Consider the following 72,089-nt stretch of genomic DNA (forward strand, 5'->3'; position numbering starts at 1 on the left):
CAGAGCCTACCCACTCGCTAGGTCTGGGTTCTTGAGCAACTGTGTGCAAAAGAGTTTCTGCTCATTTATTCACAGCACAGTACTGTTATGTGAGCAAGAAATGAGTTTCTATTATGTTATTATTATACATTTGGGGGTTTATTGTTATAGCTATTAGCTTACCCTAAGAGGCAACCACCCATTCTGGATAATTGCTATCTTTAATTTTAGATCTGCTTGAAGGTGAAGAAATAAAGAAATGATGTTCATAAAAAGATATGAAAAAAGTCTAAAGTGAGTTTTCAAAAACATTTGTGTATAACCATTTTATTTGAAGTAAGCTTTTGTACCATGCTCTCAAATTCTGTTTGGGAAAAGTCTCAAAAGGCTGCCATATTTTTTTCTATTTTCCATAAGATTAAAATCAGTGTTAGTAGCAGATGTTGTTATTCTCTGATATTTTCTATTTCATATGTATTACTGAATTTCTCTAAAGTTTCATAAAAAAAATCTTTTCCTTTTAGACTTTCCTTATAGCCATAGAGTTGAAGACAGCTCTACTCACATAAATTTATTGCTTAATAAATTAATCTTACAAATAGAAACATTATAATTCAAAAAAATAGATACATAGGACCAAAAAGAAAAAGCAACATCCCATTTCAGTGCAACACATATAATGAATTATGGAGTAAAGCACTTACAGTGAATAGCAAAGTTTTTAAAAGTTGGTATGCTTGGAAGAGTTATTCTCTTTGATTATCCTCAGTGATGCATTTTGTAAATTGTGTTCTTGATTTTATGCTGCCTTCTTCATTTTTCTTCCTTGAAATATAAGCCCTTCGGCATATATAGCATTATAGACATTGAAAATATTTGCAGTTGGGAATGGTTGGAAATGACATAGGCTATCTGAGAATATACACTGCTAAACGTGGGCGGTTCTGAAAAAATATGCCAAGAACACCGGAGAAGCAAGAAAGCATATGCCACTATTTCCAATTCAAAATACTTAAGTTTTTAATGTTGTGTTCTTTGTATCGTGCAGTGTAGAAAAAATCGGAAGTTCCTAGTGCTGGCTTTATTCTTTGGGGCCCAGAAATTAATATTTATGTGAAACAAGTACATAATAATAATGGATTATACTACAAGTTGGAACACGCAACATCAAACTTCATGCTTAGAAAACCTAACGCTGGTAAAAACAGAATTTTCCCTCATGTAAGTAGAATAATTCAATTATCCTTTAAACATTGCCTAAGCATTTCGGTAAAAACTATTTTTATTCTCTTTCAGAGTATTTTCCTCTTTGAAAAGCAAAGTTTCATGTTTATGTTTTCCAGCAGGCTTTTTCCTATGTGAAAATGACTCTATTTTAGAAATCCGTTATTACTTATTGGCAATGTAAATAATTCTGTGCTTTTCAATGACACCGATGTCATGTTCCAGCTGCTTCATTTTTTCTTCCAGCTTCTGCTTGCGAATCTTCTTCGGTATGGAATCGATGAACACAGAGAGGGACTGGAACTCCTTATGTACCTCTTCCCAGTTCTTCTTCAGCCCCTGAAAATGTGACAAACACCATAAATACTAAAGTAGCTGCAAAAGTAATGCCGATGGTAAAAAAAAAAAAAAAAGTATACTAGTGAAGAAAAATGCAAATTGGTAAAGAAAACAGAGGAAGATAACGTTACAGGATGATAAGTATTTATCAAGCACTTGGCTAAGTAACAAAACATATTATACAGAGGCCAAGTCCTGTCCTCGATTGTGTGTTCAATTCCCAGAGGGAGTATTTATTTGCTCTGTTTTTAATGTTACTGTACTTGTTTTTACCATCAACTATGAATGTGCAGAGTTACAAGTAGTATGAAACTAAACTCATAGCAAATGTTTTGGTAAAAACAATTTAAAAGTGATATCCACCCCCACCCCCACACCTCCTCACCAGGCAAAACATATTTTTGAATAGGAAATTGTTTATTGTAAAAATTTTAGGTTTTTTTTCTTTAACTTTTTTTTTAAGCCATTATCTTCATTCATAAAAAGTCTTGATTTGGGCTTGCATGGCATGTTTGCTTATATGGGATTAAATGGAATTGCATAAATGCCAAAACTCAATTTAACAAGAGATGATCTTTTATGTATTTTTTCCATGTATTATAAAGAACTCTTCATATAGTCAAAGGATCTATACTTCCCATTAATGTATACTAGAAATGACTGAGATGTCATTAAATGTAACACACATGCTAATTCAATAATGTAGTTAATGAGTTAATGCTTTATATTCTCAGTAATCTATGAATTCAAAATTAGGGATCTTTTAGGAGCAATAAAGGTAATTTCATCTCTGCATAGTCCCTTATGACAGTGCACCAGAGATCTCATTGACAAAATGGGCCAAAACCTCTAATCGAATTCGTGCTCTGAAATTTGAAAAATTAACACTTTCTATTATTTACTATTGATGCACAAATCATTTTATTTACACAAAAACAGTCAAACTGAACATAGAATTTAAGATATTGTCTTGAAAATACAGTCCTTGAAATCCATGGCTATATATTTAGGTTTTGGAAAAGATTAGAAGTGCCTTATAATCACACCTGCATAATAAGCCCTCATAGTACAAATTTAATCTTGTAAAAACTTTTGGGGGATAATAAAATGTCAATGGCTTATTTCTATGCTTAGGTTAAAATGATGATGAGAACTAGAATAGGTTGGCTGGGGGAAAGGGCAACGGATTTTGAACCTCATTGAGTGAGTCTAGATAAAGGGTTTAAAGAAAAGATACAGGGAAGATATCCAGGTTAAATTTTAAAAAGAGGGGGATGGGTTAGTGTATAGTCCTTAATAGTGTATGAGATGTATTCCAAAAAGATGACCTCAGAATTCTTTTTTCATAGTCTTTTATTATGAAATGAAAAATATGTTTCCACAGTGCTCCACAGGGGTGTCTACTGCAGAGAGGAAATCCATGCATTTATACACTTTCAAATATCAAAGGTTTTTCTAGCTACTTGAGTGATATTTCCACATTACTTGTGGTCACAGCAGCTACACTTTTTCTCTGTAGCCTTTATCTTTTAAAGGATAGTTTGCTTTATCTTCCAGTGTGTACAAAAATGTTTGGATCAAAGTCAACAGCCAGAGATGAGAACTAGATGTAACTCATATTTCATATTATATTGAAATAGCCTCTTTGCTGTTTTTAAAACTTACTTTTGTTACTGCATCTAAAACATCTTTTATTCATTGCAGCAATAGTGATTTTTTTTATTAATTTTTCTTTCTTCCATTTTTTTTATCATTAATTTGGGGAAAACTTCAACTAGGAAGAAGCAGTCATAAAATAAATAAGTGGCTCTGGTTCCATGTTTCTTTTGTGCCCACAACACCCCCATCCATTCTCCACCTTCTTGTCCTGCTCTGTGATGAGCGCCATGGTGTTGTGGGGTGGGAGTCAGGGTTCATTCTTGTGGGCAGGCTCCCCACAATACCTCCAGCTCTTTTGCCCTCCAGCCTCTGGAATCAGCACTGGTGGGAGGAGAGAGAGGTTGGGGCATTTCTTCCTCCTCTCCCTTGACTATCTGGACGCTAGTTCTGGCTCATCTGTCTGTAATTGCAATCCTGATAGGTGGCCCCTCTTCCAGGCTCCAGATCTCATCATGCTCTGGTAACACTTTCTTGCCTTTGCTGTTAAGCCTAGGGTGGTGATGGATTCCCACTGTCCTCAGTCCTGAGGTGCTTCGGTGTTTTTTGTTTGCTCCCTTAGCCCTGCTTCACTTCTGTAAATAGTTCCTTCATAAATTCAGAATCCTGAATCCTGAAGGTCCCTTGTATTTCCTGTTGGATCTCCGACTGACAGAGCTTCCTTTTGTTACTTCCTATGCATGTGTGTATGACGTAGTGGGGAAACACTGACCTATGAAGTGGTTGATGTAGGTTTTAGTCCCTTTTTAGCTACTCGATAATTTTGTGACCAAGGGCAAATGTAAACCAAACTCTAAGTTCACTGTCAGTAAAGATTGCAGTTGCCTTGCTCACAATAGTACCCCCTGGCCTGGATACGGTGCCTGGAACGTGGTAGGTGTTCAAATGAATGAATAGATAACAAAACTCAATATATTTGCATTTTATATCCTCATCTGTAAAATGAGAAGTGTGGAATCATTAAACTAGATGACCCCTTGCAGGTATAGTGAGACTATTATTTTATGAAGAATGAGCAGAATGTGGCTGACTCAAGAACATACAACTATATGAGTCTAGCTACCCTGTCACTGTAGAAAGTTACAAAATATGTTTTCTTGTGCTGAAGACTTTTAACATTTACTCTTTTAGCAACTTTCAAACGTGTTACACAATATTACTGACTATAGTCATCATGCTGTACATTACATCCTCATACTTATTTATTTTATAACTGGAAATTTGTATCTCTTGATTCCCGTCACCCATTTCACCCACCCCCAACCGCATTACCTTCTGGCAACCACCACTCTTATGAGTTTTGTTTTGTTTTGTTTTTTAGATTCCACATGTAAGTGAAATCATATAGTATGTCTTTTTCTGTGTGATTTATTTCACTTAGCATAACACACACACATATGGACAATTAGATTGCTTTTATATCTTGGCTATTGTAAGTAATACTGCAGTGAATATAGGGGGGTATATATCTTTTCTACTTAGTGTTTTCAGTTTCTTTGGATAAATACCCAGAAGTGGAATCACTGAATCATTTGATAGTCTTATTTTTAAATTTTGAATAACCTCCGTAATGTTTTCTATAGTAACTGCACCAATTTACATTCCCTCCAACATGGCATGAGGTTTCCCTTTTCTCTACATCATCATCAACACTTTTCATTGTCTTTTTGGTAATAGTCATTCTGACAGATGTGAGGCAATATTTAATTGTGGTTTTTACTTTGCATTTCCCTGATGATTAGTGATGTCGGGCATCTTTTCGTGTACCAGTTGGCCATTTGCATGTCTTCTTTGGGAACGTATCTATTCAGATCCTCTGCCCATTTTTTAATTGGATTGTTTGGGTTTTAGTTGTTGTTGTTACTGTTGTTGTTGAGTTCTATGAGTTCTTTATATATTCTGGATATTGACCTCTTACCAGATATACGATTTGCAAATATCTTCTCCCATTCAGGAGGTTGCCTTTTCATTTTGTTGATGATTTCCCTCCCTGTGCAGAAGCTTTCTAGTTTGATGTAGTCCCAGCTGCTCATTTCTGCTTTTGTTGCCCTTGCCTTTAGAGTCAGATCCAAAAAAATCATTGACAAGACTGATATCAAGGAAATTACTACCTATATTTTCTTCTAGGAGTTTTATGGTTTCAGGTCTTATGTTCAAATCTTTAATCTTTGTTGAGTTAATTTTTCCATATGGTGAAAGATAATGGTCTAGTTTCATTCTTTTGCATGTGGCTGTCCAGTTTTCCCAACACTCTTTTAAGAGAGATTGTCCTTTTTTCATTGTATATCCTTGCCCCCTTTGTCATAAATTAATTGACCATATATGCATGGACTTATTTCTGGGCTCTCTATTCTGTTCCATTGATCTATGTGTCTGTTTTCATGCCCATACCATACTGTTTTGACTATATCCTAATAATACGGTTTGAAATCAGGGAGTGTGATTCTTCCAACTTTGTTCTTTGAAATTTTGATAGGGATTGCATTGAATCTCTAGATTGCTTTGAGTAATATAGACATTTTAACAATATTAATTCTTTCAATCCATGAGCATGAAATACCTTTCAATTTATTTTGTCTTCTTCAATTTCTTTCATCAGTGTCTTACAAGTTCTCAGTGCAAAGATCTTTCATTTCCTTGGTTAAATTTATTCCTAGGTATTGTATTCTTTTTATTGTGATTGTAAATGGAATTATTTTCTTAATTTCTGTTTCTGAAAGTTTGTTGTTAGTATATAAAAACAAAACAGATCTTGATTTTGTGCTGTGCAACTTTACTAAATTCATTTATTAGTTCTAACAGATTTTTGGAGGAAAAATCATGTCATCCATAATTAGTGGGTTTTACTTCTTTTCCAGTTTGGATGGCTTTTATTTCTTTTCCCTGCCTAATCGCTCTGTCTAGGACTTCCAATGCTCTGTTGAATGAAAGTGGTGAGAGTGAGCATCCTTGTCTTTTCACTGTTCAGCATGTGGTCTTGTCATACATGGCCTTTATTATGCTGAAGTACATTCCATCTACACCTACTTCATTGAGAATTTTTATAATTAAATTGATGGTGAATTTTGTCAAATACTTTTTATGCATCTATTGAAATAATCATATGGTTTTTATCCTTCATTTTATTAATATGGTCTATCATGTTGATTGATTTGCAGGTATTGAACCAACTTTTCATCCCTGAAATAAATCTCACTTGATCATGGTAAATGATACTTTTGATATATTATTGAAATTGATTTGCTAATATTTTGTTGAGGTTTCTTGCATCTATGTTCAACAGGGATATTGGTCTATGATTTGTGACTGTGTGTGGTGTTCTTGTCTGGTTTTGGTATCAGGGTAATCCTGGCCTTATAAAATGAATTTGGAAGCATTCCTTCATCTTTGATGTTTTGGAAGAGTTTGAGGAGGATAGATGTTAAATCTTTGAATGTTTGGTAGAATTCACCAGTGAAGCCATCTGGCCCTGGACTTTTATTTGTTGGGAGTTTTCTGATTACTGATTAAATCTACTTACTAGCACTTGGTCTATGCAGATTGTCTACTTCTTCATGATTCAGTCTTTGAAGACTGTATGTTTTTAGCAATTCATCCATTTCTTCTAGGTTGCCCAAAATGTTGGCATAGAACTGTTCATAGTAGTCTTTTATGATCATTTGTACTTCTGTGGCATCAGTTGTAACTTTTTCTCTTTCATTTCTGATTTTATTTATTTAAGTCCTCTTTTTTTTCTTTTTTTTTAAATTTTTTTTAACGTTTATTTATTTTTGAGACAGAGAGAGACAGAGCATGAACGGGGAGGGGCAGAGAGAGAGGGAGACACAGAATCAGAAGCAGGCTCCAGGCTCTGAGCCATCAGCCCAGAGCCCGACGCGGGGCTTGAACTCATAGACCGCTAGATTGTGACCTGAGCCGAAGTCGGATGCTTAACTGACTGAGCCACCCAGGCGCCCCAAGTCCTCTTTTTTTCTTAGTGAATCTAACTAAAGGTTAATCTATCTTTTTAGAGAAACTGTTCTTAATTTAATTGATCTTTTCTAGTCTTTTTAGTTTCTATTTCATTTATTTCCACTCTGATCTTTATTATTTCCTTCCTTCTAGAACTTTGAGTTTATTTTGTTCTTCTTTTTCTAGTTCTTCTTTTTCTAGTTTGTTCTTTTCTAGCTTAGGTATAAAGTTAGATGGCTTATTTGAGATTTTTATTGTTATAAAGTTCTCTCTTAGACTGCCATCCCATATATTTTAGTTGTATTTCTATGTTCATTTGTCTGAAAGTATTTTTTATTTCTCCTTTGATTTCTTTATTGATCCATTAGTTGTTCATTAGCATATTATTCAATCTCCATAAGTGTGTTATTTTTCTAGTTTTCATCTTGTAATTGATTCTACTTTTATACCATTGTGGTTGGAAAAGATGCTTGATATGATTTCAATCTTCTTAAATTTACTGAAACTTGTTTTATGGCATAAGATATGGTCTATCCTGAAAAATGTTCCATGTGCACTTGAGAAGAATGTATATTCTGGTGCTTTTGGATGGAATGTTCTGTATATATCTGTTAAGTCCATCTGGTCTAATAAATGTTGTTTAAGGCTAAGGTTTTCTTATTGATTTTCTGTCCGGATGATCTATCTATTGGTGCCTTTTCCTATTTTCCAGCATTGGTTAGATATAAAAACCTGACTTTCACAAAAGCATGTACTTTCTAAAGATGATAGAATCTGAACTACGGAGAGATGGGGTTGGAGAAGGAGAAAGAGAAAGAGAGAAAAAGAAAGAGAGAGAGAGAATGGACCAAAAACCAGTAGTCTTTGTGAAAATGACATGCAAAGTCCCAGCTCCCTGTCTTCCAGTCTTCTTGCCTACCTTCTTCCTTTCTTCTTTCTAGCACACCTGTGTTAAACATCTGTGTTTATACTGGGTACTGAGTAAGGTACTCAACAAAGGCTGTCAACAAAGAGACACTGTCCTTGCCTTTAGACTGCTTCTGCTGTCTGGAATAGCCTCTTCTTGTGCAGTTGAAGGCCCAGATAAAGACATGTACCTACATATTTCAGTGGATAGATACTCTGTCGTGGAACCTAATAAAACTTATGATTTCTACATACACACACACACACACACACACACACACACACACACAGCTACATATATACATATCACCTCTTATTATATTACAACATTACCTATAGTAGAATTTTATCTCATGCCCTTTTTATCATCCATGAGGCTTAGCATGATACTATATGCAAAGCAGGAATTTAGTAAATGTTTACTATTATGACATTGATAAAATGTTAAGAATTTATAACAGCATACAAATCCATTTTCAACAGAAGTTAATGTAGGAAAATTTTTTTTATGTTTTTAAAAGGTCATTAGAAATGTATTTGTAGAAATCTTTCAAAACTAACAAAACAAAGAATAAAGTACTATTTTTACCTCTAGAAGAGATAGCATGAATTTATTTATTTACTTATTTAGTTTAAATTTTTTTTCCATGTTTATTTATTTTTGAGAGAGAGAGAGAGAGAGAGAGCGAGCATGAACAGGAGAGGAGCAGAGAGAGAGAGGGAGACACAGAATTCGAAGCAGGCTCCAGGCTCTGAGCTGTCATTACAGAGCCTGACGCGGGTCTCAAACTCACAAACCGCAAGATCATGACCTGAGCCGAAGTCAGACGCTTAACTGACTGACCTACCCAGGTGCCCCAAGATAGCATGACTTTAGAAGAGAACAATTAGGTGCTTAATAAATAATCTCCTAAGATATGGAGCAACCCTGCTCACATCTCTCAATATTTTAAATGCTTCAGTTAAAAGTCTTGCACTAAACACATAAGGTCATATATCTTTATGTCTACTGTATTCAAAATAAGGAAAATATATTAAAAACCTCACAGCTGGTTATTTTAAAATTTGGACATTTGGTTTACAGGAAAGAAAAAAAAATTTGGTCTAGGAACTGTTTCAATTATTCTAGAGCTCCATCTAGTGAAAAATATCTATTTTATGGATATTATTTTTGAAAAATTCAGGGACATGAGAATGAAAATAAAAATGCTTTTTTGCCTTACTTCTGCATGTTCATTGAAGGAGAAGGTGGGCTTCCTTACAGCACTAACTATCCCAGGAAAAACAATAGCTCACAAAATTGGAAACAAAACATTATTCAATAATTCTTATATTACAACTTTTGCTCTCCCCAAAGAACCCAGTGTGCCGCACGTAGCTGTCACCATAACCAAATGAAAGCATTCTGATTTTAGAGTCAAGGTGCAGGCTTCAAGAATCATTGACAATGGACCTTTCTTTCAGAGATGTTCTAAAGTGTTACATATGAATATAAATTACAGGATACTTACCTGAAGAACTGCCTCCCTTTCTTCATCAGACAGCCTTTTCATAGCTGCTTTCCTAAGGTTTTCCTGGATATATTTATCATATTCTTCTTGGGCTTTCTTTACTTCCTCATTTCGCTTACATATATACTCAGGTGTGACACCGTAATCCTTATAAGGATTTTTCAGAAAAAAAAAATCAATATCCTGAATGCAACTTACATATGTATACATACCAACTAGTGATTGAGAGAAAAAGAAATGTTACAGATTTAAAGCCTTTGCTCAGAACATGGAAAATTGACAAAATTCAATTTTATTTTCTCTTTTCTCATTGGGAACTTGTTGATTCTCATCTTTTAAACCCGAGAAGCAGAGCTGCCAACTCTCAGTGGACATGGAGTGTAAGCAAACAATAAAATTTAGTTGGTTTTTAGCTGCTGAAATTGGGGATTGTCTGTCATCAAAGCATAACTTAACCCACCCTGGCTAAAAAAAAAAAGGGGGTAGAAATCCTAGCTATAAATGTGTTCTGGAAAGTTGCAAAACACTATACAAATAAATTCTAAGACCATAGCATTCTGGTAAATTAGTGCAGTGGTAAACAGTCCAATTCATTTCCGGAAACACTTAGGGCAACACCTCATTAAAGCTCGGTACAGATCCTGATGTTCATAATAATGATTCTGAGTCATCACAAAATTATTTTTGGCATATTCTGTTTAATAAAGGGAATAAGGTAAGACATTTTAGGAAAAAGAGCTATCTCACAAATGGGTAAAAGCTTCAGTGATCTGAAATGCTCCCGTGTGCTGGGTCACTGAGGGCTAATGCATACCATTAATGTTAATAATTAATAATAGCCATTCTCTATTGAACTTTTATTAGGTGCCAGATATTGTGTCAAGTGCTTGCCAGGTTTTATATCATTTAACCCTCACTACAATCCTGGGATAAATCTAATGACTTCTTAAAGATCACAGAGGGAGAACTGGAAACACTGTCTTACTACTATTGCTGTATACCTCGGTTTGTTTTCATAAATGGTTTCTCATTTGGACCTAAAACATGAGGTTCACTCACTTTTTAAAAACTGGCATTGCCCAGGGAGCCTGGGTGGCTCATTCGGTTAAGCGTCTGACTCTTGGTTTCCTCTCAGGTCATGATCTCCTGGTTTGTGAGTTCGGGCCCTGCATTGGGCTCTGTGCTGACAGTGCGGAGCCTGCATGGGATTCTCTCTCCCTCCTCCTCTCTTCCCCTCCCTGCCTCTCTCTCTCTCCCTCTCTCTCTCTCTCTCAAAATAAATAAATACACTTTAAAAAATGGCATTTACCTTCAAAAGACTTACTATCTCACTTATCATTCACAGATTTTTAAAACTGAACTCTGATCAGTGGGAAGTAAGTTGAGAAGTCCTTCATGAGCCCTGAAGGCTTGGCCAGCAACACCATCGGTGCAGAGCATTTGCATGGCTTGGTAAACAAGCACAGGTAGATTAACTTCACATTTTTCTGTCTCCATGTGGAATACTCTCAATTTTCCGTTCAGGGAAGAAGATGCATTGAAGTGGACAGCTGAGGCAGAAGGCAGCCAGAAGGAGGGGCACAAAGTGGTCACTGGTGGCATAACCAGCAAAGGAGAAGGGTTTTTATGTCATCGTGGAGAAATAATGGCTTGGAAATGGCTCTGAAGAGTCAGCCAGGAGACTGAAATTTCTGCTTTTCCACACCCCATGGGACAAGGAATATGGGCAGCCTCCAGGACACAGAAGGAGGAATTACTCAAAGAAGTCTGACATAACTTCATGAGCATGTGCTGCCAACCCCTCGATACCTGCTGAGGTCTTCCAGAAGCATCTTAGCTTACGGAGTGGTAAGAGTTTTTCAGAGAATAGGTGGTGTGCTCTGATGACAGCCTCGAAGTTCCTGTTTCAGCTTTGAACAGGCATTGGATTCATCATGGTAGATCATTGGACTACCTCAGTGCAAGCCCTTCATACAATTTCTTTGCAATTTCGTTGCAATTTCTTTTCTATTTTTCCTCTTCCTTCCTTTCTTCCTTCTGTCCTTCCTTTCTTCTTTTTTTTTTTTTTTTTTTTTTGCCATGACTCATTATTACATATTACTATTCTTTAGGATTGTGCACTCATATTTTCCTATGTGTGTTCTAAGCAATGTTGTACTCTGTAAGTATACAAAGTGAAATAGGTTTTGTATAAGGTATTTTTGTAAGCTTTTCAAATTTTAAAGGTCTTCTATATTTAAATGAACTCAGGCTCCTATAATTTTCGCCAATGAAATTGTATGCCTCTACGATGAGCACCTTTTCAGATAGAGATGAAGGTCCCCAAAGGACTAGATTATTGTATAGTACTTTCAAGGTCTCCTTTACTCCAAGCACATTCAAGCTGAAATTGTACACTGATAGGAGAGATGGCTCTAAAATTATTTTCCTCTTCATTTTTCCTCATTCTGCTACCAAGATCCTGCAGCCTAATGACTAAATCTTAGGACTTTATTTTTTTTTAAGTTTATTTACTTATTTTGAGAGAGTGAGAGAAAGAGTACAAGCAGGGGAGGGGCAGAAAGGGAAAGAAAGAATCCCAAGAGAGTTCATGAACTCAGGAGCCATGAGATCATGACCTGAGCCAAAATCGAGAGTCAGATGCTTAGCCGACTGAACCACCCAGGTGTCCCTTAGGACTTTCTGAAAAGCTATTTCTTAGTAATGATTCATAGTAATGACTATGCTTTTCATGAAATTTCTACCTCACTAAAAATTAACATCTTTCAGAGACTGTTAGAATTGGTAAATATATTAATAATTGAAATTAAGGGAACAACCTGAGTTTTCCTCTACTAGGCAACATGGTGTTATTCTTTCCAAATTCTTCATAATTTCATCACATATAATTTGGATCAAGCACAGACTTCAGAGGAATGATAATTGGCAATCTAGATAATTTTCCCAGTGAGAGCACTGTTAGTGATAATATAGATGATCATTATGAACATCATTCTTAAATTATTTGAATTTTAGGTCCAGTAATATAAGGTTACCTTTTTATTGATGTATTTTGGAAATAGTCCTGAAGTTTCAAGATCATGCTTATCTCCAGTTCTTTTGTCAACATAAATTGGTTTAGGCTTCTTAGTCACTCCCAGAATGACATCGGCTGCATTTGTGTTTATAAAATTTTTTTCGCTTCGTATTCCCATGACTGGATGATCAGTTCTCAGTGGCACAGGAGGCTTTCTGGGCTCATTCCAATCAAATTTTTTTTCTGTTAAATATAACATACCCTTGTTAATATTAAATTATAAACATTGCTATTCAATACTGTTTATAATATCTAGATATTTTACCATGAGGATATTAGAGTTTTATTAATAATATATTCAAATATTTTGGGTAAAAAATCAGTAATCGTAAATGCAAAATATTAAGTGCAACATAATCAATTAATATGCTGAAGAACAATATACTAACCTAAGGAAAGGAGATAAGCCCCCAAATCATATGCTAGCTAACCAATATATTTTTACTAGTTATTGTGAAAATATTTTCTAATAAAGATGTCAACAACAAATGTTCAGCTTTCTCACTGGAAAAAATTCAACTCTTTTCTGAGTACTACCAATATTGCTAATAATTGCTTATTCAAAGGAAAGTTATTGAAAAATCACCAATACATCAAACTTGATGAAAATCCAAGACTGTATGGATTTTTTTTTCACCAGAACTCTTGTTACTATAAGGTATGAAGATCATGTAATAACTATGTACCCAACATGCAGCTTAACAAAAATTACCAGCACAGTTGAACTTTCCTATTCGCTCCTCCCTGATTGCATCTCACTTCCTAAAATTACTACTATACAGAATTCATCTTATTTATTTCTCTCTACCACATTCTCTTCATTAGCAGCAGATGAAATTGGCCATTTTTACACAGCCTCTTCAACTTGACCATTCCAACTCATCTATTTTGATACAGCCACATCAAAATGGTTTGTCAGAAAAGAATGTAAAATAACTACAATTTATTTCCAAGAACTGAAGGCAACAGACGTCTTGACAAAACCTTATTCAAATCTTAACTCCACACAATTACTAGGTACTTTGGCTTTATTCATTTCTGCACTGTTTGAACTTTTTTTATGAGTTTATGTGACTTGTATTAGCAGGAAAAAAGATATTATTAGAAAGTCTAAGGACTGGATTAACCTCTCATGATGGGCTGAATTGTGTCCCTCCCAATATTCATATGTTGAAGCCCTAACACCAGTACCAGAGGTAAAACCCTCTGGACACAGGGTTTTAAAGAGGTACCTAAGTTACAATGAGGTCACTCTAGAGTGGGTCCTAACCCAATGTAATGGACGTCCTTAGAAGAGGAAGAAATTTGGACACAGACACACACAGAAGGAAGACCATTTGAAAAGAAATGGAAAAGACAGCCATCTGCAAGCCAAGAACAGAGGCCTCAGAAGAAACCAACTCGGACAACACCCTGATCTTGGACTCTGGCACTCAGAATTGTGACCAAATACATTTCTGTTCAAGCTCCTCAATCTGTGACTCTTTGTTATGGCAGCTCCAGCAAACTAATACTTCTGATATAGTTCTACACACCTAGAAATATTATAAAGGAGTTTTTGGAAAATTTGTTTATTCATGAATTCATGCAGCATATTTTTGTTGAACAAATACCATGTCCCCAGTTAATGATCTGGGAACTGTAGATACGATAGTAGACAAAAGAGACAAAGTTCTTATGGAGAGAACTCTCATGTTCTGTTCTCATGGAGTTTATAGTGGGGAAAGAAAAATTAAATTTAATATGTAGAATATAATATATATATTTGCTTGAACCATATGTGAAAGTTGTTTACTGTTTCTGATCTACCAAAATAGTATCTTCCTATGTAATACATTACCGAGATGTTGTGAGCATTGTTAGAGATTTCATTTGGAGTTCCTATAAAGCCTGGAGCAGAGAATAAGGACTCGTTGTTACAACCCAAAGAGTTTCTTTCTTCCAGATACACTTAACCAAATCAGATTTGCATAATGTTTGCCTAAAAAATCAGAGGTATCTCTCCTCTAGATGTTCACACTGAAATTATTCATTGGCCAAATTTAATTATGAGTTGAAAGTGCATGCAAATGGCTCCTGTAGCTATAAGGGAATATGTAGTTTTATAAATGTATATAAGAGGTAAACTAAATTCTTAGAACGTGAGGAAACAGTTCAGAAAGTCTAATAATTCATTCTTAGGTGAGGAAGTAGAGCAAATGACAACCCTTGGTTGGTTATGATTGTCCAGCGGATGGAGCCTAACACTGGCCACCTTCTTTCCCTTAACCTACCTAAACATCATCTTTTCTCTCATCCCAGGAGGAGGGGTTGGCAATGGGGTGAGGCTTGGAAAATGGGATGAGGATGTCTTTTCACAAATTATTCGGCAGTTGGGATAATAAATCTGAAAACCAAATGGTTTGGCTTTTTAACATTATGTCAAAATGGCAATGTCAACACAGCCTTGTAGTCATGTCAATGTTCTATCAATTGAATTTAGAGAAATGTTCACGTATCTGTTTTCAGTGTGTCTAACAAATTGCTGGCATCAAAACTATTGTGTTTGAAATGGCAGAATATTCAAAAAGAGACTAGCAGCAGCCTTGGCATATATATATATATATATATATATATATATATATATATATATATATATATATATATATATCCTTTATTTAACTCATTGTATTGAACTCTTGCAACACCCCAGCTTTCTTGATTATTCATAAGGCAGATATAATTTTGTGTTTGTGTTGTCCTGTTTTAATGGGAGAGATAGACTTCTTCCCTTTTTTCCTTATTTGATGTTTAGGATTTATATAGTTTGGCAGTGTATTGTATAATGTGCTTAACCCTACAGAGGATACATGAGAACCCAACTAATATCATTGACATAAACTAATTTCATTTTACAACTTTCCAGTGTTCACAAGTGGTTGTGAGTCACAAAATACCAAGACTCCTCTTGAGAAAGACAGAAAATAGACTTTTGAAGACACGAACTTATGCGTGGATGTTTAGATGTGCTTTTTTCCCTCTTTCCTGATAATGTCCTCATCCTTTGTCATGGCACATGGGTTTTGCAAGAGGATTGTGGGATAGCAAATATTGCCATAGGGAGAAATAGTTCCACTTTTGTCAAAAGATCCACCCTAGCGGGACTTCAGATGTTGAATTATTTTCTTGATGCCAGGTGACAAAAAAAGGCTAACTTTTTAAAAGAGAGAGACTAATTTCTCTCTCCTCTCTATTGTCCTAAAACATCAGGAAAGATACACCCAGGATGGGAAGAAGCTTCTTCCATGCATACATCCATTTTCCAGATAGCCTTCTTCCTAAAATCTATATGCTCGACGACCATTATTAGTTACACAATTTTCAATGCCTAGTACAAAATGACAACATGGGGCACCTTGATCAAACATCAAGAATTTCAAGACGGCAAAAGCAAAGCATTAAACCAAGCTCCTCAGCATGTGGCCCTCCCCATGCGAATGCCCGAGAAGCTGGCTCTGTCTACCACTCATTCACGAAGGGTCCTCCATTACACCTGACTTATTTGCTGTCCTAATGGTCTTAGAGATCTGGGAGAGTTAAAGCCCATGCCTGATAGTTGCTTCAGCTGGTATAACAGTTGTGATTCTCATCTCTTGCAGGGAAGACCAGACAGGGTTTAGATGCTAGGCCATCTTCTCACTGGGGCTTAGGACTCTTCCTATAATTGTCATTTGTTACTGAAGTCATACGGCTAGGGACTAGGATGGTGAGGCATGTGGTGCTAGCGGTAGGGCTTCATTAAGTAGTCCAAGATGTCATTCAGATGTATGCACCAGGACAGGGAAAGGCTATTTGGGGTGTAACTCAGCATTCTCCACCTTCTTCTTCCACTGAATTCTCTACTTCTACTTTCTCCTAGCCTCTCAGTTTCTGTTAAATATGAGGTAAACCAATCACCTATGAACATTTAATATTCATAGGCAGTAAGATAATTCTAGTTAAATTCTCTGTTAGCACTTTTTTTCAAGTTTATTTATTTATTTTGAGAGAGAGAAAGGGCAAGTGGGGGAGGGGCAGAAAGGGAGGGAGGGAGAGAGAATCCCAAGCAGGCTCCATTCTGTCAGCATGGAGCCAGATGTGGGGCTCCAGCTCACAAACCGTGAGATCATGACCTGAGCCAAAGTCAACTGCTTAACTGACTGAGCCACCTAGGCACCCCGCTGTTAGCACTTTTAATATTAAAAAGAGTGATGAAACCTACTGGGTGGTAGAGTTTTTTCCATGGAATGTTTCTTCAGGAAATTCTTTGGAGAAGGTAGTTCAACTTTCGGTGGCCCCATAGTCTTCATTGCAGCTTTACATTTTTGCGTGTTATCTTTAATAGAGGCCTTAAAAATGGATACGTACCTAAAAGTAAAAAAAAAAACAAAACTGTAGCATTTATATTTCTAGTAAAAATTGCTTACAGTTTAAGAAAGGATATACATTTTAATGTATATAAGTCTATATTCATTCAGAGATAGACATAAAGCATAATTATCTGAGCCCTATCAGGTACCCTATGATGGAAGTTTGGCCCTGAGAGGTGCCAGTGTAAAGATTATAGTATTTCCTTGTTATCATGTGAATGTGTGTAGCATCAATGGTGATGTCTCCTCTCCCATTCCTGATATTGGTGAACTGTGTCCTTTCTTTCCCCACTATAAACTCCATGAGAACAGAACATGATCATATCAGGGTGCCTGGGTGGCTCAAGTGGGTAAACATCTGACTCTAGGTTTCAGCTCAGGTCATGATTTCTTGGTTCATGAGATCAAGCCCTGTATCAGATTCTGTGCTGATGGTGTGGAGCCTGCTTGGGATTCTCTCTCTCTCTCCCTTTCTCTCTCTCTTCCCCTCTCCTACTTGTGCTCTCTCTCTCTCTTTCTCACTCTCTCACAAATAAATAAATAAAAACATTTAAAAATAAAAATAAATAAAATTATCACATCTTCTTGAACTGACTACTTCATCTTTATAAAGTAATGTTCTTTATCCCCTTTAAAACTCTGTACTCAAAAATCTACTCTATGTCATATTAATAAAACTATTTCAGCACTCCTTTGATTTGTGGCAGCACAGTGTTTTCTGTTCTTTGACTTTTTACTTATTTTGTGACTTTATTTTTAAAGGAGTTTTCTTATGGAAAGCATAGAAACTTTAACCTTTCTAAAAATCTCCTTTATTTGGTGTTCAGACCATTCATATCTGATGTAATTTTAAAAATACATTTGCGGGGGACTGAGTGGCTCAGTCAGTTAATCCTCTGACTCTTGATTTTGGCTTAGGTCATAGTCTCACAGTCGTGAGATTGAGCCTGGAGTCAGGCTCTATGCTGGACGTGGAGCCTGCTTAAGATTTTCTCTCTCCAAGGGTGCCCGGGTGGCTCAGTTGGTGAAGTGTCCAACTTCAGCTCAGGTCATGATTTCATGGTCCGTGAGTTTGAGCTCCATGTCAGGCTTTGAGCTGTCAGCACAGAACCTGGAGCCTGCTTTGGATTCTGTGTCTCCCTCTGTCTCTGCCCCTTCCCTGCTCACATTCTGTCTGTCTCTCTCTCTCTCTCTCTCTCTCTATCAAAAATAAAAATAAGCATTAAAAAAAATGTTTTTAAAGATTTTCTCTTTCCTTTTCCCTCTGCCCCTCCCCCCTCAAAAAAAGAAAAAAAGAAAATATAAAAATAAACAAAAAATTTAAAAAGTAAAAATAAAAAATGAATAAAACTCCATCTGTGTTTAAATTTTCCATCTTGCTATTTGTTTTCTACATACCACTTTGTTCATTCTTCTTCTTTTTATTTTGCCTTATTTTTATTTTTTGACTTTGTTTTGTTTTATGTAAGTTCTGAAGTTTATAATATACATGTTTAACTTATAGTCTACCTTCAAGTAACATTATACCATTTCATATAGAGTGTAAAAACCTTAACAAAGGAATACTTGCATTTACCCATCATCCCACCTTTGTCCTAGTGTTGTAATATATTTTACTTCCATGTGCTATAAAACCCATAATTCATTGTGATTTTTCCCCTTAAAAAGCCAACTATATTTTAATGAAATTTAAAGAGAAAAAAATAATTTCTAATATTTACCCATGTATTTGCCATTTCCAGTGTTCTTTATTTCATTATGCAGACCCAAATTTCCAACTTGTATCCTTTCTTGTGCATTAAGGACTTTTTAACATCTGGATTCCATTGTTTCTGATGAGATATTTGCTATCTTCTTTGTATTTAATGTTTCTTTTATCTTTGGCTGTTTTTAAGACTTTCCCTTTATTACTGGTTTTAAGAAATTTGATTGTAATGTCCCTTGGTATGGTCTTCTTCCCCTCCTCCTTCTCCTTCTTTTTCTTCTTCCTGCTTGGTGTTCATTGTGGTTCTTGGATTTGGGTATTTAGAAATTTCATTAAATTTGTCAAAATTTTGGACATTACTCAAATATTTTTTCTGTTTACCCATCTCTCTTCTTATGTAATTCTAATTATACTTATGTTAGGCTGCTTGATGTTGTCTACAATTCACTGATTCACTGTTTTCCTTTTCAGTTTTTTTTTCCTGTTTCATTTTGTATTGTTCTATTACTGTGTCTTCAAAGTCAACAATATTTTCTTCAGTGTTTTAGCTACTGTTAATCCCACCTAGTAGACTATTTTCATTTTAGGCATGGTATCCTTTATGTCTAGAAGGGAACTGCTGAGTTTTGTTTAAATTCCTCTTACTTGAGCTTTGGCCTGGAAACTCTCTAGGGAGAATGTTGGGGCAATTGTAGGGCTTGTTTCTCCTTTCTTAGGGGTGACTGCTCTGTGCTGTCCATTGGCCAGTGTATGAAAAACTATTGTTTTACACTTTGTTTTCAGATGTTTTAGTTGTTTAAGGTGAGACGATAAATTTCATCCTTGATTGGAAGCAGAAGTTTAGCTATGCCACTTTTAACAACTTGTATTCTCTGTCTCTTTTTTTAAGGTCTATTTATTTTTGAGAGAGAGAGAGAGTACAAGCAGGGGAGGGACGGAGAGAGGAGCACAGAGGATCTGAAGAAGGCTCTGTGCTGACAGTAGTGAGATTGATGTGGGGATTGAACTCACGAACTGTGAGATCCTGACCTCAGCTGAAGTCTGATGCTCAACCAACTGAGCCACCCAGGCACCCACTTGTATTATTTTCTTATGTATGCTGATAAGTTTGCTTGGAAAAACATTAAATTGTTTCTTGCTTTTAGAGGCCTTTCCTCATCCTTGAATTCAATGGTTGGGGATTAATTATGGTCTAAAAAGAATGAGTTTATTAGATACCTTTATAAAATAATGTTCAATCTAAATTTGTGCCTTAAGTTTCCTACAGAAGTTGGAATTGGCAGATATCTCTTGATTAATATAATAACTTCCCCTGTGGTAAGAAAAGAGTGTATATGCTCTCACTTCTTTTTAATTTGCTATCTTGTGATTCAATACATTATTTTGTGAGCTGAAAGCTTACCCATTTGTTATACAAAACAATATATTTTATACTTTATGAATAATTTTTTATTTTTCCAAATTACAAAAATAAAAAATGATGAAACTATCATAATGCTATATACTAATTATATATCAATTTTAAAAATGAATAAAAATCTAGTTTTACTCTATCTCCTCAATCCCTTTTCCAAATAAATTTAGTTTTCTATGTTTCTATTTATGTATGAAATATATCTTGTTTTTTAAAACTTAATATAATGTGATTTCTTTCCATATTAGTACATGCAAAGTTTCTTTTCTTTACAAGAGATGAAGAAACATGTTATTATTGTGGAAGTCTGCAGAGAGAGACTGGACAGCTATATTAAAATCTGAATAACAATTTCTAACACTAGTCATAAAACTCTGAGACCACATATGGCAGCAATGAGAATTTTAACATAAAATTTCATTATTCTATAAACAAGGACTTTGGAATATTCCTGGCTTTCTTTGAATATAAGTTCATTTAAAAGGACTACTGCTTTCCCCAGTTGAATTATTGGATACAAATTGTCAGCAAAGTAGATAAGAACCTCAGGAGAAAATAAGTATGTTATCTAAGATTTCATAATAGTCAAGACTACTTAGCAAAGTCAGATACATAACTAGACTTTAAACAAAGAGATGTTATAAAACCTCAGAAAATATAGAATGGAAAATAAAGAAAATGAAAGATAGTCCAAGAAAAATGAAAAGCTGTGAAAATGAAATTCAGACTCCATGTCACAGTTGATGCCAGTGAAAACCAGAAAGCCTTAAAAACAAAAAACCAAACAGCCAACTAGTGAGTGCTTAGACGTTAAATATTCCCACTTTAAATAAGCATGCATCCAGAAACTCCATGCTGGTGAATCTGATGTAAATTTTAGAGAGCATCTAAAAACCTGTAGAGAAGCAATGATTAAATGAGCCATTTGGAGTTTCGATTCCCTGAAATGAATATCATTTTTTAAAAAAGATTACTTGGCTCATAAATCAGGCAAATACCTTAGACATAATATACACCTTTATGTTAGCAGAGCCTCTTATCCTTACTGATAAGAGAGATATGAATTGATTAATGTATGCACATGGATGACTGACTGAACCCTCCTAACATTGAATGGCTGTCAGCCTAGAAAGAAGTGTCCTTTAGTCTACTAAGCAAAATATTTGCCCTGTTCAATGACAGACAGAGATATACAAGACATACTTATTAGATTTACAAATAACACAAAGCTGGGAGGGACGGTTGAGACAGTGTATGAAAGATTTAAAGTGCAAAACTATCTCCGTAGATCAATGATGAGTTTAGATTTTTAAAAAATCAGTTACATTAATTATAGGATGAGAGAGACTGACCTTAGCTATAAGTCATGTGGGCATTTCAATGTGAGGCAATGGTGGGACATGAGTGTCAAAATGCTAATGAATTCATTAATGGAAGTATTGTGCTAAAGATAATGGTTCCATAAACTGTTTGGTACATATCTGGAATATTACCTTAAACAAAAGGGAAAGAGAGAATGGTTGGAGATTTTAAGTAACTGGAGCCATCAACAGAAGGGTGACAAATTTGGTGAACATCTTGGAAACCATCTCATGTGTCATGAGCAATTGAAATTTTGAAAACTGACTCATGGCTTCCCATTGACTTTAACATTGTTAGATCTTAAATCCCAGCTCATTAAGTTCAACTGCAAGAGGATGGCCTTCACCCCACTTTCATTGCACAGATCCATTTTCTAAGTTCTCATTAGTTAGCCGCATCTCTCATTGGGATATGGTTTTATTGTTAATCAACATTTTCATGTTTGTATTTTAGTTTCCCAAGGAGACTGTGACCTCTGAGGCATGAGAGATCACAATGCAGTCAGTTGTTGAGAAATCCACCACTTTGTGAAAGCTGGACAGTAATCTTGCTAGTCTTGCAAAGAGCCACAGTGAGCTTTCTTAAAGCTGGGTTTATAACTCAGTAATGCAAATAGATTTCTTTCTTTTTCTTTCTTTCTTTCTTTCTTTCTTTCTTTCTTTCTTTCTTTCTCTTTCTTCCTTCCTTTTCTTTCCTTCTTTCTTTCTTTCTTTCTTTCTTTCTTTTTCTTTCTTTCTTTCTTTCTCTTTCTTCCTCCCTTTTCTTTCTTTCTTTCTTTCTTTCTTTCTTTCTTTCTTTCTTTCTTTCTTTCTTTCTCTTTCCTTCCTTCCTTCCTTCCTGCCTTCCTGCCTTCCTGCCTTCCTGCCTCCCTGCCTCCCTGCCTCCCTGCCTTCCTGCCTTCCTGCCTTTCCTTCCTTCCTTCGAGAGAGACAAAAAGAGCACAAGACAGGGAGGGGCAGAAAGAAAGGGAGAGAGGGAGAATCCCAAGCAGGCTCCTCATGGTCAGTGTGCAGAGCCCAGCGCAGGGCTGGAACCCACAAAACCGTTAGATAATGACCTGAGCCAAAATCAGGAGTCAGAGGCTTAACTAACTGAGCCACCCAGGTGCCCCCTATGTTTCCTTCTTAAGATTCTTACCACTGTTGGGAAAATGAATAAAGTTTTACACCATAAGATGGCCGCGAGGACTAAAACAAGCTCTGGTCTCTGGCTTAGAAACCCCTCTTCCAGGTTCTTCTTGCCCTGTTTGCCATGCGTGCAACCCCCCTCCCCCCCCCCCCCCAAATACGGAGGCAGACAACTATAAATTACGCTTCCTGCTTGCATTCAGGGCTCAGATCTTTGGAGAAATGGTCTCCCCTGAGCCCACCGGTGTTAAATAAATCTCCGATCCACCAAGATCTCTGAATGCCGCTTGGTTTTTCCGCCAGTGTTCCAGACTGGTTCCGTAACACCACTAACAGGGGGATTGGGTCAGGGCAAGTTAGTGTCAGTGTGGTGAGGAGGAATTTGTTAAATGTGTTATTATGCTCTGTTTTTACATATTAGTGGTTTGCCTGTATGGCATCTTTATCAAAGTAAAACCTCCCCAGGTTGTTGCAGACAGTGTAGGATGTTGTGGACAGTCTCACCCTAACAGAGAGTCCTCTGGCACCACAATTGCTGCCTTCTATTCCCTTCACCCTAAGTTCTTTTTTCTTACTTATTCCTTCAGAGTCAACCAAGGAGTTTGTGCTATCAGTTCCAACATTTCCCAAGAACATTCTCCAAAGGCAATGTTATACACATAAATAGGGGCTCAGTTATTGCTTATCAAATGAACAGACTAGACTGTTCTTATAAAATTTCTTGAAAAAATTACTTAGATGCAGTAAAGATGCCTCTTTTTATCAATGAACAGAACACCTATCTAATAAAATATCTTAACTTTCAAATTCAGTACTCTCTAGAAAATACAGCCTACCAGTGGATTTCAGAGAAGAGGAACTTTATCTTGTACAACATACTGGATTTTTTGACCAAAAGTTCATTCAGCAATAGTTAATTTGAACATTCGTCATAAATTCTACAAGTCCATCACATCTTACTTTACATTCCTCTTTCCATTCTCTGCTAGATTCTGAGAAACTAATGGAAAATAATATAGGTACTGCTCTTATTGAAACCAGATTCTTGGGCTTACAATGGAAGGGTTTGCCCACTTGTTGATGTTATATACCCCAAGGAATTACTAGTATAAATAATTGACCATTAGATCTGAAAGGAACCTTAAAGATGATCCGGATCATTTAGTTTGTCTTACAGATAAGAAAATAAATGAAAATTTATTCATGATTCCCAAACCAGTTAGTTGCAGAGTCTTTTTTTTAAGCCCATCGCACTTTCAATGTGGTTTTGACCTGCATCAGGAAAAGAAGAAAGGTAAAGAACAGCAAATATTTCGAATTCTAGGAGGAATAAGATCTTCTGCACTAGTTACCTTCTTTTCTCCCCATAGATTTACATAAGTTCTAAGTTTATACACAGGAGACTAACTGAGATATTTACTTCAGGGTTACCTTTTTGAAATGTGGGGGAACTTAAGGGGTCCTAACACCCATGTAAAAATTTTAACTCAATTATATATTTTTGGGTCTCTACCCATCTATTCTTCTTTCTATCCAACTATCAGATCTGAAAAAGACTGTAGAAACGAATCTATTTTGTCTTACCAGTCAAAAAACTGAGCCTCAGAAACAAACAGGAATGTATATTTGACAACAATCTCAGAAATAACTACTATCCCTTTAGAGAGGGAGCAGTAGTGTAGTCAGAAATAAAACAACGAACCCCTGAAACCAAGTAGGAAGTATCCTAACACAGGACAATAAAACTGTGATTTTCTTTTTTCAGTAACAAGAAATTTCACGCTATTTTGTATGCCACATCATGTACGAACAATTAAATTACAAAACAATTACATACTATATTAACAAGTGGCTAACATAATAAAACGGCCCTCTCACAGCACTGGACCGTCCTCTCCGTGAATTGTGACACAGATGTTAAATACCCAGGTTTTGCAGCCACTTCCTTAAAAAGCTGGCATCCAAGTCTACTTCATTAAGACAAAAATATATGTAATTTCTTTTTAAAAGTCGTATGTTGCTTAATCTTGAAATGGCATAGTTATTCCTTATTCTTGTTTCAAGTGATAATCTTTTGTTTACCCACATACCTAGGAGGCTGGGGAGGCTCCTTCCGGTCACTGGGTATGAGGTTATAAATGCTCTCAGAAAAGCAAGTTGTATCCATGGCCACCAAAATGACTCCTTAAATATGGTCAACTTTTTTCTCACTATACCAGTATGTCTGTCCCTTTCTTCACTGTTTCCCGTTTCCTTTCCTACTCTTGACTTCTCACGGAACTAAGGTTTGTCTCTTTCACCTAATTCCCCTTTGACCTGTCAGCAGTCCTCTCTTGGGAAGAAAATAAAATAGCCCTTCTAATTCTCTAGGGGTTGCTTAGCGTTGTTGACGGCGTGGTTGCTTGGGTAACAGTTGCTAGGCTACGTGGAAGTAGAAGGCAGCCCTGCAAACTAGGTTTTCTTCCCTCTGCAGTTCTTCTGCTTGAGAAGTTCAATATGGAAACCACTGTTTATATGTGCCTTTGGGAATAATGAGTTGAATGGCGTCCCCTTACTTAAACACACTGCTCGTTTCTGTCTGCATATTTGGAGAGGAAAACACGCTCCACTGCAGACCGTAGGGAAGCGTAGCTCCTGCGCAAGCGTCACACAATAAGGCTCTCGTGCGCAGGCGCCAATCTCGGCGGCGGTGGGGCGAGCCGCTGAGGTCAGGCTGACGTAAGGCCTTCGCCGAGAGCTGGACGGGGTGGGTGGGGAGAAGCCTGAGGAGCAGGGAGGACTCACATAGGTGGAGCGCGGACAGCCAGTCACGTGTTCGGCGTGAGGTTGCTCGGGGCGTGGGTGTGGCGCGCCGGCGCGCAGGCCCTCCCTGACAGACGCAGGCGCAGAGACCGCAGCGCGGGGCTGGGGGCGGATCAGGCCTAGCGAGGGCCTCCGGCCTGGGCCGTGGGCGAGCCGGGGAGAGGCCCCGAGGTGTGGGAGTCCGTCCCGAGGCGGCAGTGGCGGCTCCTGAACGCTCCTTCCCATTTTCTTTCCTTTCCCCCCAGTCTTCTCAGTGTGATTTTCTTGGTGAGTGATTTGAGGAGAAAGAAAGGGAAATTGTAGAAACCGGTCCGTTCCCATCGCATGCCTTTCCCCTTTTCGTTTCTTCCCCTTTCCGCTACTCCGTTGTGATATCAACTGTGTCTGGGCGCATTTTCCCCACTGCTTCTGCCTGGGCTGCCCGGAGCTCGCTCGGCTGCCCTGCTCACCACCTGCGGGAGTGCGCGCCCACGTCCCGCCTTACGCCCATCCACCTGTCGCGCTGAGGTCCTCCCCGGCCTCCCTCTTTCTCCTGCGCCTCGCTGCTTCTCTGCTCCGCCCGTTTACCTCTTAGTCCGGTCCCTCCTCTTAGGTATTACTCCACCGACGTGTGGACTGGCTGTTTTTAAAAACAGCAGCCGAAACCAGAAGGGGAAGCTTTTTTAAATGGGCCCTTGAATTTTTGCTTATTTTGTTTGTTTGATTGATTGGTTGCTGTCCCTTTTTTGATACTGTCTTCTCAGAAAAGGTTTTATTCCGTTTTGAACCGCCTGGTCTTCCATAAGCCTATTCACGTAAGATTGCTGAAAGAAATTCATATAGAAGCCTTTGCCACCCCGAGTCTCTAAAAGGCATTTTGGCAAGATTTGGGAAATAAGTTATTTGGTTTGAACCAAACTTACAGAGGCCACTGCCCACAGGGAATAAAGACGGTCAGAGATAAAAGACAACACCAGTGTGGGTCGGCTCACTGCCAGGGTGCTCCTTGGAGAGAGAAAAACAGCACGATTGCTTCATTAACCTTTTAATTCCTACTTAAAAGGCTATGCAGAATATGTAGGTGCTGATCATTTGGGACTTTTAGTGAATTTCATTAGATAAGAATACATTTAGTTTTTTCTTATCCAGTTAATCAGGTTTTTATCTTTATCCCGTGTGCTTAACATTTTATTTCAGATGGGTGACACGTTGGAAATGATGCTCCTGTTCACATCAGATTTTCTACTTTTTAAAACTTTTTTTTCTGTGTGTATATACCACTTTGTCCTTTTCCTTTCCCCTTTATGTTTTTTGGGGGGGTGGGGGTTCTTTTTGCTTAGCATGTATAAAGAGAAAAAATCTTTTTCTAAAGAATACATACTAAACTTTGAACTAAGGACTCCTAATGATAACACCATTAGCCAATGGATGGTCATTGGCCTAAAGCTTATAAATATTCTTTTTTTTTTTTTTTTTTTTTTTTAATTTTTTTTTTTTTTTTCAACGTTTATTTATTTTTGGGACAGAGAGAGACAGAGCATGAACGGGGGAGGGACAGAGAGAGAGGGAGACACAGAATCGGAAACAGGCTCCAGGCTCTGAGCCATCAGCCCAGAGCCTGACGCGGGGCTCGAACTCACGGACCGTGAGATCGTGACCTGGCTGAAGTCGGACGCTTAACCGACTGCGCCACCCAGGCGCCCCATAAATATTCTAATGAAGAACACTTTGGGATGTTTTATATTATTCAGTTCCTAAAAGAGCCAGTAAGTGTAAAGCCTGTTACCTCCAGTTAGTACCAACCGACCTTAGCTACAGTCCTGACTCTTTGGTGTTACCAAATACAGTAATTTCACAGAAGACAATGTATTTATTGTGGTTTTAAAAATACCAAACAATTTGATCTCACTATAGTATATTTAGTTTACAGTCTTGATGAAATTGTTAAATCATTTAGAAAGGAACTTTTTTCCCTTAGATCCTTGGTCTATAATTCTGCTTGCCTTTTGAAAACATATTTACAAAGAATATATTTCTGTTTTTTATAATTCCCTCAAAATAGCAATACTGTTAAAGAAAATATCTGTGTCCAGTATGCCCGCCAAGAATTAGTACTGATATATTGTCAGAGGTCATGAACCTTTTGCATAAAGGGCTACGTAATATTTTAGGCCTTTGCATGCTGAATGGTTTTGGTCAAAACTGCTCAACTCCACTGTTGTAGCTCAAAAACAGCCAAAGACAATACTAAACAGGTGAACAAATAAATAAGCAAAGTTGTGTTCCCATAAAACTTAATTTACAAAAAGCGTGATTATCCAGGTTTTGCACAGATTTGGCCTGTGGGTTATGGTTTGCACAGACCCCTGCTATAAATGCTTGTACATACAAATTTGAGTTTTTTTGCTAAAGATTAATCTAACTTACTTAGATGAATAAAATGGACATAGGTGGGAATATAAATAAGACAAGGAGGAGGAAAAAAAACCCTGTGTAAGAGATATTCTTTGTAATACTTCTAAGTTACAGAGTTTAAAAGGATACTTAGGAAGTCTTGAATTAAATACTCAAGACCATTAAGAGGATATCCAACAGCAAAAGAGTAGCCACAGGAAAGGCTTAATCAGCTTTGATACTAAATAGGGGCAAGGATGAGGGTTGAACTTGTAAATTCTACTTTTGATTATAAGAGCCCTGTGATTACAACAGGGCACCGGAGTGTATGTTCCTTCCACCCTTTCCACCTTGCTATTTCTAGGTAAGTTAGGAGCTGACTGACACAAAGGCTTGATATGAGAAGATTTTTGCTCAGTGTTCCAGAGCGGAATTTTACCCCCTGTGATTAGTTTATGTCAGTATATTTGCATTTTTTAAATTATGTATTGGGAAACGATTTATTGCTGTAAAAATGCAGTCATTTTTAAGAATTTTAAAAAATCAGGATGTCTTACTTCTTAAGACAATGGACTGGATTAGTCATTCTTCTGAGAAATTTAGATTGCATTAATATAGGGTGACAAGCATACTCAAGACATGAATATTTTCAGAAGTTTATTGAACTATAGCCAGTTCTCATCATAAAATAATTTTTAAAGTGCTGTGTCTTATGTTTTATTTTGGAATAGTATGTTTTAAATGAGTGAGAAATGCTAAATCATCCTGACTAAATAGGATTTTGATGATTTCCCAGAGGAATTGGAAACTAGGTAATTTTATAATGGAATTGAAAAATTCTTCTCAACCATTCTGGAAGTAAAAATTGACAATGGGTATGATTTTAATTGATGAGCAGTCATCTAGTGTGACCTTAGGAAAACTTCACTGTACATAGGTTGCTGAAAATTAATATGGTTTTTGGTTTAAAAAATGTAAGCTTATTAGCATTTATGGGAAATAATTTGAAAGTGATTTAAAAAGTGATTTCTTTACTTTTTTTCCCTTGAATTCTTTATTCAGTTTTGATCAGCTTGCCACAGTAAAATTGTTAAATTTTGTGTCTTGAGATCAAAGAGTACGTGAATCATTATGTCCATGTGGACATTGTGTTTTTGTATTTTAAAGTTCTTGCTGTGACACTGACACATTACTGCCTTTTCATTTGTCTGTTTGAATGGCAGGTGTCTATTATGTCTAGAAAGTAGCCAGTGGGATTAGTGGATCAAAAAGCCCCACTCTAAGTGATTAGTAGGAAAACCTACTTAAAAAGTATTACTGTATAATGTGCTGGTCTTCCATCCTCTGAGGAGTTAGAGAGTAGGACTAAAATATTTTCATGAGGAACGTGGCTCTGCAAAAAATACTTCAGGATATTGGGATAGTAAAACCTGAGTACTTTATAGCCAAGTGATTTGGTCTAAATACTGCTTTTGTTTTCTGACTCTTGTAGTTGACTTCCATTTAATTGGAAATTGTTTTGTCTGTTGCCTTTGCAGTGTCACAACATGGCTTTGAGTCAAAAAGGAGGATGATATGCAGTTGATCCTCACTTTTTGCAGGTTCGACATTTGTGAATTCTGCTTGCTAGGATTTATTTATAACCCCAAGGTAATTCCCTGTAGAACCTGTGCATTTGTTCATGGACACACGCACTGTGGCGAAAGATAGGAGTCTCCTGATGCGCGTGCTCCAAGCTGAGGTCAAGCAAGGTGATGCTGTCTGCCTTCCGGTTTCAGCTCAAATACGGCCAACAAGTGTCCTTCTCCCATTCTATTTAGTGCCACATTTTTCACATTTCTGTGCCTCTAGTTAGTGATTTTTGATGTTTACAATGGCCCCCAGAGGGCTGAAGTGTGCTTAGTGTTCCTAAGGCAATAAGGCTATGATGCACCTAACAGATAAAATGTGCGTTAGATAAGCTTCATCCAGGCATAAGTTAGAGTACTATTGGCTGTTCAGTGGTATTGAATCAAGCATATATATGTACAAATTACATATTAAAAATATAAAAAATATATAAAATGTCTTTAAACAGAGACATAAAACAAGGTTATATATTGATCAGTTGGCAAAAAGGTGACTAGAGGCTCACAGGAACCTAACCCTGTATTTCCCCTAGGAGCAATGAGAATATTCAATATTCACTAATTTAGTACTCACGGTGACTTTATAGAATATAACTACCATGAATAAGAAGAATTGACTATATTACTCTTAAGTAAACCTAGTTTCCAGATGGAAGTTACGTAGTGTGGGTATTATTCATCTTGCCTTTTGGCTGGCTTACAATGGATGTTGAAGCCCTAAAATTAATTTGAGGCTGAAATGTTATAAAACAAAATTCAGTATGTTACTTAAAATAGAATTCATCTTCTTTATTTTTCTTTAACAGTAATACTATTTGTTTACATATTCTAGCCCTTAACAACTCCCTTCTGCTACTGTATCAGTAAATAATACTGATACAGAATTAAATTGAACTGTCATAATTTTCTATTTTTAATTCATATAAAGTAAAGGAAAACTCAGGTTACAAGAGATAAGGTGAATGAATGATGCATAATGTTTGTGTTACAGTCTTCTACTTTTAATAGTTGATGGTGAGCATTGTAGTAACCAACACAAAGTGGAGAAGATCAGTTAAAAGATTTAATGTTCATAAAAACAAACCAGCTACTCAGGTAATATTAGAATGATTGCTAATACGGACATCAGAAAATTACACATTGGGAAGTAAAAAAAAGAACACACACTGTGATGTCATAAGCCAAAGCCTCCTGAATAGGAGGTTAATCAGGTTATTTTATAAAGTGCCTTCAAAACACCTAGTGTTCTCTCCTCCAGGAAAAATAACTAGTGTTAAAGTACTTTACTAGAATACAGTTCAATAAAAGAGATTGCTGAAATGGCTCAAGTGTACAGTTCTCTGGTCCTTGGTTTACTACAGGAAGAGAATTAGACTGCACAGCAAAACAGTTCTTGATTCATGGATAAGTACCATTATTTTCTCTGAAGGTTTATAAACTAACCAGACCGTAAAAAAATATACTTAGCCTTGAGTCTAGGTATTCTGATTCAAATTAAATGATTTTGGTCCACTGTTTCTGCATGGCAGTAATTAATATTACCATATATGAGAATATTCTTATGTGCCAGCCACTGTGATATGTGCTTTGAATTTATTATAAGCTCAGTTAAGTAGCCAAGAGGTACCTGTATGTGGCAGACACTTTATTTGCACTTTTTACAGTAGGTTATCATTACGTACAAATCATGTAGTGATTCAGGTGGATAAAACAACCGACAAGAGAAATTCAAACACTCATTTTATAGCTTTAGGCCACAGATTTAAATTTTTCTGTCATCCCTAAACATCCAGTTAAGAAATGAAAATTTTAGGTGTCATTGTGAACGATTGTAGATTTGTTATTATTTGGTAATATTACTCTTTCATATTGCTTGGTGGAAAAAATTCCTTCAGTACGGTTTAATAAAATTTCTTTTGTAAGACACAGATATTGGAAAAAAGTATCTTAATCTTTTAATAATAGATTTGGGGAAACGGGAAAGGGGTCAATTGATTATTTGTCTATACTTTAAAATTTTTAGGTAGATATTTTAATAATAGACCAGTCTATGTGTGGAATTTTATAATATTGTATGCAGTGATGATTAACTTGAAAATTTTTCTATTATAGACTCCGTTTTTTTTGCTAAGATTGACTTTGCCTCAGCATCAACAAACTCTTCATCTAAGATTGGTTCCTGTGTGTCATATATTTACAAGTCAGTGGAAATTACAAGTCAGCACATACAAGCTGAAAAGCCAAATAAGGAAATGTAATGCTTCTCTTGACAGTTCTAATTTAACTTGTAAGTTAAATTCGGTGTTAGTTTAAAGTGGTTTAAATGTTTAATTACAGAACACAGTATTACAGATAATCAGAGTAGTAAATGATTGAAAGTTTTCAGAACATATTTAAACATACCACCTAATATTTAATATGGCTTAGTTGTGGAACGTGTGAAAAGCCCCACTACATGTCTGTAGAACTCCTGTAGTGAATTTACATGAACATTGCAGCAGTTCCTAAATTGCATTTTGCACACGACTAAGAATTTGACTTGTATGGCTTACATTCATGTTTTAATGGTGAGTATATTTCCAAAGACAGGGATCTGACTAGCGTGGGGAATTGCAGAGCTGCTCTGCATGCCAGAATAATTATTTTCTCTCATCACTGGAAGCATTCCTGAGGCTTTTTTTTTTTTTTTTTTTTTTTTTTTTTTTTTGCTATCACTGTAGAGTCTGGAATTTGAGTTAAGTCTCTCCACTGATCATGTTTAGAGGACAGAAACAAAAGTGACAGTTTCATGCAGATAAGGTTATAGATACGTAGCCTTTGACTTTGCTGTTAATTATCAATTTTTTCTTAACTATTTGCATAATATTATACCTTTCATTTTAGCTTTGTAAAAGTCTTCAATATGAAAAGTATGTAAGGATGATCTTTTACAATATGCATATAAAAGACACATAAGACAAAAAAATGTCATACCTTTGCCCTATCATTTGGGAAGTTATTTAAGTGTTTTGTAAGCAAATATTTTAGCCTGCTTCCCTGTTGTGAATTTTATAAGAAACTTATAAGTCTGTCTACATGTTCATACAACTAAAGAGAAATATGAAGAATATTACTCAGCTTTTGTGAATTGCAAGTAAATAGCATTCCAAATAATCCTTGTTTATATGGGTTATAAACCAAGAAACAATTTTCATTAGAGGAAAAGAACTACTACTCTGATTTGTGTGTGTGTGTGTGTGTGTGTGTGTGTGTGTGTGTGTGTGTGTGTGTGTGTTTTAAAGCCTCTATGATAAGGCATTTTCTGAATAAAGTGTTGCTTATAGTTACAAATTTCTAAAGCTTTGATGATTCAGTCTTGAGATCGAAAAGATTATTAAGAGGATATCTGTAATATTTGAGAATTTGGGTTTAAGTACTTTTTAAATGTCCCATACATTTGAAAGATTTCTAAACAGTTTATGTACAGTGGACATGGTTATTTTCAGTCCTGTTGGGACTTTAAGTCCGTTGAAATTAGTAACCAAATGTCTTTTTTGTTTTTATGTTTTGAAAAGGGCTAAAGCCAGTTTTTAGGTTGACTTGGGCAGAAAAGTGAAAAGAGAATGCTCCACTTTAACCGATGTCCGCATCTGAAACAAATAGCCCAGAAATGTTTTCCTAGTGTACATGTTAGAACGGATAAACATGTGCAGCTGTTTCTTTCAAGAACCTTTGCACTTGCAGAATTCAGGAAGTCATGGCACTCAACCCACTCTCTTGTTGGAGACAAAAATATTATCCTGATGGGACCTCCTGGTGCTGGGAAAACAACAGTAGGCAGAATAATAGGTCAGAAACTAGGTTGTTGTGTCATAGATGTGGATGATGATATCCTTGAAAAAACCTGGAATATGAGTGTGTCTGAAAAATTACAGGATGTTGGTAATGAGCAATTTTTAGAAGAGGAAGGAAAAGCTGTGTTAAACTTCTCTGCATCTGGAAGTGTGATTTCCCTTACTGGGTCCAATCCAATGCATGATGCTAGCATGTGGCATCTGAAGAAAAATGGGATAATTGTATACCTGGACGTACCTCTAATAGATCTAGTCAGTCGTTTAAAATTCATGAAAGTAGATAGGATTGTAGGTCAGAATGCTGGCACATCTATGAAAGACTTACTTAAATTTAGAAGACAGTATTATAAGAAATGGTACGATACCCGTGTTTTTTGTGAAAGTGGGGCTTCCCCAGAGGAGGTAGCTGACAAAGTGCTTAATGCAGTTAAAAGATACCAAGATGTGGACTCAGAAACATTCATTTCAACAAGACACAATTGGCCTAAAGACTGCGAGCAGAAGGTCTCAACAAAATTCTTTAGTGAAGCAGTGATTGAGGGGTTAGCTTCTGATGGTGGACTCTTCGTTCCTGAGAAGGAGTTTCCAAAATTAAACTGTAGGGAGTGGAAAAGCCTAGTAGGAGCAACCTACATAGAAAGAGCACAAATACTATTGGAAAAGTGTATACATCCTGCTGACATACCTGCTGCCAGATTGGGAGAAATGATTGAAACTGCTTATGGGGAAAACTTTGCCTGCTCAAAAATCGCCCCTGTCAGGCACCTTTCAGGCAACCAGTTCATCCTGGAGCTGTTTCATGGACCAACAGGATCATTTAAAGATTTGTCTTTACAGCTTCTGCCTCATCTGTTTGCACACTGTATTCCACCAAGCTGCAATTATATGATACTTGTAGCTACGTCAGGAGACACGGGCAGCGCAGTCTTAAATGGTTTTAGTCGTATTAATAAGAATCACAAGCAAAGAATAGCCGTGGCCACATTTTTCCCTGAAAATGGAGTAAGTGATTTTCAAAAAGCACAAATAATTGGCAGCCAGAAAGAAAATGGGTGGGCAGTGGGTGTCAAGTCAGATTTTGATTTTTGCCAGACAGCTATAAAAAGAATTTTTAAAGATTCTGACTTTACTGGCTTTCTTATTATGGAACATGGAACTATCTTAAGTTCAGCTAATTCCATCAACTGGGGCCGACTGCTTCCCCAAGTAGTTTATCATGCTTCTGCATATCTTGATCTTGTTAGCCAAGGATTTATTTCTTTTGGAAGCCCGGTGGATGTCTGTATTCCCACAGGAAACTTTGGTAACATTTTAGCAGCAGTGTACGCCAAAATGATGGGAATCCCTATTCGAAAATTTATTTGCGCCTCTAATCAGAACCATGTTCTGACTGATTTTATAAAAACAGGACATTATGATCTGAGGGAAAGAAAAATAACTCCTACCTTTTCACCGTCAATAGATATTCTTAAAGCTTCGAACCTGGAACGACATTTACACATGATGGCTAATAAAGATGGAGGGTTAATGACAAAATTATTTAATCAACTAGAAGAGCAGCAGCACTTCCAGATCGACGAGATGCTAGTCGAGAAACTTCAGCAGGATTTTGTAGCCGACTGGTGCTCTGAGAGAGAGTGCCTTGCAGCTATTCATTCCACCTACAGTACTTCAGGGTATATTCTGGATCCGCACACTGCGGTTGCAAAAGTGGTTGCGGACAGAATGCAAGACAAAACTTGCCCAGTGATTGTCGCGTCTACAGCTCATTACTCAAAGTTTGCACCTGCTATCATGCAGGCTTTAAAGATTAAAGAAATCAACCATACTTCGTCAAGTCAGCTTTATTTACTGAGTTCATACAACGCATTACCTCCACCTCATGAAGCTTTATTAGAAAGAATGAAGCAGCAAGAGAAGATGGAGTACCAGGTCTGTGCAGCTGATGTGGACGTCCTAAAGAATCATGTGGAAAAACTAATACAAAATCAATTCATATAAAAATGTTTTGAGTAAAATGTTTTTTTCTGGTGATAAGCATGCAATAATAAATCACAAACATTGATTTGGAGTACGATAGTATTTTCATTTTTTTTGTAAATACATCTATACGTAGGCCTGTTATCTTTTGGAATTTCAATAACCTAGTCTCGGTGACTGAACATCGTACCTGCACATGCTGCTTGGAACCTTATCTAGAAGTGACAAAAGGGTAGCATAGTGCATGGACCTTTGTGCCGTTGTGCAGTGCTTTGCACTCGTGAGGGATATGTCAATTTCCACTCCCTCATCCCACTTTTAAGTGGACCAAAATGTCTGCTATTCACCCTGGCAATTAAAATATTTAAACAGTCGTTTTGTAATACATCTGTAACCATTACTAGGTTTGTATTGACTAGAAAGAGAATTTATCATTCAAATGGCAAACTTGTATGGAAGAAGTAGTAAGCCCATCTCTTAAGATAGGGCCAGTGTTTTTAGCTCTCCTCAAACTTCACATTTTTGACTGCAGTTAATGGATCCTACATGATCCAAATTAGGTAAGTGCTTAGTCCTTCACATCCCTTCGGATAGCTATAGTTAGGGTGATGCAGTTTGAAAATCAAGACACATGATTAAAATCTAGGATGTAATTATCAACGGAACTACTTAGTAGTGGATATAGAAGTAAAATTACTTATCTCTTTCATGAGAAAAGTTTTCCCAAAATTCAGAGTATTTGAATCGTCTTAACAGAAGTATGCTTATAGTTATAGGTGGCAGTTTTTCCGTATTATTTGGAATCCATTCCTATATAATTTGCCTATTATTTCTCTTTATAATGAACATTGTCTCTTTTGGCAACTGAAATCACACACAGTCATACACACACATTTAGCTTTCTTTTCTTGGTAGTAACTATAATTTTAACCATGATTTATATTTGTGAATTTCCTGGATATTTTATTTCTGAATTAAAGATTGCCACTAAAAGGATCTATAGTGTAATGGACTACTCTCAGCCACAAGATGGCATTCCTAACATAATTTGTCTTTGCTGATAACGTTCTGCTTCATTTCCTAAGAGACCTACCTCTGTGAAGAAGCATCTTAAAAGTTGTAAAAAAAAAAAAAAATAGCTGAATGAGCAGAAACAATTTGTTTAAAAAAATATAAAAATTCAAACCAGTTTTATGTTAACATTAGATCTCTGGTTTGTTTCTACAAAGTTCTAAAACCAAAAATTGAAAATCAGAAGCAGTGACAAAATAATGGGAGGACTCAAAGTTCACTTACTCATGTGTTCTTATTTTGTTTACTTATTTTTTGCATATCTTATTTTTTTTAAGAATATCTGTTTTAAGTAGATGGCATATTTAGAAAATGCAGCTAAATGTTTGCTGTGTGTATAAGAATGCACTATTTCTAAAAGGAGGACAAAAGTTTTTGTGTTTTTTTTTTAAGACATGATTTATGTCCTTGAGAACCGTAGTTAGGGAGACAAAAAAATCATGCACGACACAAAGGAGTTACTGCAAGATAGTTGATGAGTAAGTAAAATATTAGTGATACAGCTAAGTGTTGTAAGGATTAAAAGAGGCAAGGGTTGCCATGGAATAGTCAGAAAACGTTTCACCCAGGACGTAGAATCTGAGGTGAGTCTTGACGGATGGGAAGATTTTCTAGGTGAAAAAGAAGGGGAAATACATTCTAGGCAGAGGGAAGGGAAACGAATTAAGGTGAAATGCCCAAGAGAACGCTGGCATTTATTTATCTGTAGTCCGTTTGTTCTCACTGCCCCAACCTGTTACTCATGCCTTCACTTCTCCAAGCCAGGTCTGTCCTTTCCCTCTCAGCTGATAACCTTGCCTCATTCAAGAGGAGCAAGCTACCATACATGATGGACTTGCGTTTACAGCGACTGTATGAATCTGTGCCTGTTTCTATCCTTCCTTACTGCCCTTTGGCTGAATTAGTTGTGCTCCCCCTCAGTTCAGAGGCGAACCTCTTCAAGTGTGCCTTGCCTAATTAGTCATCCCTGCTGTTCCTCCACCCTCTCCCCTTTGATGGAAATGTTCTGTGTCATTCAGATGCTCTCCATATCTTAGAAAGCACAAGAGCAAAACAAAATCTCTGTAAACATTCATATTTCTTCCTATCTACTCTTTTATTTCTTTATACTCAAGATGAATGCTCTTCAAAACGAGCTGTCTACATGTACAGTCACCATTTTCTTGCCTCTCATTTTCTCCACATTGTCAAGTATATGCACAGTTTAAGAATGAATAATAAAACAAATACCCATGGTACTCACCACCTTGCTTTGAAAGTAGAACATTACTCACATCTCTGATAGCCACACTGTCTTCTCTTTGATCACGTGCACTTCTCTCCCCCAGAGGTAACTATATCCTAAATTTTCTATTCACCATTCCCTGGTTTGTTTTTATAGCTTTTCACTGTTTAGTTTTTCCTCTCTTTGAATTTTATGTAAATACACTCACACTGCATGTATTTTTACATGACTTTCTCTTGCTCAAAAACTTTAAAATTCATCCATGCAGGTGAACGGAGCCACAGTTATTAATTTTTATTACTGTATAATAGTCCATTGTATGAATACCACCGTCTATCCATTACCAGTTAGTGGACATCTAGATTGTTTAAGTTTTATCTGTTCTTATATGCAGTAGGTACACTTTTGTCAAATTTGTGTTAAAGGTTAGTGAATATGAACTTTCAAACGTTTGTGCTTCTTTCTAATAACGTGTAAAAATCGATATCATATCTTGGCATTATTAGAAATGCTTTATGAAATGAAAATTTATTATCAAAGTTCTGGCTCTGATTATAATTTCTAGCTTTAACTATCTTTGAAATTATTTTATAATGCCATAACTATAGTGAAAATAAGATTTATGAGGAAAAAATTAATATTACATATTAATAGAAAATCATAAAATATGTTTCCATCAAAATAGAGTTTAGAAGGCAATAAATTATTTTGTTTGAGGTTTTTGTCAGATTGGAATAGCAAATCACTTTTAAAAAGAATCACTTATGCAAATACTGTTTCACTCCTTTAAATAATTTATAAACCTTATGTAATTCACACTACTTAATGTTAGTTTTTTTTTAAAGGCCGTTTTCATGTGAATCTCAAACCCATGAAAACATAAATAGTATAGCTTTTGCCCCTGTCCAGGAACATGAATAAAATCTACATATGAAATATTTATTTGCGTGGACCCTGAGTGTGTGCTCCAACCATTAAAATCAGTAGTTTCATCTCTTGAAACTTTAAAACAAATAGTCTCTTTCAAAATCAAAGTTAGCATAAGCTCCTCTGAGTCAAAACAGCAGAGCCAAGAAAGTTTCCAGTGTCATACAAAAGTGACCTGTCAAAGACAGGAAACCGAATCAGCATGTCTAACAATACTCTGATCCATTGGCATTTTTTTCACCAGAGCTCTACATCAAAAAGTTGAATTTGCTTCCAATAGAAGGCTGCATTAGTCAATCTAGCTATTTTTCTTTTAAAACTCTTTTATTTCTGAGTTCTTATGACTTTCTTCTTCCAAGTGGTGATAACAGTCGTCTTGAGGAGTCACTGCACTGAAGTTACATGTGCAGATGTGTCACTAATTAGGTTATCATAATAGACTTTATTGAGAGTTTAGTGGCCTATAATATGCAGAGTTAAAATGGCAGGTTAAATTTCATTTATTAATAATAGGAGAGCTTATAATTTAACTTACTTAAATCCATAATGAATTGTTTTAAATAAATTTTCGTCTTTGGTGAATGAGTTCTAAAATTAGTCAATGTAATATCATCTCATAGCAAGTGTAATGGTATCCTTACAAGGCTTTTTGAACAAATGCTTCGTTGTTGTTTTTTTAAAATGGAAACTTTGAGATCCATTCTCCGGAGTTCATGAGAAATGCTAAAACAAGAGAAACCTCCAGAAGCCATCTGAACAGTTTGAAGTTAATGAAGTTAATACCTTTTGACGAAAAGGCATCTTCTGGGCACTCTATGACACAAATGTTAACACATGTTGATTTTTAATTGTTTAATTGTATTTCAGATTAAACTAGGCTTATTTGTACTCATAGTAATATTAAAATTTAATTATGTGCTCAACAATGGGTTTCTTTCAAAGCCATGTAAAAAATACTGTTTTGGGTACACTTGGCAACATGTGCCCCAGGCTGGTAATCCACGTGATAGTACATCTTTTTCTTTAAAATTAGAGGACTTCTGTGTTTCAAAGTGTTTTGTGTACAGCATTCATTGTCTCTTGTTCTTATTGAATAACTAGTATTTTGGAAAACAACTTCCTGGGTAAGATTTAAAGTTTTAATTTTAGCGCTTTGAAGAAAGAACTTGAATATTCTCACCTGTTACCTAAGATATCTTCTCTTTGGCCAAATAAAATGGCGACTCATCTGGTAGGACCTGAAGTTGACATAAGGTTTTATTTTGATTTGGGTTCCAAAAACATAATTCGTCAAGGATACCTGTTTTCCCTTCATGGGTCTCAGAATTGGATCGACATTTCTTTTACCTATTTTTAATGACTGCCAGTCTCTGGTAAAATAATATTGATTATAAACATTGATAAACTGCATAATATTTTAAAATTGGGTCTATAAATTAGGAATTGTAGAAAGAGAGGGCTAAATAAGCTGCCCTTGGGCTCAGAGGTGGAGGTGTGTTGCAGGGTGAGATTAGCTGGCAAGAGGAAGTTTCTCATCTCCATAGGTTAGGGGGGTGTCAGTACTTATAGATGAACTCTTGGGGGAGAGGGAAATTCATCTTTAAATTTCTACTGTAGTAAACACAAGGTAGTGATTACTAAATGTTTACCAAAAGATACTGTGTCTTACTTAAATTTGGTCTTTTCTGGACAATTGATCTCCTTTTACCTCAGTTTCTCTATGTGTTATAGATGGATAATACTTATAATTTGCCCCACTCTTTGAAGAACAATGTCACTGAGATTAGTAAATAACTAAGCGCACCCTCTTTGGAGTTAAACTGCTATATAAATAATTTCTATATAAATGTTCTATAGTGACTTGGGAATTAATTCCTCAACTGGGAGTATATGCCCTTGATCAGGAATGCTCTAATGAATTACTGAAAATGGTAGTCTAATATATTCGGAAGGTAGGTGGTTTATTCCCAGGGCAGTAGATTTCAAACTATAATGCACATCAGAATGAACTTGGGTATGAAAGACACTTGCTGGGGTGAGCACTTGGTGTTAATACACAGGGGATGAATCACTGGAGTCTATTCCTGAAATCATTATTGCACTATATGCTAATTTGGGTGTAAATTAAAAATAAATAAGTAAATAAAAAAATTAAAAAATATGTAATAAAAAAAAGAATAAACTTGGGTCCTTGTTAAAAATACTGATTCCTTAGGTTCAGGCTTAGGTTCTGGCCCATCAAGTCAGGAGTAAGACCTAGAAACTCGTATTATATGTTTATTATTTATTTATTTATTTATTTATTTATTTATTAATTAAAAAAATTTTTTTTAACGTTTATTTATTTTTGAGAGACAGAGACAGAGCGTGAAAGGGGGAGGGGCAGAGAGAGAGGGAGACACAGAATCCGAGACAGGCTCCGGTCTCTGAGCTGCCAGCACAGAGCCCAATGTGGGGCTCGAACCCACAAACTGTGAGATCAAACTGTGAGCTGAAGTCAGACGCTTAACTGACTGAGCCACCCAGGTGCCCCTAGAAACTCGTATTTCAAAAAACTATTTATAATTATGGGAACATGCAGATAACAAACTTACCACGTTAACCTTTTTTAAGTGTACATCTCTGTTTTTAAGTGTACAGGACTGTTAGGTATATTCACTTGTTGTGCAACCAATCTCCAGAACTCTTTTCGTCTTGCAAAACTGAAACTCTATACACATTGAACACCTCCCCATTTCCCTCTCCTGCCAGGCCCTGGCAACCACCATTCTACTTCCTCTTCCTATGATTTGACTACTCTAGTTATCTCATATAAATGGAATCATACAGTATTTGTCCTTTTGTGACTGCTTACCTCACTTAGGACAATGTCCTCAAGTTTCCATCCACGTTGTACCACATTTTGTCTGTCTGTTCATCCACTGGCGGTCACTTACATTGCTTGTACATTTTGGCTATTGTAGATACGGCTGCTATAAACATGGGTACAAATATCTCTCCAAAACACCACTTTCAAGTTTCTTGAATGTATTTCCAGAAATGGAGTTGCTAGATCATGTAATTCTATTTATATAATTTTGGGGGGGGGGACTGCCATATTGTTTTTCATAGCAGCTACACCATTTCCTATTCCCACCAATGGGGGCTTGTATTAGTTTTAAATTGTGCTTTTAAAAACAGAGTTATACATATACTTAATTTTAAAAGTCAAACAGTTTTGAAAAGCTGAGGAGATGGCAGACTATTGTCCCCAAAAAAACATCTCCAGTATCCTGAGATTTGAGCTTTTTTTTTTTTTTAATGTTTGTTAATTTATTTTGAGAGAGAGGGAGAGTGAGCAGAGGAGGGGCAGAAAGAGAGGAAGAGAGAGAATCCAAGCAGACCACTCTGTCAGGGCAGAGCCCAACGCAGAGCTGGATCCCACAAACTGAGAGATCATGACCTGAGCCACAATCGATGTCGGACCCCCAACTGACTAAGCCACCCAGATGCCGTCCCAATCCTGTTTTATGTTAGGAAGAAAAGGAAGGAGGAGGGAGTTGAAGTCAAAAGGTGACTGATATCTGTAGACTTTGAAGAAGGTTGAGTAACTTCTTTGTCCTTAGTCAGTTGATCTTTGCATACAGGAATCTGTTCATGTCATTCCTGTAAATCTTAAACATAGCATAGTCATTTCTGTATGTATTTCTCTCCTCAGGTGAAGTAGATTTGGGGTAAAAAGCACTTTTTGCAAATCCTAGCTGTAACATGCCTACTTGCAGGGCTAAGCAGAAGTTTCTAAAATATAGATCGCAGCAGCAAGGGAAATAGATGCAACATGGAGTCAGACATGCTAAATTCCTTCCTGGTACACATATTGGCACATTATTCCTGCTTTAAGGAAACCTGTTTCAACTATGTTTAACCTTTTCTTCTCAAATTTATTTGTCAATTGAAAGGAAAATTATAAATATTTTTCAGGACATACTTCAAAAAGTGTTCGAATAGGGAACTAAAGGCTGAGGACTTTGAAGAAGTTTCATGGATCTTAAAGTAGTGCCTCTACATCATTTTTTTTTTTAAGTAAGGAAACAATTTAATCCAACCTATTTGAAAATAAAAGGAAAACTAGACAATAATGAGTACAACATAAAATTTGTAGGGATGCAGTTACAGTGGAAGTCAGACATGTAAGGCTTGCAATGCATTTAATATGTATGTACATGTACATGTATGCATATATGTGTGTATATGTATATATACGCTAGAAAGAGAACTTATAACTCCCCACAAAAGATTTAAGAATTAAGGAAAATACCAACCAACACTCATGACTGAATTACCTGCCTTCATTAATCATAACCATAGATTGGCTATGGATATAAGAGTTAGACAAAAATTAACTAAAGCATTCTGTGAAAATCGGTTATATATAATTACAGAAAAGAATATTATATATTTTATTATTGTTTATAATTTTGCTATACATCATGTACTCAGTAAAGGTATAACAAATACCCACTTTTTTTTCAGAGAGCCTTTTACTACTACTGCACTGATTATATGGCAAACATATAATATCACTTTTCTAAAATCTGAAGAAGTTTTAATTCCAAAACACATTTACCCTATGGGTTTTGGATAAGGGATTATGAACCTGCTCATTTTAGCACAGTTCTCTAATAGAGCAGAAAATATATGCAAGAAAATAGCATTTCTGCTGGGTCAAGTGGTTTAAATAAATGATTTAATATCCTGATTTGACAAAATTTAAGATTATTCGTATTTGTTTTGAGTTTCAAGGCTCAAGTCAAGTAGCAGTTTTCAAAAAACAGTTTTACTTGCCCTCGATAGTACTTTCTTCCTCTCCAGTTTCCAAGCAGATTATCTCTCCAATCTGGTTGAGATTTTAATATAATTGGTTGACATAATATTTAAACAACTGCCAAATCAATATGGGTCATTACCAGAAAATACATCATTTCTTGTAAATTCCACATCTGTGTAGTTTCTTGTCTAATAAAGCAATGTAACTTAATCCTAAAAGATCCTAATGCTTGTTTTTTCACAGTATTTTGTATATTTTCCAGATGAAGAGTCCTCAGGTCAAGAGGTACCCCTTTTCCTTTTCAATGTGGTAGTCTAGTATGAAGAAATACAGATCGTCTTGCTCCTGAGAAAAGTTGAATATAACAATATTTTACTGGCAGTGGAAAGAAGGAAAATATTAGTTTAAATCAGGTCAAGAGCATAAAATTTCTACTGGGAAAAAGTAGTACCAAAATGAAATAAAATTTTAGGGAAAAAATAACCAAAGTTAAAACATCCTTTGACATATGTAGGCCATTCTTGTCGAAGAGGAAAAAAATACATGTAGGAACTTTATAATTTTCAAAATGGTTACACACATATTATTTTATTTGATCTACCCCAAACCTCAGATAGGTTGATGTGGTCAGCAGAACCATTTCTGAACTTCTGAGAGGTTCAGAAATTATGATTTGTCCACATACACACAGTCAATCAGATTTAGAGACCTTATATTCTACTAATCACACTTTTAGGAGAATAATGTATAAACTAGAATGCAAATTTATTGATTGATAATGGTAGATATGTTTTTCTAGGGACCATAGATTTGGTTTTCTCCATCCAGGACCCTCCATCCCTTATATGAAAGTAGGAAATAGGCAGTCAGTAGTTTACTTGGTAAACATGAGGTCAAACCAAAGAAAGTATAGTTTTAAGGGATATTTTCCCTCACAATCTTCTGTGTCTATCCCATGAAAAGAAAGTCTCTTTAGTGAACATAGTATTCTTAGCTGCTTGACTCAAGGTCATTCTTCTCTGGACAGTCCTGCTGTGTGGACCCACTGCTAAATTCTGATCTTTGGGTGTCAGTTCACTATACTTCAAGATCGCACATTTGGGTGAACGTGTTCCTTTTACGGACTTGTTACAAAACAAAAAAGTCATAGTCTCAGCACTTGGGAAACTTATGGAGAACTTCGATAAGTCATTTAACTTATTACAAGATCATGTGATAAATATTACGAGCAGGACCAGAGAGAAAAATGGTGTGTCCTGAGAAAGCTAACTAGGTCTTTATTTTCCCTTGAAACTGATGTTCCTTAAGTATCTGACCCACTTTTCTTTTGGAAAGAAACCACAGTTTTGCACAGACCACCACACCACAAGCACAGTGCAGGGAAGGATGTTTGTTGGCAGAGGATGCCCTCTCCTATATTGTTCCAAACAGCTTTGCTCTGACTCCAAACCTGCACACCCTAACCAGCAAAATAAAAACATGGGAACTAACCAAATGCTCCCTCTTTGAAAGGCAGTTTAGAAATCATTTATTGCTATTCAAGCATATTCTTGGGTCTTCTCAGGCTTCTGATTTCCTAGAAGCCTATCAAAATAATCCTTTTAACCACATATAGTATTGATAAACACAAATTTTCTCTCTCAGCAGTCTTCCTGATTAAGGTTAAGTCTTCTTGAAGATTGGTGTACTGAACAATTGCCTGGCTAACGCTTCCCTAACCCACGTCAAGCCATGATCATGTTTCAGGAACCAAGAAGAGAGACAGACTTGAGAGTGAGGGACTAAAGAAGGTATTCTGGAGGAGATGACCACATATGAGTCAAAGATTAAAAGTCAAGGGGTGCCTGGGTGGCTCAGTCAGTTAAGTGTCTGACTCTTGATCTCAGCTCAGGTTGGGATCTCATGGTTTGTGGGTTCGAGCCCTGTGTTGGGCTCTGCATTGGCAGTGTGGAGCCTGCTTGGTATTCTCTCTTTCTCCTTCTCTCTTTGCCCCTCCCCTGCTTGCATTCTGTCACTCAAAATAAATAAATAAAAACAAAAAAATTTTAATTAAAAATAAAAGTTAAGTGACATTTACATAGGTAAATTGGTGGGTAGTGGGAAACAATATGTCCTGAAGTACAGTATGTATTGTTCAGTTTGCCTGGAACAAACTGTGTAAATGTGAGGTTATAAAGATGAAGCTAGAAAAGCAGGCAGGATCCATGAGTTTATAATTTTTGAAGCTATGATGTGTCGCTGAGGGATCTTAAGCAGAATACCATAATCAACTCTTTGTTTTAGAACTATCAGGCTAGTATGATCATGCTGGAAAGATCATGCTAGCTGGCGATGGGGAGTGGGAGGGGTGGAGGGAAGGGCCTCCAGGGCCTCCAATTAGGAGTCCAGAGTATGGACTGAGGAGGTGGAAAGTGAGCAGTTTCAAGAAAAATTGGGAAGTCACTTTATAGGATTTGGTGACAGATTCAATGAGAAGGGCATAGAGAGGGATTCTGGTTTATAAACTGGATGGATGGTTTTACCATTCACAAAGATCAAGAATATAGAAGGACGTGCAGATTTGATGATGCGGGAGTAGGGAGCAGATGTGGACTGTTTCACGTGCCCAACTCACTGAACATTTAATTTGCACTTTTATTTCCCACTGCATCTTCAAATAGTCTCCAAACCCTCTTCAAAGAAGAGAAGGAAAATACCTCAGTCATTAATGAAAGCATACAGGAATTTTCAAAAGTTTTACCTCCAAATAAATGCAATTTCTATGTTTCCCCTAACTTCCAAACCTTTCTTGCTCTTCTTTCCTCCTTATATTGTTTTACTAGAAATGACTTCATAAACCCTGCCCATCTATTTATCAACATTTTCAGGATTTACTTCATTTCATTGTTCCCCCGGCATCCACCATGCCTGCTCTTTTTAGCTTTATTAGTTATATGCTGTTTCTAATTCCTAGAGTTAACTTGCTAACCTCCCAGATATCTTTCTTATAAATACTTATCATTTTTACAATTTGAATATAACTCTCTTTAGAAGTCTAAATTTTTTGGTACCTGCCACAGTATCAGTATGTTAATAAATTTTTAGTTAATTGACCTCTTGATAGACTTCATTCTGATAACTGGCAATAAAATGTAACCCACACTCAATTTGGGGGCAGTTTTCTTATGTAATGGAACATTTTAACTTGCAGTCATTTCCAAGGTACAAAATATTATAGGATACTTCAGATTCTCTGTGGGTGCCATTTTGTCCAATATCTGTCTTTGTTTTGTTTGTTTATTTATTTGATCTAGGGTAAGGTATCATAAAAAATGATAGTTTCCCTTAGAAAATGAGCTGTTTTTAAAAAATTTTTTTTGGTTATCTGGAAAAATGACAGAAGTTTGATAGCTGTCTGAAAGATTCTCATGAAATTTATGCTTTCAATAGACATGGAGTGGGGTGGTGTCCCCATTTCCCTATCTGAGTTATGGTGCTACCTGTATATAAATTTTGTGATATTCACTGATAATAATACATGAGTTAGGCAATTAACTCTTAGAGAACTTAGGTGTATGATTTAAAAGATACTCTTTTTACAGCAACAGTGAGCACCTTTCTCATATGCAAAGGCCTCTGTTTCTTAATCTATACAATTGATACACATCTGTTATGGGGCTCTAATAAAATAATGTGTGTGAGGAGATTTTTACGAGAATATGTGACATTATTCTTATGGGTGCTGTTACTATTACTGTCTTAAATTTTGAAAGAGCTTATCTTAGAAAATCAGAGATTTCTTTAGTAGTCATTTTAAAATCACTTTTGGAATGATTTTAACATATTCAAGAAGAATCTTTCTAATACTGTTATTAGGTTGATATCTGAAATGAATGCCGATTATTGATACTGGAATAGAAAGGATGAATATGATTTCAAATGCACACTTTTGTTTCAAATTGTGTTTTATTAAATAGCTTTTGAATCGTATCTATTTTTCAAATGTCAACTATATAGAATGACCTAGACCTACACTGCATGCTTAGTATTTGGATTGAGAAAGGTTCCATAGTTGTCAAAGGTAGCACGGCTTATTTAAATAAGAATGTGTATACTGAGAATCATTGACATCCCTTTGGCAATTTGTTTGCATAGCAGGTGTCTCTAAATTAATTCAAAGTTTTCAATGCCAGGAATTTTGATAGTCATTTTAGCAGAACATTGCTTTAAATTATTTACCCTGGTGCTGTGAATTTTCAAATATACCTTTGTGAAATGAATTTAATGCTACGTAACAATTCTAAATGCCAGAATCAAAAGCTTGAAAAATGTTTTTTATAATAGGATCTTGGTGAGTGATGCCTACTTAGAAAGCAAATTCATCAAGCTTTGCTCGAATACCCAAATTTTCTCTTTTTTAATAGGGACTGTTTTGCTCTGGCATGTTCACTCAAAATGGCCACCATGTTATGTTCCTGACATTTTCTTATCCTCTAGCTATAAGCAATATTTAAGTCTGTGTTGAGATTTTTTTTAATGTTTTTATTTATTTATTTTGAGAGAGATAGAGCATGAGCGAGGAAGGGGCAGAGAGAGAGAGAAGGAGAGAGAGAATCCCAAGCAGGCTCTGCACTATCAGCACAGAACCTGACACAGGGCTCAATCTCAGGAACCATGAGCTCACAACTTGAGCTGAAATCAAGAGTCTGTAGCTTAGCCAACTGAGCCACCCGGGCACCCCTAAGTTGATGTGGAGATTTGTAACTGAGTGGTATTGTTCCAGTTACCTATGCATGACGAGGGAGTGCCACAACCACCCTTGGCTACCTATCCTGTGGATTAGGAGCTCAGGTAACACTCAGTGGAAATGGCTCATCCACGTTTCATGTGGTATGAGCTGGGACAATGTCACTAGACCTCCAGGATCCCAAAAAACTTTACTTCCAATTCTGGGCGTTGGGGCTGGCTATTAGATGTGGTGCCTCCATTCTCCTCGGTCTTCTATCCCTCTGGGCCTCCCTCCTCATGTGATTCCTCTTCCCAGTAAGATAGCCTTTACATGGCTGCTGCATTCCAAAAGCAGAAGCAGAAGCTAGCAGGGTACCTAAGATATAGGCTCCAAAACCCAAAAGTACCACTTCCTCTACATTCTGTTGGTCAAAGCAAGCCACATGGCTAGTTTGATTCAGGAGAAGTGTGTGCCTCCTCTCAACGGGAAGAATAGCAAAGTGACATGGGAAGGGGGTGTGGACCTGGGGAGGCACGGTTCATCGGGGACCCTTTTAAACCATGTACCACAGTTATATTAAATGTTCCTCTTAAAATTAAAGTTCCTCTTTTTTTAAACTTTATTTATACTTGAGAGAGAGAGAGAGAGAGAGAGAGAGCACGTGAGTGGAGGAGGGGCAGAGACAGAGGGAGACACAGAACCAAAAGCAGGCTCCAGGCTCTGAGCTGTCAGCACAGAGCCCAATGTCGCGGGGCTCAAACTCACAAAGCGTGAGATCATGACCTGAGCCAAAGTCAGATGCTTAACCGACTGAGCCACCCAGGTGCCCCTGAAGTTCCTCTTTTTTAAGAGGAACTCATGTAAATCAGGAAGACATAGCTTCTTGGTCATGATTTGAGAATTTGAACACTAAGATAAAATAATGTTGAAAATAATAATAATATTCGAAACCAATGGCAGTTTAACCTTTTGTTCTTTCTTCCTTAGACAAAGTAAGGGAGATACTGTCTCCCTTACTTTGGTGAGAACTTGTGTACGTAAGTTCGGAAAATATGCCATGCATGCCTTTTAAATAGCTTGATTTCCAAATTTGACAAGATGGTAGATACCTGCCCATGTCAATAAGTATATGAACAGAATTTTAAATGACTGCATAGAACTGTATAAAGATGTACAATTATATATTTAATCCCTTTTTTGAAGTATTTATCAATTATTTATTAATGTATTTATTTATTTACTTACTTATATAGTTTTTGCTGTTTTAAGCAATACCAGAATGAGCATTTTAGGTGTTTTTTGATCACTTATTTATACCAAATTACTAGGGGTGTAATTTTGAGATGAGGGTTATAAACACTAACAATTCTGAGGCTGTCCTTCAGAAAAGAAGCTATTCTGCTGTCTTATGATTTCCATGGTTTTAATGAGAAACTGCAGTAATTTGGATCATTGTTTCTCCTGATGTGATCTATCCTTTTCCTTTAGGTGTTTTCAGGGCTTTTCTGTGTTTTTTATTTCTAGCAGATTAGATTATGGTAGGTCTAGCCAAAGCTTTCTTTGAATTTATTCTGTTCAGAGTTTGCTAAACTTCTTGAATATATAAACCTATGCCTTTCACCAGATAAGGGAAGCATTTGGCTATTATTTTGTCAGATATTTTTTTCTGTCCCAACATCCCTCTTCTTGGTCTAGGACTCCATTGTCATTATGTTACACGTTTTCATGATGTCACATAGGTTCCTGAAGCTCTTTCTCTGTTCTTTTCTGCAGTGTTTTTTCCCCCTCTTTTCTTCACATTTGATCATTTTTATTGATCTGCCATCAAGTTCACTGACATTTTCCTCTGCACCTCCATTATTTTCATGAGTTCCTCCAGTGATTTTCTTATATCAGTTATTATATTCCAAGTCTTCCGTTTGGTTCTTTTCATTGTTTTCATTTCTCTGCTGATGTTTCCCATTTTTTGGAGGGAAATCTACAAGATAGCTTCTGTACTGTTCAAAAATTCCCAGGGGTGCCTGGATGGGTCAGTTGGTTAAGTATCCGACCCTTGGTTTTAGCTCTGGTCTTGATCTCACAGTTCCTGAGTTTGAACCCAGAGTTGGGCTCCTGCATGGAATCCTCTCTCCCTCTCTATCTGCCCCTTCCCAGCTCATGCATTCTCTCTCTCTCTCTCTCTCTCTCTCTCTCTCCCTCTCCCTCTCAAAATAAACTTTAAAAAATAAATAAATAAAAGTTCCAAGATTGTGAAAGATAAAAAGACTATAGAACTGTCCCAGGTTAAAGGACACTAAACAGATGTAACAGCTAAATGCAACCTGTGATCTTGGGTTGGATCCTGGACCAGACATCATTTTTTCTTTTGATAAAAAGAACATTTGTGGGTTAGTTGACAAAATTTGAATGTGGGTTAGATAAAAGTATTATATCAATGTTAATTTTCTGAGTTTAATAATTGTGTCTTGGTATCATAAGGAAAAGTCCTTGTTAATAGGAAATTCATACTGATGTTTTTTAGAAGTAAGGAGTGATCATCGCTGCATTTTTCTCTGCAATACTTTGGAAAAAAGAAATAAAGAAAATGTGTTAAAATGGTTAAGATTTGAAGAATCTGAATGCAAAGCATATAGGAATTCCTGTACTCTTTGAAAGTTTTCTGTTAGTCTAAAATTAGTTCAGTATATAAAGTATAAAAAACTTCAAAGTCATGAAAATTAAAGAATGATCTAAAAACTGTTCAAGATTGAAGAGTACAAGGAGATAAAAATGCAATGCAGGATCTGGACTTAATTGTAGATCTATAAATGGGATTCTTAGAACAATCAGCAAAATTTGAGAGAAATGTTTGGATTATATGGTGGTAGCATATCAGTATTAAGTTCCTGATTTTGAGGGTTGTGCTATTGTTATGTATGAGAGTGTCATTGTGTTTCAGAAATACATACCGAAATATTAAGGAATAATAGGCCATTGGTATAAAACTTGGAAATTTGAGAGGAGAAAAATAATCACTTATAATCCCACCACCTTAATGTGATGATCATTACCACCTTTTCTTTTCTGTGTATTTTAAAATAATTTAAAGTATATGTTACATGTAGCAATATTTTTTTACTCCATTTTGTATCATTTTGACCTTATATGTTCCTTTTTGATATTAAAAAAAAGAAACAGCACTACTTCCAGTCACTTTTAGTCATTTATAAACCTTTTTGCTCCAGAATATCTCAAAACCACTGAAATTAAATAATAATAAATGTAGTGGAATTAGTTTGAAATATCATCAGTTATGCTTTCATATCAATAGAATTGTGTGAAAGCCTATTTATGTTCTAATTAAAGTAAATTTTTAATTTGTTCAATTTCTAATTAAAATCAGTTATCATTCATACATTTTCCCATCCTTGTTCCTCCGTATGTAACATCTTTTTGCCTCTATACAATATTTTTTTACAATGGCTGCATTGGTTTTTAGGGTCTTCAATCCTTTACTTCCATGGTGTCTAACCTGCTGTTAATAACATCTAATATACTTTTAATTTCAGATGTTATATTTTGGGGTTCCATTTGATCCTTTTTCATACTTCCCATTTTTCTCCTAAAAGTCCCCATCTCTCTTTGCATTATGATTATATTTTTCAGTAAATTTTAAGACATATTTATCAGAGTTATTTTAAAGTCTTTGCTAATTTCAACATCTGGGTCATCTGTGGGACTGTTTGTATTGGTTGATATTTCTCTTAATTATGGGTCACATTTTCCTATTTCTTCTCATGTCTACTAAGTGTTTATTACATACCAGATATATTGGATAAGTTACTGTAGAGATCCTGAATTCTATTATCTTCCTTTGAAGAATGTCAAGTTTTTTTTGTAGCAGGCAGGTAAATTGCTTGCCAGTCATCTTGAACTTGTAGAAGTTTGGTTCTAGGCTTTATTAGTGTAGGTCTATTTTAGTTTTTTCTCCGAGTTCCAAGGTAAATCCTTTCGAACTGGGATTTGAATTTCACGTTGACAGTGTGGCTCTTCTGGCTTTTCATTGAAATGTTCTGAGTGTTTTTCAAGCTCCTTTAACATTTCTGATCTTTAATCCCCTTTGTCTTCTCTGTAGCAGACAGCTGCGAAAATCTCTGCTCTTTGCAGTGTCCAGCCACTGCTTTTCCTCAGGCATCCTTGGAGTCATGCCTTGCACATGCTCTATTCCGGGGTCAACCAAGTATTTAAAGGTAGGGTATGCTTAGATTTGAGGGCTTATCTCTGTCATAGGTTCCCCTTTTACCTGGAATCTGCTTCCCCCATTTCTAACCACTCTAGTAGCTCCTAATTCCATCTCTGACTTCTTAGGCTAATAAAATGGCTACTTCTTGATTGAGTTGTGTCCATTCATGCCTTACAGTCTGAAGAATGTTCTCAGGGAAAAGTTGAATAAATATGGATTATAGACAGTACAGTTCTCTTATTTTAAGAATTTAATCCCCTCGAGTTTATGCCTATTTGCTCTTCATTGCCTTTAAATGGCTGTTGTATTTGTATGTTACCTAAATTTATAATTCATATTCCTAGGTGAGGTGGTCTGATATTAGTCACTTAGCCATATCAGAAGCTGGTGGAAATAGTAGCGTGAGACTAAGACCTATTGGTTTCCTCCAGTGTATTTTTACTACATGACTCATCTTGCCCTGGAGCTTTCCTTTCTTTATTTTTTTTTAAGTTTATTTAGTTTTTAGTAATCTCCACACCCAGCGTGGGGCTCGAACCCATAACCCCAAGACTAAGAGTCTCGTGCTCCTCTGACTTAGATAGCCAGCGCCTCTGGAGCATTTCTTTTGAGAGCTAGATTTCTATTCCTTCTCATTTTGTGGGAAAATAAGATGAGAATAAGAACATAATGATGTTGGGGTGCCTGGGTGGCTCAGTCGGTTAAGCGGCCAACTTCGGCTCAGGTCATGATCTCGCGGTCCGTGAGTTTGAGCCCCGTGTCAGGCTCTGTGCTGACAGCTCAGAGCCTGGAGCCTGCTTCAGATTCTGTGTCTCCCTCTCTCTGACCCTCCCCCGTTCATGCTATGTCTCTCTCTGTCTCAAAAATAAATAAACGTTAAAAAAAAAAAAAAAAAGAACATAATGATGTTGAAAATATAAGTTGTAATAGTGAGGAAAATGAGTTTCATTTCAGCTTTAAATATTTCTAAAATATAGTATATTAGCATAAAAAGTATAAACATATCACAAATAGAACTCTTATCAATGAACATGATTTTATAAATCAAACATTATTTCCAGAAATTGTTTAAATCAGTCTTTGGTTTGCTTTAGCATTGATTAAAGCCTTGGTCATTTTCTCAGTACCTTTTTTTTTTGTGTAAGCATCTAAAGGATTGGAGGAAAAAACTAAGAGGATGTGGAGGCAATGCTCAACAAATTTTATGTAAGAGATTTTTGTTAATTATTATAACTCAATCTGGCTATTTTCTCTTCCACAGGGAAATGGAATATCTCCTGGTAGAACAATCAAAATGATCCTAAAGGCCATGTCTTTGTAAAGCCAAAATGATCCGCAAAAAGCTTAAGTATATTGTCTCAAGTCCAGAATCAATCTCTCTGAAAAAAAAGAGGAATTCGTGATCAGTAGTGTCTATGAGCTTTTGATGAGAGCATTCTACCAATCGTTAGAACTATCACCTTTATTTTTATGTGGGTGGTAAGCTCTAATTCCATAATTTAAATGTTTTCTTATATCTTGCAAACTTTGTAATATGTTACAGGGGAAAAACTTTTCCCCTATGCTTAATAGAGACAGTTCTGAGGCTAAGCCACCTGCAGGCAGGTCCTGGACTCATCACCACCTTTAAGACTCTGGGAAAGGAGGGGCACCTAGGTGGCTTGGTCAGTTAAGCATCTGACTTTGGCTTAGGTCATGATCTCATGGTTTGTGGGTTTGAGCCCTGCGTTGGGCACTGGAGGCTGCTTTGGATTCTGTGTCTCTCTCTCTCTGCCCTTCCCCTGCTCATGCTCTGTCTCTCTCTCTCAAAAAAAAGGAAACATTAAGAACTTTTAAATTAAAAAAAAAGACAATGGGAAAGTTACTATTTCTGCCTTCTATAACCTATGGATAAAAATACCTGCCTTCTTGGGCTGTGAGGATGAAATGAGAGTTCATGTAAAGCACTACAATCCTTTACTTCCATAGGATGAACCTAAAGTAATTTTTTCTATAAAATATAGAAATCTCGCTATAACTTTCCTTAAACAGATGGACTTTTTACCAGACTCTGCTCTGTTGTATTCTAGCCAAAAGTGCCCCCAGGCCTTTGTTAAGTGGTTACAGTATTTAAAGGTAAGTTCTATATGTTGGTTTCAATCTCCTAGAAATACACAATGTCTAAGTGGAGCTATTTTATTTTGATGGAAAAAAATGAGAATTTGTCATTTGTAAGCTAATTTAAGGTTTGGGCCAAACCAGTAGACTCTCACTTTGCTTTTCACCAAATGAAATTAGTTTTTGGCAACAAGGTTTAAGGTAATTGACTCTGAAGCTGCTGGCACTTTAAGTATTGTCTGCCCAAATTTTTATAGTTCGGAGAGCAGAAAAACCCAATTTTTCCTTTTATGAATTTAATCCAATGTAAACACAAACTTTCAAGGTTTGTTCAGAGATGCTAATTACTTTCTTCTTCAATTTTTCCACGATGAAGCTATTCTTGGCTGTCAGCAAAAAGGATTAAACCTCAGGAGCATGTGAGGCCACTGGAAAATGTTCCATTGTCTTTCAGTCTTTCTGGGTCACTCAGTATTTGATTATCCAGACTAATTGTAGGAAGGGAAAGCATGAATAATTAAATTGTACAGACAAGCTCTTGTACCTTATTTTGGCTGAAGACTTCATCCTTATTCTCAAACTATTTTCCAGAAGAGCTAACAAGTAAAGTAAAATGGTTTGTTTCCTGTCTTTGCTCCATTTCCTCTGTCCTTGCAAAGAAGTATTGACAAATGACAAAATGTCTCCCTCCTAAGTACTCCACTTCCTCTACCATAAAAGAGTGGTATCAACAACGAGGAAACGAGCAGAAATGGAGGTAATAATTCCCTGAAAAGGTAGACTTGCCTATTCTAGAACTTTCTGGTTATAAAAAGATGGACAGAACTTGAGGCTGAATTTGGCTTCTGGCTTTTCCTTTTCTTGACCATCTTCCAATGATCTTAAAAAGCTATTTTCCTCTTTCTTTCCTTCACAGGCTTTTCTGGCACCTCCGAAGTAACAATGGAAATAAACATTTAACAGATGGTCCCAGCAGGTTCTCGGACACACACACGCAAACACACACACACACACACACAGTACAACAGAAAGGCATACAGAATGGAGTCGATTAGATCTTATTTTAATTTATGTTATTTCCCACTGAATAATTTCTGGTCACAATTTGTTTGTTTGCTTCTTCCTTTTATTTCTGTGGCCTCTTTCATACAGTTTCTGGAGTTTTCTGGAATATTCTTCAAGGTCAGACCTGGCAAGCCTCCATTATCCCAACCTCTACACCACATCTTACTGTTAGCGTAAATGGCTTTGTCACACCTCCTCTGCAGAAGTTCTCGGGGAAAAATGAGGAAGGTTTCTCACATGCGCATCTGGTTCTCTCATGAAACCAGCGATTGCAGGGTGGAGATAAGCTGAGAAATATGAGCAAGAAGAGGAAGAAAGGAAAGAGTTGAGGGAATACACTAAGGGCTGTTCTTTAATAAGTGGGAAAACGAGCAAAACTTAGGGTAAACAAGTCAGCCTCAGGTTGTAGGGAAGCCCCAGAGGTATATTAAATGACCAAAATTGAGAGCCTAACTTGTCCACATGGCCTGGAGATGACATATGGGTTCAAGGCCAGGATGTTCACAAACATAAATAGGGCACATAGTCTTATTATAAAAAGCAAGGCCAACTTCTGAATCTGAGCATTCCAAGGCAAGAAAGGACAAGCAATGGGTCACCAGGATAAGGCCTGCATGAGGAAGAACAATCAGGCAGAAGGAAAACCACACCCAGGCCCCAGTCAGGGAATTCACAGCAAGCAGCAGATGCTGATGAGAAGCAGAATCCCATACAGGCCCTGCCCAGATCAGCAGCATGAGTCCCATACAGGCCCTGGCCCAGATCAGCAGCATAACCAAATGAGATCCAGGAGCAAAGTCTGAGAAGGCTGTTCTCAGCCCTGCTTTTATAACTCATCAAAGGGTGTGAGCAGGTCAGAGTTGTGTGACATGCTAGGGACCTATGAGAGGCAAGGGATTCTCACAAAGCCATTCTCAGGCACTGGACTGCCTGTGGTCTTGGTGGCCCCTGTGATTTGGGTAAGGGTAAAACTTCAAGCTCTTATCTTAAAAACAAATACATATTGACATGGAAATATCCAGTGTTATATAAGAAAGGGAGGAAATGGAAATGAGTATAGGAAGGGAGGAGGAGAGAGAACTCCAGCGCCTTCCAAGAGGTCATATATTGAGAAAGGAAATTAAGAAGCCTGGCTTCCCTTGGGACACCTGGGTGACTCAGCTGATGAAGCCTCCAACTCTTGATTCAGGCTCAGGTCATGATCTCAGGGTCATGAGATCGAGCCCCACATCTGGCTGAGCATGGAGGCTGCTTAAGACTCAGTCTCTCTCCCTCTACCCTCTGTCCCTTACCCCCTCATCTCCTCTCCCCAGATCATGCGTGCACGCCCTCTCTCCCTCTCTCTCAAATTAAAAAATAAAAAATAAAAAAATAAAAAGAAGCCTGGCTTCCCAAGGTGATGGATACGTTAGGTGAAATTATCGTGATGATCATTTTGTGATACGTAACGTATGGCAAGTCGTTATGTTACACACCTGAAACTTTAACAGTGTTAAGTATCAACTACAGCTCAGTAAAGTTGGGGGGAAAAAAAAGAGAGAGAGAAGGCCAGCTTCGGAGTCACAATAACTATATCGAAGTCCTGTCTCTACCGTTTGCTAGCTGAGTAACAAGGTCAAGTTGTTGAACGTCTTTACGTCCTACCTATAAAGTGAGGTAAGAGAATATCCTTCCTCGGAAGGTTGTTGGGAGGATTCACTGTAAATTGCTTAGAAGAATACCTTCCACAGGGGCGCCTGGGTGGCTCAGTCTGCTAAGCATCCAACTCTTGATTTGGATTGAAATCATGATCAGCTGAAACCATGATCTCACGGTTTGTGAGATTGAGCCCCGAGTTGGACTCTGCACTGACAGCACAGAGCCTGCTTGGGATTCCCTCTCTCTCCTCTCTCTGTCCGTCCCCATTCATGCTCCCTCACCCTCTATCAAAAATAAATAAACCTTTTTTTTTTTTATTTTTTAAAGAAGAGTACCTCACACTAAGTAGGTCTCAATACATTTTTGTTGCTATTTCGCTCGTAGGTATATTCTCAGCAGATAGTTATCGATCATCAACAATTGATCACTCATCTAGGCTCCTTGCCAGGTACTGGAGAAACTGTGGTAAACAAAATACACATAATCCTCATGATCTTAAGAAGTAATGAGTGAACAGGATTTGGAAATCTAGGTTAAGGGTCTACAAATCAAACATTATGGAAGGGAGAAAATGTTGACTTGAGCGGCCTGAGATGTCAAGAGATCGTTTTTCCACCAGTTAAACCGTGGAAATAGAAAAGAGCAAGGGTGCCTTGGAGCAAGCAGTAAGAGAATCTGTGCCATCATGAGAACCATGTTATAGCAACGACAAGAAGCAGGTAGTGATCGGAATGTGCCCAGCGGACAGTAAAACCCAAGGTTACATACTTGGGGTTTGTAGAGCACTTTTTGAAACGATGCAAAGGTGTCAAAAAGAACAAAGGAATTTTTTCTATGAAACCAAACCTCCCTCTGAGAGCTGGACAAAGTATTACTAATCTGTTAGATCGGAGAGCTATCGTGACGGTGAGGATTTGCTGAGCCAAGATCCAAAAGCGAAGGGGCCCCCAGAGAGCTCAGACTATGGTGCCATATTTCCCCTCTCAGGCTCTGCTCATTGTGGAAGATGGAGCTGAGAGGCTGGAAAAGCTGAGCAAAGCGTTTATTGGATTCGTGGGGCAGGGAAAGAAAAAAAGGGAAAAAAACAAATCCGTGGGGGTAAAGTTTAGGGCCCCAAAGGGGACAGTCTCTGGTAAATACCCCAAAATTTCCCTGGGACTTTCAATGTAGGTTTAGCTATTAAATTTCAGAGTGAGTCTGTTGACTTCCTTAAAAAAAATCCTGTCAGAATTTGAATTCCATTAATAGATTACTCTGGGGAAGAATTAATGTCTTTATAATAACAAGTTGCCCTTGCTTAGAACATGGAATGTGTTTCTGTTTATTCCGATCATCTTTTATGTCGTGGAGTTCTACAAACTTCCCCTTAGAGATCTTATATATTATTGGTTAAATTAATCTCTAGATATCTATATTTTTGTTGTCATTGTGAATGGTAACCTGGATATAATTAGCTATATAGTTGGATAGGATTGACATAAAGACATAGCATAGTTCATTGTAATTTGATCCTGTATCCAGCAACCTTGCTAAATTTTCTTATTATGTCCATTTCTCTAGGTAGGTGATCATCTGTAGATGATGACTTTTTTATCCTTTGTCTCTATTTCTCTTTCTTTCCTTGTAATGTTGGCTACGACCTCCAGTACTAAGTGAGACAGGATCAGTGATAGAAGGTACTTTGCGATCTTCAAGGGAAGCATCTATTTTTCTCCATTAAATATAAAATTTGCCCTAAAATTTTAAGTAAGTAATGTTTTACCCACTTGTGTAGAATGCCTCATTCCCCGAGGAGGCCAGGTTGAAGAGATAGAACCAATATCAATAATTACACTAATTATCCTCCTCTTTCCTTTCTCATCTTTACTAAAGTGTATTGAATTACTCAAAATTTTCTTATTTAATATTTTCCTTGAGTATTTGAGAACGAATACTTCAGTTCTTGTGCTTTAGAAAAATATAACCAATAGCCTTGAGCAACATAGAAACTACCAAGGTAATCATTGTGAATAATTCCAATCACAAGTTCTTTTTTTCTTTCTATGTAGGCTGAGTGTAAAAGTCTCAAAGTTGAATCTTAGGTAGCAAACAGCTGAGCAGTCTTTTTCAAGTTCTAGGCGGTAATTAGTGAACAGCGCTGTTTTGTGATCCAGCCTCAGACTTTACATTCTTGCAGTTCCCATGAAAGGGCTGGTTGACTGGAGTGTATAATCAAAATCACTAAACTCCATTTTTCTCTGACTCATTTTTCCCCTTACAAATTGTCTGTCTTTTTTGGAAGAAATTACATCTACACCTATCATCCGTATCTATAGCCTCACCCACATCTATGACTTGATTTTTTTTAGAGCATTTTAAAAATCTTTATTTATTTGGGGGCAGAAAGAGAAGAAGAGAGAATCCCAAGTAGGCTCCACACTGTCAGTGCAGAGCCCGACGTGGGGCTCGATCTCCCGAACTATGAGATCATGACCTGAGCTGAAAGAGATCATGACCTGAGCCAAAATCAGGAGTTGGACGCTTAACCAACGGAGCCACCCAGGCGCCAGCCACATCTATAACTTTAAAATTTATTCATGAAATTTATAGTTAAGATTTTAAAGATCACGTGAGATTAAAAATCTTTAATTCACAACTTTGTAAAGTACAAGCGATAATCATCTGGTTTTGAAGTTAGATCAGTTGGCAGTTCTATTAGTTTATTGCTGCACTGACGGCACGTGAACTACAGGGAACTGAGGGCCATGTTTGTGTCCGGGAGCTCAGGGCGGAGGGTTAGCTGCGCTATATGGGTTTGGAGCTCGCCTACTTTTGCCTCTCTTTTTCAACAGGAAAGACAAGAACATAGACGTTTATTGCAGAATAAAGCTAATATGTGGAGTCGAGTCAAAGGATCCAACTGTATATACGTATCTCACTTGAGTTTCAAAAAGGATGAAGGACATTTTATGATAAAAGGGGGCTGCTTTATTAAAAGTAAGATAAGGGGGAACAACTCACATTTCATACTTTTTACTGATGATTTACATTCCTATATGTGCCTTAGAGGTACAGACTTTGGAAACTAGACATTTTCTTTATACACAGAATTTACAAGCTTATTTACACTAAGTTTCTACACTACAACATTATACAAAGGCTACAAAAACGGAAGTATGAAACTGAATGTAACCGCAAGTCTTGCCTGAAGGATGAACGATTGAAAGGTGTCAAATCTCTTTTCTGCCCTGAAACACGCCTCCTCTTGCTTCTGGTTTATTAACAGAGAACAGACATTTCAACAATTTGAGATAAATGCAAATAGTCCAGAGTGATAAGTACATATGTTCATCTTCCCATAAAGCTCCGTTGGGAAGCTTTCTTGGAAACTCAGAAGAGATCACCAAGCTGTTGAAGTGAAAGGGGCTGAAGGGCCTGAACACAAACCCAGCTCACCCTCCTGCGTAACTCTCTGTTATGACACCTAGTGGCCGGTAGCCGTAACTGTACCACATACATTTGTAAAACAATGTTCGGTTTGATTGTTTTATATGGAAAAAGTTTATAGGGGGCTGCAAAATCATAATTTAATCACCCGAGACCAGAGCAGAAAGCCCGTTGTCTTGTATCATTGGTTTGAAAGCTACATTCCTTAGAATTCTTGGATAGGGTGTGCAAAAGAGGGTGGACGAAGTAATCAAATCCTTGGTAAGGTCCATTACTACATACTATCCATTGTAGAGCCTAATGAAAGAAGTGAGCAATGGTACCCTTATCTGAACCATCTAAGAGAAAGGAAACAAAAATTCCACTGAAATCAAGCCTCTTCGTCTGGAAAGTCAAGAGGCAAGTGTGCTAAAGTCTTGTCTCGTAGATGGGGGTAGGGGGCCTGATTTCAGCCTTTCACATCTTGCCTTCTTCGTATCTCCTTGCTCAAGAACTAAATGCTCTTATCTGTTATAGAAAGATGATGTACAGTGATAACTGAACATTTCTATATCCTCAGGAATACTCACTTTGTAAACACATTTATACTCATTATGGGCTGAATAAAGTTCTGGAGAAAATAAAATGGGGGGAATCAAACTTTCAGTTAGGCACCAATTTACTATCCTCTTCCACTCTGCCCAGGGAAAATGATGCTCTGACCTAGGCGGCTTCAGATTCAGGACAATCAGAGTAATATTCACAGTATCATTTGGCTTTTTTTTTTTTTTACCGTGCCATATTTAACCGATTTTTCTCTTGTCTCACACTTAGTCTAAAATATTTTGACGACAGCAAATAGCTCTGTAATGGGCATCTTTGCCCATCCACCTTTCTATCCTATACTGATAGTTTGTTTTAAATATTGTAACGTGGGGCCCCTGGGTGGCTCAGTTGGTTGAGCGTCCCACTCTTGATTGCAGCTCAGGTCATGATCTCATGGTTCTTAGGTTCAAGCCCCCATTGGACTCCATGCTGGCACTGTGGGGCATGCTTGGGATTTTCTCTCGCTCCCTCTCTCTCTGTCCCTCCCCTGCTCTTGCTCTCTCAAAATAAATAAATACATTTAAAATATAATAAATATTGTAATGAAATATTTAAGACATACGAAAGAGCACAAATCATAATTTACAAATACTTGTGTACCCACCACTCAGCTTGAGAATTCTTTACTGATACAATTGGGACCCCTCTTGCATACTTCTCAACCCTGTCCCCATTCCTGTCTCAGTGGCGACCTCCTCCCATCTGTGTGTATCATTCCTCTGCATTCTTTTATACTCTAAGGCACATATAGATTAACCACTTAATATTATTTTCTCAGTATAGTTTTATACCATGTACAGGTATCTGTGCGCTATAAGGAAAAGTTGACATCGCAAATATCATGGCGGCTTTCAACCCCTCCATGAGGTAGGAGCCTCATCTGTTTTGTTCCCTGCCTCAGCCTCATTGCCTAGACCAGGGCTTGGCTCATATCTCTTGGCAAAATAAATGTCAATGAACACTTGCCGCATGAAGCCACACATTTCAGTGTAAATAGAAGGAAATGCTAGCTAGTGTTGACAGAAGAAGAGACAACGAATTCAGACGAATTGGGCCTGTTTCACCATTTTGCCTAGGGCAGACTTGTGTAAGTTCTGTGGGGCTGGAAGCGATAAAAAGCTGTTACCAATACCTGGTTGTCCCAGGTGAGTGGGCGTCTAATGTAGGCAACCCTTTTATCTGCCGGGGCCTCTCTGCTTCCTGAAGGCGGGGTGCCCCGGGAGCTTGGGAAACAAACCTGCCTGTACAAGGAGAAGCCGAGGCACCCGAATGCTGTTGAGTGCAATCCAAAGCGATACCAAGAAGAGAACCTAGGATGATTCAGAGTCTAAAACTGCATTGTGCAAATAGACTGGGTGCCCGGCTCCCGGGTGATTTGGCTGCCCTGGAAAAGGGTCTGGGTAAGGAATGCCGGTCCCCATTCCAACAAGGAGCCCAAGTACACTTCAGCCAGAAATTGGTCAAGTCTGCTCTAATTTCTCAAATAGATCATCAGCAGAAACAAGTAAGGTCTAGTGAGGAAAACTAACACCTCAAAGCACTCAATGAAGAAACGTTACGCCCTCCCCGTGCATTGGCCACACGTGCACACTCACCACACCAAAAACATGCCGTTTTCCAGAAAGCAATTTTTCCAGTTTTTGTGGTCTTAAGTCATAAAGCTTGAACAGTGGTTGGGTCTGAACTGACTGGCAGGGAGTTCATTCCCTTGGCAGAGTAAACAGCATCCCAGCGGTGCCTAGGACATAAGGCAATGAGGATGTCAAACCCCCCTGAGACAAGAGAGTCTCTCGGGACCCCGTGGGCTGGCCGCACGGATGCAAAACTCTTTGAGCTCAGGAATGTCCGTGTTACCTGGGGAGCCACCTCCAGCCACCTGCTCTGTCTCTATGCTCCGTGGCCACCAAGTGGCATGGGAAGCCCGCAGGTGCCAGAAATGTGCCGGAGCCCCTGAGCTCTGAAATCCACCCTTGTTTGTAGCTGTGTGGCTGCCTGCTGCCACACGTGTCCAGGTGAAGGAAATAAGCCTTATCCCAGGGCCAGTATCGAGGGCGACTTCCGGGCTCCTCACTGTGCACCCTACCTGCAACCCTCACCTTCCTTTGCTTCCTCCATACTCGGGCTCTGCAATGAGAAGGAGCAGGGCAGCAGACAGCAAGGTAGAACCCTCCAGGCAGGAATTGGTTCTCTGTTCCTCTTTCCCTTCCTCTCTGTCAGGCTGAGATTAGTTTCTATTTTCTAGTTTCACAGAGGGAAGAGACGAAAAAGGTTTAACGTTATACGAGCTTTGGGAGAACTTCCTTGGGATAGTACAACCACAATGGCTGCTCTTGTCCCAAGTCCTGGCTATAGCTAAGAGAATCTCACACAAAAGTAAAAATCTAAAGTTTCTCCTCAGATTCTCCAACAACCCCTTTCTTCTCCTCTTTCCTACCTGTGGGCTTCCCTTCTCTCCACACCCAGGTACCAGTGACTTCTGACTGCCAGCACCTCTGTCTACACACTCTTCTCTCCCTTCCTTCCTGTCTCTGCATATGAGAAAGTTGGTACAAGGCATAGGTAAGTGAATTCACACCACTGGATTATAAACTAGCTCTTCACGGTGGTGTTTCCAGTATCTACAGAGTAACATCTGGCATATGGTAGCCGCTCAACAAATATCTGCTGAGTGCAAGACAGAAAAAGTGTGAATTTCTAAGAGATTTGTCTACTCTTCAGGGTATTCACATAGAGGAATAACATAACTACCACCAGTTACTTGCAGCTTAGAAGTCACTTTTACACATTCAAAGGACAGGATCTGTGCATTTCTAACAGCTCCGTGGTCTAGTTGATGCATTATTGTACAGAAGAAACCTCACAAACGACACCATTTGGGAAACTTTTTCCCGGCTTACACATGAATCTAATCCTGCATACCCAATCATTCTCCCTTGCAAATAGGCCCTTTTGCTCTTTCTTCACATTCCCACTGAAGTTCTTCATGAAGGACAAGAAAAAGTAGGCCTTTCTTTTTCTTTTCTTTTCTTTTCTTTTCCTTTCTTTTCTTTTCCATTCTTTTCTTTTCTTTCTTTCTTTCTTTCTTTCTTCCTTTCTTTTCTTTCTTTCTTTCTTTCTTTCTTTCTTTCTTTCTTTCTTTCTTTCTTTCTTTCTTTCTCAATAGACTGTTCTGGAATGTTTGGGGAAAATCTTGGCTTTACACAGCCACTCCCTGTCTGGGAAGTCTCAGGCCAGCCTCTTGCAATTTCTTTCCTCCTATTTTTCCGCTTCGTGTGTCCCTCCTGAGCATGATGTCCTGTTTCCTGAGGCAGGAACCTGTTTGCGGGCAAGGTTGGAGAGTTGATGGCACTCTGGAGCCAGCTTTGTGGCAGCTGGTGACACAGTGGGCCTGACCTCATCTATTACTAATTGTTGAAACTTGTGTATGAAGGAACATGTTAGTAACAGCACTCACCTCCATCAGGCCACTCTCAGGCCTGGGCAGAGAAGACAGGCAGTGACTCACATGGCGAGAGAGAGCCCAGTCACCTCTGGGCTACATGAAAATGACATGAAGGGAGGAATCTGGAGAGGAAGCCCCCTCCTCACCCCTCCCAGCTCCCCACCATCTGCACACTCCCCCCCATCCTGGTCTTCCCTATAGCCTACCTCCTTGAAGCCAGCTCCCCTCTTCCCACCTCATCGTGTAGTTCCAGCCACATGGGAGACGTGTGCTTCTCTATATGTAATCTGCTTCTCACCTCTCTGCGCTTTTGCGCGTCATTCCCTCTGCCTCTAATGCTCTTCCTTCGACTCTGTATTGGTTTCGTCTCACTCTTGCTTCAAAGCCCAATTCAAATGTTTTCTGACCTTTGCAACTTCCCCTATGGACCAGGAAGCCTAGTCTGAAAGGCAGTGTGACCGAAATGAGAACATACAAACCAAGATCAACCCGTCTGCAGTGGTTTGGGAGAATCATTTAATGTTTTTCAATAAAGAAACTCCTGCTTCTAATTGCCCTGGATCTTTCTATACAAAGTTATTTGCGTTAGGAACAGCTTGGTTGAAAATCAGGGCTTGGAGTTAAGGGCACCTGCTCTTGAATTTCAGATGGAGGTGTTGATTCACCAGGCAAGGTGGCATCACAGACAGAAACTCTGGTTTGGGCAGTGTGGGAAGGATGAGATGGAGGCAGAGAATGGGTAGAGATTCTTGGAATAGTTCAGGCAGGAGGTCAGAGAGGCGAGGCTAGGCTGCCACCATGAGAATAGAAATAGAAGGTGTGGCCAACGTCGCTGTTCCCAACCTCTCCTGAGATTACATATAACTCTTGAAAGAGAAGTCTGAAATTGTGCCAGGAAAAAGAGAGGGTGTCCAAAGGGATGGAATCCGAAATCAAGAAGGGATTTTCTATCACTGAGGCTGTCACTGTGTTTGAAAGTATTATGCGCTCAGCTTGTGTTTAGACTCCCTTAAGCAAGATTCAGTTTGTTGAATGCAAAACCCTGTCCGTGTATTGCCTGTGTTTCATGGCGTTGGTGATTATCTCAAGGCATCCAAAGAAGCCTAGAGCCCGCTTATCTCCCAGAGTTATTTAATCTGGTCTTACCAGGCCCTCACCTAACAAAAATGACGGGTTGTATTTCTAAATAAGAATTTGTATCTACAAATGTTGTGATTGCTTTTTTTGGAAAACAGTCATAATGTTTGTTGTAGAAAACAGACTATCCATATAAAGATATGTATAAAATACAACATACCAAGATTACCTATAAATTCACAACCCAAAAGTAATTTACTAGGAACATTTTATTGTCCCTTTCAGTGTTGTCTTACTGTTTATATGTGTGTGTTTTATTTTTTCTTTTGTGTATAAGCATTTTTCGTCTTCAAATAAACATCTTTGAATGCTGACTCTCTTTGCCTAGGGTTGGGAGGTGACGAGGAGATAACAAACTCCACAGGAAAACTGCACTCCACTCTCCAAGTAGCCCCCCAGATCTCAAATACCCCAACTGCTCATCTCTGTCTTCTTAGTCCTGGAGGAAATTTGACCCCTAGGCCTGCTTCCTGTTTCCTGCCCTTCCTGCCTCTCAGTCCCAGCCCCCAGCCCCCAATCTAGGGGCTTCTTAAGGAAGCAAGCAGGCTTGATGGGCACATGTTACTGAACTCAGTGTTCTTAGAATTGATTCCCTGTAGAGACCTGAAGTCTTTCCAGACAACCTTTGACCCTCCTGTGAGGAGATGAATTCTCTGTGACTCCTGGAGATTCTCCAGCAGTCTCCTTCTCTGGAGTCATAAGGGTGTCTATAAATGGAAGCTCATGGACTCAAGAGTTGTAAGGCCCATGCATAGGTCATCGTGTCCAATCTCCCATCCAGTATAGGAACCCCCTCCCTAGCATTCCTGCTGGGTAGCCCCCAACCTCAGCCAAACATTACTAGGAATAAAGAAATGAGGGCTGTTCATGTTGCTGTAAGACACCTCAAAGGCCGGACAATTCTGGTTTTATTTTCAGCGAAAATCTGATTTGAAATGAGGTGAAATGATGGAAAATTTATTTACTTTGTTGATATTTTCGCCCTCAGAGATCATTCTAGTTTAAGCTGCTCTGAAAGACACTAGTCTTTTAGGAACGGGGAAGATCCATGGTCCCCCTGAAAGTATACACAAAATCATGTGAGTATGTGCAGATGTGCTCCCTCATTTGCGAGGGAGGGTTGGGGCCTGAGCTGTTAAGAGATTCTGTAAGCCTAGGAATCCCACGTGGTTCCTGAAGTGCTGCATTGATTGAGTTGAGGGCATCACACACAAAAGGAATACGTACCAGATCTCCTTCAGATCTTGCTCGGAAAGAGGCACACTGCCCTCCTGCCTGTCAGCTTGTCCCGGGGGGTGCCAGGGCTTTGTCTTTAGCCCAGAATAAGTCCCCTTCTCCCAAGCAGCGCCCAGCAAATGTGCCATCTGTCTCCAGGCCAGCCACGTGGAAACATGACGCCATCCGGAGCCTTTGTTTCAGATACTGCTCTCATTTCTCAGTGTCAGCCTGTCTGTGCCTTGACTTCTCCACGTCAGCACCGCCCAACTGTGGAAAAGGCATGAGGGATAATGGCTGTGTTTATGGAGCCAGAGCGTGTCACGAGGCTTTTCAGACAAAGGGGTGCAGAGGCTCACACATTCCTAACTCATCATCTGCACACCCATTCAGGAAAAGGAAATGACTGGGGCCACCTCACTCCTAGCGTGTCTCCACTCGTCCTTGCGGCAACTGCCTCAAACACACACACACACACCCACACAAAGGGACACTTTTCTCTCCTGTTTTTACTAGTAAGCTCTCATCTGGCGGTTACGTCGTCTCTGTGTTGATTTGCTTTAAAATATATCTGTCTAATCTGCGTAGTGAGGCACCTGAAGTGTCCTAGTCAGGCACGGATTAACCCAACTAAATGGGTTATTTACCGTTTGAAAAACCCTAATGAGGGATCAACACTTCTGAGGGAGTTACTTAGCACTTCAAATCCTACCACTGAAATCTATGTTAATTAGCAGAGGGGACGTTAGGTGCAAAATGATCACTGGAAGAATGGGAGGTATTCAAGTCCTGCCAATTGGTAACACCACGTCTCAAATAAAATAAAAGATGAACTAAAGCATTCACATATAAATATACTCAAGTTTTTCTTGTCCTCGGTAGGATCTTTCAAGAGTTTATCATAGCTGTGGAATTAAATTGAAAATATTTAACTTAGCGATTCCGCATTGCTCAGCTGTAGACTCCTTATACACAACAGCCACGCTCCCTGCCGCACATGCTGGTTTTGGGTCAGATACACAGTCCCACCTCCGGGCTCACACAGGTCAGACTATTACCCCTTTTAAGACCTGCTCATATGCTGTTTTCTTGGCCAGAAACACTCTCCTGGATAGAGCTCTCCTATTTGCTGTATACCTTGCTTAAGGCACTGACCAGTTCTAAGCCTTCATTGCCTCATCTATGAAATGAGAAAAAAAAAATCATTCTCTACTATATTACTAAAGACTAATGAGATTATGTTTGTAAAGGGTTCAGCTCAGTGCCTGGCACATGGTAAATGGGATCACTGTTTTCATTATTAGCCACTTAGGTAACTCCAATTTGGTCACCAAAACTTCTTTCAAGTGTCTTCTTTTCTGGAGGGTTTCTCTGGTCACCATCCCACACCCAAACCCAGATAACATGTTCCTGCTCTAAGCTCTCACAAAGTCTAGCCAACCTCTATGTAAGTGTATACCACACTCTATAGTGAATTTTCTTTTTGTGTGTTTATCTCTTCCTAAAAACCATAAGCTTCTTGAAGGCAGGAGCTATATCTTAAAAAAAAAAAAAGTTCCCCAGTGCCTAGTATATAATAGATACTCAATAAATATTGAATAAATTAATGAACAAATGCATGAACTAGTTAGGAATGTATGGCTCCCTAAAGAAACACTTGGGAGAAGGCTTTGAGAATAACCATCCAATGGTAGAATGGTAACCTGGAAAAGGAGTCAAGGAAGTTGATTTGGAAATTACAGATAGAATTCAGTGTAATATATGGAAGCACTTCTATGACTGTCCAAAAATTGGTATTTCCTTCCCCAAATTTATTTCGACAGAAACCAGAAAGATTGATTGGATTTACCCATGGCATAAGAGATTGGTCTATAAAAGGCTGTTTAACATTTTGTGACATTCTGTGATGGTTCCATATGAGAAAAAAGGTTTTATGAAACATTCTGAAATATTCATGCTTTATTGTATATTGATTATCTATCTTAATAAACTTAACTCTTCTCCTAAGTATACTTTTTAGTTTTCAAATGATCTGTTTACCTGTTTGATCAAAAAGATTTGTTTACCTTTTTATTGCATATATATATATATATATATATATATATATATATATATATACATATATACACCTATCCTATATGTAGCTAATATCAAAGATAGCTTTACTGATAATATATTTCGTGAGACTTTTGCTTGGCTGTTGGAGGCAGGGCTGTAAATTATTTGCATCAAATTGTTGAATTTTAGGTCCACTTACTGAAAGCACAGGGATGGCTGAGGAGGCCATTTTGACTTTAAAACCAGAATGATTTTATGTTATTATTTTTATTAAAATTTTTTTTAATGTTTTAGTTCTTTAATTTGAGGGAGGAAAAGAGGGAAAGCATGAGTGGTGGAGAGAAAGAATCCCAAGCAGGCTCTGTCCTTTCAGCATGGAGGCCGACGTGGGCCTGATCCCCTGAACTGAGAGACTATGACCCCCTCTGCGACCAAGAGCCAGATGCTCAAACAACTGAGCCACCCAGGTGCCCCCAAACCAGAATGATTTTAAACCAACAATGGCTTTAAAATAAAAAAATCAGGTAAATCTTGAGTTGACCCAAACCTCTAACTTCATAGTGTGTCAGTGGATGCTGAAAAATTTTGAAAACCTCCAGAGAAGAGTCAAACCCAGAATAAATCCAAGTCCCCAGCTACTTTTTCCAATTTGTGACAGAAATTAAGCATTGGATGAGGAATATTTCAAGTTAGAACTTGTGTACAAACTTCATGTAACCAGGAAGTTCCCATGTTACCTCTGGGGCAAGTCTCTTTAATCACTGAGGAACACAGGAGGGGGCTTTCCATTAAGCAGATATTGTGTGACTGGGTAGAATAAAAATAGATCTAATCCACTTGTCAAGAATGATCTTGTCATTCTTATTAGTCATTAGCACTGGATTAAACATTTAGCAATTTTTTCTGAAGTTTCTTTGGAAAAACAGAAAGACCGGGAAGGAAACTTAGGAAAGAACCAGATCCCTCCATGTCTTTGTATCCTAAATGCATTTTTTTTCTTTATTATTTTTTGGATTTTTCTCTGCATCAATTGGGTAAGCAGCTAGGATAGGTTGAAATCTATGCCTTAAGACTAAGTTGTCTCTTTTCAACACCACGTAGAATAAAGACCAAAATAAGCAGTGAAAATCTGATACTTCCAGTAAAATTGGTTTGATTAGATTTGGGAATTATCCAGTTTGGCTCCCTCTCTTAGTCAAATAAACATAACATTAGTTACATCTTGACTCCACCTGTGGCCATGTAGACAGAGTTTATTAACATTCATCTCTAAGAATTTTCCTTGGCTTTAACAAAATATAAGTATGCTATTGTTCTTCATGATGAATGGGACAAGCGGTCACACCTTGTGAATAACATTAGGAAAACGAAAATTCCTGGCAAAGCCTGTGAACAGATAAGAAGCCTCAAAGCCACCAACCAAAACAAGCCATTATGCTATTTCTGCAGGTATTTCATTATTTGAAAATATGCACCATATGGTCCTTAGGACAGGCTACAATGAACTGCTAAATTTCTTTTTTTTTTTAAGTTTGTTTATTTATTTATTTAGAGAGTGTGCACGAGCGGGGGAGGGGCAGAGAGAGAGAGTGGGAAAGAGAGGATCCCAAGCAGGCTCTGTGCTGTCAGCATGGAGCCCGGCCTGGAGCTTGAACTCACAAACTGTGAGATCATAACCTGAGCCAAAATCAAGTCTGAGGCTTAACCAACTGAGCCACCCAGGTGCCTCTCTGCTAAATTTCTTAAAAGATCTCATGTTGTATAAAGTTGATAAGGTAACATTCTCAATCTCATTATACAGAGATTCCTTGTTTTTTTTTTTTTCTTTTCTCGTATGACATGTCAAGAATAAGGTAAAATGACATCAAGCATCTCAACAGCTGGACGGTGCAATTTGTCTTATAAGGGTGCCTCACTCACACCTATGCATCATTATGATTTTTTAATGGAATAATTTTAAGGAATGCTAAGAGAATATTAAGCTCACAATATTTTTTTAAAGTTTATTTATTTTTGAGAGAAAGAGAGTGAGGGAGGGGCAGAGAGAGAGGGGGAACAGAGGATCCAAAGCAGGCTCTGTGCTGTCAGCACAGAGGCAGACATGGAACTCGAACCCACAAACTGAGACATCATGACCTGAGCCCAAGTCCAATGCTTAAGTGACTGAGCAACCCAGGCACTCCAAACTTACAATATTTTTAACCAGGGGAATAGCATGGACTTAAAAAATAAAACAAAACAACACAATAGTATTGTATGTTTATGTATTTGTATTTATATTTTTGTATACGTATTTGTATGTTTGGCATTGGATAGACTTAGAATTTTATTTCTAATTTAGAAGATTCCTTATTTATAAAGAAGGGGGAAGAAGAGAATCCCAATAGTCAAAGTCTGGCTGAAAATTTATCTCAAAATCCCATAATTCTGTATAAGAAACAATGCTATGCCTTTGAATTTGTAACAACTTTCCTGGAGGTAATGCTCAAGAAGCTAGAATTTTCTTAGATTAAGCAACCCTGAGAAGTCTAAAATATTCGCAGCTTGTGAGAAAGTCATGTATCTGAATTGCTTACCACTTCTCCTAAATGCTGAAATCAAAATAGCCTTGAGCTTTAAGAAGATATTCTACATAATATAACATTTTGGCAGCAATACATCAGTGTATCTTTAAGCAGAGACTTCTCCAAAATGAACCAGCTGCATGTGGCCACCATATTCTATTCGCAATAATCGCGCCTCGGATAAACTTCATTGGCTCCCATACTGCCACTGCGCAAAGCTGGCCACCATATTCTATAGGGCATGAAGTTAATGTTTTTCCCATTCAGGACACTAGAATAGTGATCATACATGCCATGGAGGTCCTCCCAGTTTATTTACTGTTTCTCAAAAGTATGTTAACTTGAATACTAAATAAGGAACTTCGCCCACCTGTCAAGAAACACTTCACTCTGTGGTGGCTCTTTCTGTACTACTACCAATATCCGCTATGGCAGTAGTAGTACTCTCTTTACTTTCAATTTTTTTCTTAAATATGTTTATCTATATTGATGTGGTGTCATAAAATATAAAGGGAAACCTCAGCAATTTCTTTCGGTGGAGCAATTTCCCCTCTGAAACCGGAAACACTCGTCAAGCTAAGGAACGTATAAGTCCAAATGTCTCTCTGTAATTGGAGAAAACCATGATGGTCTCCAAAGTTACCTGTG

At 37.6% G+C, this 72,089-nt stretch overlaps 2 protein-coding genes across 12 annotated transcripts; one reads left to right on the forward strand and one right to left on the reverse strand.

Annotated features, from left to right (window-relative positions):
• Nucleotides 1–537: 537 nt before the first annotated feature.
• ENKUR (enkurin, TRPC channel interacting protein) lies at nt 538–25,344 on the reverse strand. Of its 3 annotated transcripts, none has more exons than XM_042945143.1 (5): nt 24,729–25,337; nt 16,883–17,028; nt 12,602–12,825; nt 9,567–9,713; nt 975–1,542 (listed from the first exon to the last, which is right to left on the reverse strand). In XM_042945143.1, exons 1-5 carry the CDS (start codon nt 24,803–24,805, stop codon nt 1,369–1,371), a joined length of 768 nt encoding a protein of 255 aa, XP_042801077.1. In that variant the 5' UTR covers nt 24,806–25,337; the 3' UTR covers nt 975–1,368. The 3 variants fall into 3 exon arrangements, with proteins under 3 accessions (XP_042801079.1, XP_042801077.1, XP_042801078.1); XM_042945144.1 differs by lacking the exon at nt 24,729–25,337 and adding an exon at nt 18,752–19,045; XM_042945145.1 differs by lacking the exon at nt 9,567–9,713 and having other exon boundaries at nt 538–1,542; nt 24,729–25,344.
• Nucleotides 25,317–35,345, forward strand: THNSL1 (threonine synthase like 1). 9 transcript variants are annotated; one of them, XM_042945142.1, is made up of 4 exons: nt 25,317–25,356; nt 29,352–29,463; nt 31,554–31,728; nt 34,737–35,345. In XM_042945142.1, the coding sequence occupies exons 2-4, from the start codon at nt 29,389–29,391 to the stop codon at nt 35,273–35,275; spliced, it is 789 nt and encodes a 262-aa protein (XP_042801076.1). In that variant the 5' UTR covers nt 25,317–25,356; nt 29,352–29,388; the 3' UTR covers nt 35,276–35,345. The 9 variants fall into 9 exon arrangements, with proteins under 9 accessions (XP_042801076.1, XP_042801070.1, XP_042801071.1 ...); XM_042945136.1 differs by having other exon boundaries at nt 25,318–25,356; nt 32,996–35,345; XM_042945137.1 differs by having other exon boundaries at nt 25,320–25,356; nt 29,352–29,414; nt 32,996–35,345.
• The last annotated feature ends 36,744 nt before the right edge of the window (nt 35,346–72,089 follow it).

The sequence above is a fragment of the Panthera leo genome, chromosome B4, assembly GCF_018350215.1.
Source record: "Panthera leo isolate Ple1 chromosome B4, P.leo_Ple1_pat1.1, whole genome shotgun sequence".
In the NCBI taxonomy this organism is placed as follows: Eukaryota; Metazoa; Chordata; class Mammalia; order Carnivora; family Felidae; genus Panthera; species Panthera leo.

What these genes read in the sequence shown, in the direction of transcription:
- ENKUR (XM_042945143.1), bottom strand. Translation starts at nt 24,805, where the DNA reads ATGGATACAACTTGCTTTTCTGAGAGCATTTATAACCTCATACCCAGT. An exon ending in GAGCCTCCCCAGCCTCCTAG is followed by an intron (nt 17,029 to 24,728) that starts GTATGTGGGTAA and finishes TTTTACTTTTAG; the next exon opens with GTACGTATCCATTTTTAAGG. An exon ending in GGAAAAAACTCTACCACCCA is followed by an intron (nt 12,826 to 16,882) that starts GTAGGTTTCATC and finishes TATATTTAACAG; the next exon opens with AAAAAAAATTTGATTGGAAT.
- THNSL1 (XM_042945136.1), top strand. Translation starts at nt 33,044, where the DNA reads ATGCTCCACTTTAACCGATGTCCGCATCTGAAACAAATAGCCCAGAAA.